This window comes from Pelmatolapia mariae, linkage group LG7 (genome assembly GCF_036321145.2).
Source record: "Pelmatolapia mariae isolate MD_Pm_ZW linkage group LG7, Pm_UMD_F_2, whole genome shotgun sequence".
NCBI classification, from domain to species: Eukaryota; Metazoa; Chordata; class Actinopteri; order Cichliformes; family Cichlidae; genus Pelmatolapia; species Pelmatolapia mariae.
The window spans coordinates 51263449-51335537 of NC_086233.1; the positions used below are offsets into that span (position 1 = coordinate 51263449).

Consider the following 72089-nt stretch of genomic DNA (forward strand, 5'->3'; position numbering starts at 1 on the left):
AATATCATTAAAATATTCTGAGAATCTGGAGAAATCTGTGTGCACAAGGGGCAAGGCTGAAAATCCTAACCTTCGGACCTCCGGGCCTTCAGGCAGCACTGCATTAAAAACAGACATGATGTCAGTCATGAAAATCACTGCATGGACTCAGGAACACTTTCAGAAATCATTGCCTGTGAACACAGTTCACCGTGTCATCCATAAATGAGGCTGAAGCTCTATCACACCAACAAGAAGCTGTGTATGAACATGATCCTGAAACGCCACCACCTTCTGTGAACCAAAGCTCATTTGAAATGGACTGAAGCAAAGTGGAAAACCTCTCTGTGGTCAGACAAATAAAAAATGTTTAAATATTTTTGGAAGCGGGAGAGGGACCATCTGGCTTGTTATCAGCACTCTGTTTAAAAGCCTGCATTCCTGATCGTATGCATTTGTGCCTTTGAAATTCACAGCTCGCACATTTGGGAAGGCACCATCAGTTCTGAACGATATACAAAATTCTATCTTTGCATATGTGCTCGCATCCAGATGACATCTTTTTCAAGGAAGGCCTTACTTGCATACTTCAGCAAGACAATGCTAAACCGCAAACTGCATGACTTCATAAGGTAAACATGGCCCTGTCTAAACGTTTTGACACTTGTTCCTGCTGTTAAATTCATTGCGAGCTAATACTTTTTTTCAATGGGACACTAACTTTCTCAGTTTAAACATTGGATATGATTTTTTTTTAACGTGCCATTGTGAATTAAATATAGGTTTGTGAGACTTTGTCATCATCACTGATTTTATCCACATTTTAGACAGCGCCCAAACTTTTTAAATTTGTTTAAATTGAGTTTATATAATGTATTATGCCACATTACATTAAAAAAAACATATAATACATAATAAATAATACGAGAAGCTCAGTAATAGGTCAATATAGTACTAATATTGAGTTTCTCGTTCTTCCTAGCAGGAGGTTTTCTTCATCTTCGCCACGAGAGAGAATGTGAGAGGTAGTTATTCCATTTAATTCCCAGTTAGTATTCTTTTCATCTCTGGGTTAGAGAGTGTGCTGCAGGCCCAACACAGAAGGCTCACTGTTGGAGAGCAGCTACATGATGACAGACCCACCAAGAATGTTACCCTGACCGCCATATGTAATACAGCACCAGAGTTCCCTTATTAAGGAGTGAAATAATTTCCACCAAAGTGGTTGGTGGTGCTGACAGCTCAGATTAATGCTCTCTGTAAAACAGCCAGAATAACAACTGCTCCTGCACGCATCGTGAAAACTAGTACGTTTGACTGAGGGAAGCCTGCCAGCTCTACAAATTCATGCATATTTGGGTCTGTGAACATCTGCCAGCGCAAATAATTTATGCTGTTCTCTCAGCTAAGGGGCAATGAATCCCCTCTGAAAAGTTTTCTCCAACTTCTACAGTAAGGCTGAGCGTGCCCCGCTCCTCTCCCTCCCCTCCCTCTTCTCCCTGGTGTGAAGTGGTGCAGACACACGCTCCAACCACAGACCAGGCTCAACGAGGAGCATCCCGAGGCGTGTGGGAAAGTCCCAGGCACCACTTCAGTCGATCAAGAGCCAACTGTTTCCTGTCCCTCTTTGGGCCTCAGGGTTAGAACGCGCTGTCAAGGCCATATCCACAACATCCTCCGTGCTGGAGAGCGAATGGGGCCTTGCCTTGGGTGGGATCTCTACAGCAGCCCCACACGCACAGCAGATATCTGCATGTGTGCTCCGCTGTCGGGGCCCCGAGGACATGTTTCTCCACTGGAGCGATGAATATCTTATGATATCGTGGAGGTGGATCAAAACATTTGGGCTCTCTGACACTACAGCACTTTCAACAGCTCCGTTGTTGTGTTCCAACACAATGGTATCAGGTGATTAAACATCCGAGGGGAGTCATATTGATATTCAAAACGCCACCACCAACAGATGGCATATTAATCATTAATTGATTCTGTGCCATTTTTTTCTTTGATCTACAGCACAAAATTCTGCACTAATTTTTCCCCACTATGTGCTGCTCTGTGATGATAGACTATTTATGAGCGCAGATGAAACCTAACATTTCCTCTCAAATGATAATAACACAGTGCTGTCCTGTTCCTGCAGTCAACAAACCCAGTTAGACATGAAGACAGCTCATGAACCATTAGATCAACTTACAAAATGAATAACAACCATCAAAATATTTGTGTCATTATACACCTGACAGTTAATTATAGCATTTGAAAACATACCTGGAAGCAAAAAAGAAAGTAGTAATTTAATAAATTAACAGTTTGCCCTTTGACTCACGCGGTGGAAATGTGTGGGAGGAAAGCCTAGAAAAACCTCAGATCAACTCTGTCAAATGTGTGTATGCGCAGTGCACTGTCTGTGTGTCGGGCTCTCCCCTCCCCTCCTTATTATTCCTCTAGGCTTCACCCTGTCTTCCCAGTCCAAACCGGTCTCCTGCTTTCCTCCAGCAGACTGACGGGAGGTCAGCCTCGGGCCAATCTCCGGCAACCCCAAAGAGGAGCTGCTGTCAACAAGCAACATGGATAGTTTGAGCACCGAGGGCACTGCTGTGGCACGTCGGGGTCAGGAAAAATCACTCAGCTTAGAACTGACCAGCAGCACAGTCGGAGGAGATGTAACTGTCACGGTACAGGCTTCCTAATGAGATATCGCCGTTAGATTCCTGCAAACCTAAAATACGTCATCCCATCTCCTGTTGAGAAATGCATTCAGAAAAGCAACTATTTTTTAAATATAAAACATAAGCCTTCTATTTTACCACAGTCTAATAAGATTGTGTTGATTTATTGAATAGAAATCCTGATTCTTGAAGCTGAATCCTGAGAAAGCTGGATCTTGTTACCTTGTTAACAGTGGACCTCAAAGTGCATCATACACTTGAATGCCAGATAGTTTGAGATTCTAGATAAAAACCAATACAAAGCAGCTGTTCTGTAGTTAATTCAACCTTCATGAATCTAATAATGCTCAGCTGTGTTAAAAAATGTCCTAGAGATCTGCTGTTTCAACTTTGTAGTTAATTTTTGAGGCTACAGCTGGTGTTGTTAATTCTAAGATCTAATCTACCATCAGATGAATGAGGTGTAAAAAAAATATCAAAATAAAATACTTGAAACACTTTAATCAAAAACTAAACACTGCGACGAGCTGACATCAGAGAAAAAAGACACAAATTGATGCAGGACTATGTTAAATATACAGAAATATGTTAGCTGGGTCTGCTTAACAAAGTGGCTGCTGAGTGTGGCTCTCAGCTCTGATGCTTATTTCTCAGCCAAGCTTGCCCTCTGCAGGTTGCAAATATGACCGCTTTACCACCTGATTTTGATTTCACAGTAAATAGTTTTATGCAGCTGACTTTTCATTCGAATTTTAACTTGGTTATGGCTGCGGCTCGGGAAAGTGGAGCAGTTTGGAACGCTGATGGTTCGATCCCTGACACTGTGCAATGAATGAAATGAAACATCTGTTTCAAGTGACAATCTATATAAGAAGGTTACAGCACTAAAGCACAGCACCTCACAGAGAAACTTTAAACTATTAAACCGTCCTGTTAGTCATCACAATATGCCGTATTTGTTTTTTATTAAATCTCCCTATAATTTGTTTTATGGTGATTTGCTGAAACATGTTGAAGGTGCACACATTCCTAACACTAATAACGTAGGGCTGTATGATCTGACTGAAAAAATAAAATGAAAGAACAATGAATGATCAGGATATTCCATCTCAATCTCAAGAGGAGTCAGAGGTTAAACGACACTCCGGCCTTTCATTTATTATCTCAGTGGGTGTTTTCAGAACAAGCTCATCAAAAAAAAAATCTCAATTAGCATAGAGACAAATCTACAGTGAAGAGGTGCAATCGTACCCAGACGCTGAGGCGTGGATCAAAGCTGCAGGGGGGGGGCACGGGGGAATAGCAGATGAAAGAGGTACACATTAAACTGTTTACTAAGGTGACATGAAGAGCTGTTTTAGCTCAGCATTCAGCCTAATGAGGGAGAGAGACAGAGGCTTATCATTTTTAGATATTCAGAGCTGCCAGTTCACAGTCTTTTTACACCCCTGCTCAACATCAAAAGAAAGATTGAATTTTCTGGCAAGGTAATGTCTAATATAGTGAAGTCCCTGCAGGTTAAATTAACGTTTAACTGTTTCGCTGAAGGGCTCATTTACATTTTCCTCTCAACGCTTTCACACTTCAGTGAGTACTGTTCACGGGTTTCCAATCTGAGGGCAAAGATCGGCGCCTTGAGGAGTCATGTGGTTAATCTGAGGGGGTCTAAAAGAAGATTAACAAAAGCATGAATAGAAGTTCACTAACTTTCCTGTGATTTTCACGCTGCCTTTGATGGATTACGATCAGATTTTGTGCATTTAGGGTCAGTTGGGGTTCAAGCAAGAGCACAAAATATAGCCCGATTTTACAGGTGTGACTCTGATTGTAAGCACCTTAACAATGATCAAAGTTTTTACAAAATTGTTGGCATGGCGGTAGACCAGTAAAACCAAGCAATAATTTACTCCAGAAAACTCTGGGAAAAGCATATAGTTAAGCAAACAACAACAGCAAAAAGTTAGTGATTGAACAATCAGTGAGAAGAGGGCCCACAAACCGGTATGGTCATGATCTGCTGCTCTGGAAATTGAAAATCAGTTCCAGTGATTGTGCATCCATCCTTTCCTTATCTGGGTATGGATCGCGGGGCAGCGTAGCTATCCCAAACTTCCCTCTCTCTGCCTACCATCTCCTTTTTTCTTAGGTTGAATACAGAGGTTTCTCCAGGGCAAACCAGGATAGATAATCTCTCCAGCATGTTCCCAAAATACATCACCTAGAAGGCATCCAATAGGCAACACAACTCGCAGGATTTGGAAATACAAAAATCATGGGTTCCCTTGCAATAACAAGGACTGATTGCCAGAGAGAGAAAACCTATCCTCATACAGCTGTCAGTTAAATTTAGAGCATAACAAAATGACTATGATGTAGTTAAAAGAGACAATACAGTTACTGTTTAACAAAATAAATACAGCTATTACAGGCCCCAAACTTTCTCTTTTTCTTCTTCTTTTTTTATGGAAATGGAAAATTTTAAATGTGACGACGACATTCCTCGGATTCTGCAAAGTACTATGGAAGTTCTTGACTCCCTGGAAAAATGCCGGTATGTTCACTTTAGGCCTGTATAAGCAGTAATACAACAGTGTAAATAGACCCAAATACAGTAGTTGAGTAAATGGGTTACTCTCCAGCAATGCACTGGGGTGGCTCGTGTTTCACTTGAGAAACATCACACATGTAATAAACCTCTGAGTGCAAATTGAGCAAAGGCCCCAACATACTCTGAAGCCCTCACAGTTCCTTACTCTCCCACTGGATCGAGATCCTGTGCACAAAACCACTACTATGCCACATTGAAAACAGATGGATCAAATAGTCCTTATCCTTTATTTGGACTGCGCTCTGTTATTGGAAAGAATCTCAGTACGAATTACCAAATCTGGCCGCCTTTCAGGAAAACAAATGGACACAGATGTAGTTTTCCATTTTACAGGCTGTTTATGTCTTGCAAATTCCTTCTCCAGAAGAGTGGGATAGGCGTCTTTCATGTTTTAATGGCTCAGAGTGACCGCAGCCCTTTGTGGCAAACGCTCTGTTCCAATACTAATGACATACAGTCACACAAGACTCTGGCAGCAGTGTGCTGCTGAGGCTGCCTGCCCATTGTGTAATTAGTCTACCACTAAATCCTAGTCTGGGGAAACATTCACAACCACATTAAACACTGACAGTCTTTCACCTCAGAGAGCCTGAAACAGATGGATGCGTTCTGAGGGAGTAATCGAGCACAAATGCCTTTCATCAGTCAGTTAAACTGATAACATTTGTTTTCTAATAATAGGGGGTCTCTGCCATCACTGCAGGAGTTTGTCTCGAGTTTACAGTTTGGACTGTAGACAGACAGTTTGGACAGAAGACGACTGGATGACAGTCTTCTTTTTTTTATTGGCATTGCATTTCAACAGTAACTTAATCTTTCTCTGGAGTGATTGCCTCACATGTGCTTCTGATAGAGAAAACTTTATTTGGGAGAAAAAAGCAAAACAGCCAGCAAAGCTGATAAGTATACCGCAAACCAGAATATCTTGATTTGGACCGTTCAAGTCTTGTCTGGCTTTGCACTTATCCTGTGAAATCCTGCCATCTGGTGGCTCTCACGAAACATTACAGTGAGTCATACTTCTTTGTTTGGTGGGCAGAAAAAATGGGGGGATTTTGTAGTTAAATAGATTAGATCTGGATTTAGCCCTGCATCTTTTCCACTGACAACATAATGATCTTTTCAAGACAGAAGACAAATGTTTGTTTACTATCAAAACAATATTGGTGAGATTCTCAAGTGAGCAAGCGTTGAAATACAAACCCACTTCCTCACCACTGAACATTTTAATACAAATAGCAGAGACAGCTGACGGGTTAGCTGCAAATTGCACTTAAGAGTGCTGAATGGGCTCTTTCAGAGGATCTGGAGCAAAAATGTGAGTATATGAGTTAAATATAAATAGCGTTTTGGTTGAGCTGAAACTTTTATATTATATTTTTAATATAACAACGAAAAATGCGGACGGGTAAAAGTAAAAACAGGGTAACTTTTCCACAAGAGGAAAGACTAATTTGCTTTAATATATAAAACACAACCACAAGTCGATGCTGGAATACTCTGGTAAATCCTGACTCTGATCATTCCCCAAAGGGCAGTGAACTCAGGCCGTTTTGTGATCTCTGATCCAAGTGGTTTCTGCAGACCTTTCTGAAGTGTCTCTTTTACTTGGCAGATCAGAGCAGACGTGAAGGGGAAAAAAACATCACTCAGACTTAAATCTTTCCCATTTTGGTGAAGGCCACATTGCACACATGTCTCTCTCATCTGTCAGGTAAGGACAGCACTAAAGCTACTTGTCACCTGGGTCAAATGAAAGCCCTCACACCAGAGGAAACCTCTCGGTGACCCGGCCTCTGTCTGGGAGCGTGACGCGTTAATCACAGCGGTAAATGACGCCAAAGCAAGAAGCAGGCGCTGAGGTGTCTCCCTGAACGGATCTGCAGAGAAGTCTTAGTTTCATGTCAGTCTTCCTGATGGGCTGTTAAAAGCCATCAGGTCGCTGTGATCTCAGAGCGCACTGCAGTGAAAACACATATGGTTCTGGTTGAGGCCGGGGGAAATTGGATTAAAGAAATTCTTCTTGAAACGCTCGGCATCGTTCTTGCCATAACAACTGCAAGCAGCTGACAGATGAAACCACAAATCAGCCTGAAACTAATATTTAGCTTCTCTTTTTCATGTCGACTCAGTCACAACAGTGGAAGACAAGCCAGCTGGAGGGGACTGTGCTGAACAGTGGAGAGAGGTGAGTGGAGGAAGGCTCTCTGGATGTGGATAGATTATTATATTTCTTACCTCAACAAGGTGAAATGATTACAGCATGAAAGCGTGTTTCGGGGTTCATATAGCAAGGCTTTATTTGCACACGGGTCCCTGATTGTTGTTTTAAGACAGGCTTGAAAATTTGCGGCCCTATAAATTGTCCCTCAAGTGGCCAAAAACTGTGTTCTTAGGCCTGAGCGCAGCACATGCTTTCCATCACACAGATGTTATTCCACCGCTGGCAGTAAAAGAGTTGGGTTTGCTCCCTTTGTTCAGATCATCAGAGCAGGAGAATCATCTCAACCAGCGTGAGAGGAAATAGACAGGTGTCTACATTACCCCACTTTGTTTGAAATGATTCTTTAAGTGGAGCATTAAAGGCTTCACAGAGAACAGCCTTTTAGGTGTTTAAATTAAGACCATCTGTCCAGTTCATACTAAGTAAGTCATCAGTTACATTTAATTTCTGCAGGAAAGAAGGAATCTTGGCTGCGGCCCTGATCCGGCACTTAGCTGAAATAAAGCAGAACAGGCCGGGTGTGGCTGACACTCAAATATCCCTGTCTAAACAGCACAGAGCGAGACAGAATGATTTAAAAGACTAATTAAATCGTTGTTAATCCTAGCTGAAGACAAATATTTTCACAGTAGGCGTTTTGATTGATCATAAGAAAAGCACAGGTGTTGCTACTAACCTTGCTGATACCTCAACAATGAGTCATGACAATGAGACAGCGTGCAAACGTGCACAAAACCAGGACCCTGAAACTGAGCTGAAATTCAGGCACAGTTGATTTTATACACCAGCCCTGTCACACGTCTCTGTAAATGTAATGGAGGTCATTTTGTAAAGTAATGTTCTTGTGAATAAAGTTGAGTAATTTCAACTTTGAACAAAAAAGTATTAACAGCAATTGGTTGGAATAACACAATGCATCTGTTTTCCCCCCTTCCTTCAAGGAGTGCAAAGACTTGTGGGTATCCAAATGTTTGAGTTCAAATAATTCACCTGGAAGAACTGTTATGGTCAGTGAGGTTATTTCAGTTATTTAGTGGAGACTTTGATCGTCGTGGTTTGGGTGCAGTGCAGTGGTTTTTTTCCAAGAACAGCACTAAAGTTTAGATGGTGATCTTTTTAAAAGACTAAACCTCATGTGGTCAACTCCATCTTCAGGCTAGATACCAAATTTTAGTCCATATTGACATATTAGCATCACACCGTTGCAGATTTGAGGGCTGCACATCCATGATGTCAATATCCCATTCAACCACATCCCACAGATGGACTGAGATCTGTGGAGGCCATTTGAATACAGTGAACACTTTGTCATGTTCAAGAAACCAGTTTGAGATGATCTGATTATGGGAAATTGTAGCCAAGAGGATAAAATGACAACCAAATGCCAAATGTGACAACAGTATAAAGCTTGTTTTCTATAGCATATATTTTATATAAATATATTTTAACAGTAAGTGTTGTAGATTACAACAGGCACAAAATACCAGTCAAAAAGATTTAGATATGGTTTTAAATATTTCAGTGCAACGGCACTGCTGCATTTGTTACACCATCAAATGCCCCACATACACTGTTAGATAAGCCAAGTAATGGCTCATTCACATGACAGAAGTAGATGTAACTTTAATCTTTCTGATTTGGCTCTGCAGACCCCAGACATAAAAAAAAAAAAAATTTTAGAAAAGTATTAATTATGGATTTTTTAAAAAACAATATCTTCTATTACGTACACATTTCCTAAAAGGCATTAAGAAAAAAAAGAAAGAAAAAGACCTAGCGTACATTAATTGCATAAAAGAAATGCTTTGTTATTGGTCCTTGTTCATTAACTATGACGCTGGGTAAAAGAGTGAAATGCAAGTAAAATTAAACTTGAGCGAAAAGTCCAAAATAATATTTAATCTATTAAAAATATTTACAGCATATTACACAACTGACTTGTCTTAACGGGTTTCATATATTTCAACAAAATATATGAAAAGAAATCTGTACCTTGGTTGTAAACAACTAATCACATCTTCATTTTGATTTTTGTAACGCTCCCATAAAGCACTACATTTAAAAAACAAAACAAAGGATCTTCACGTAAACACGTCTTTAAACAAAATGTAAATGTAAGGACAAACATCTGGAGAATGGTTTTATTAGAAAAATGGTGACAGCCTACATGACAAATTAAGCCAGCATCTGAATCAAAATAGGGAACGTGAAATTCTTCTCTCTAAAGAGAGAAAAAAAAACCCAAACAAAAACAAAATTAAAAAAACAAAACAAAACTACAAAGTGGTACTCAAAAACATACCAGTACAGGAACAGCATAATCAGCAGCTTTCCACATGAAAGAAAATGGATTTGTCCAGGGATTAGTGTGACATCTTGCTCCAATTCTCCTCTACATCGTCAACAGATCTCTCACAATCCGCTCTCCAAAGGCGTTTTGTGAAAACATCCTTTCAACTGGGAAGAATGTCTCCAAACGTCAACACACAAAGCCTTCTGATCCAAAAATAAAAGACCTTACACTGCCTTGCGGTGGTACTCTGGAGGGGCAACTTCATAGTCGCTTGCATTGAAGAGCGATGCAGAGTTTTTTACAAGATACCTGAAATGAAGAAACATTTTACTCATCTCTGCTGAGCTTTGATAATCATCATGAGCCTCGTTAAGATTCCTGAATACTCACTTGAGGAAGTCCTGTAGGTAACTGAGCAGCAGTGCAAGGCTCTTCTCATCCAGGGGAGTGTACGCCAGCATGGCTCCGATTCTCACTTTCAAAACCAAACAATGACAGCCTTTTATAAGTCATGTGACCACTGACCTCCGTTTCATTTATAACAGCTCATTGCAAAACCATGCCTCACCTGCACACTTTCAATTTAAAGCAGCCCTTATTTTTAAATGTTGATGCTTGCATGAGTATATATCTTCACGCACTAAAGGATAAAGTAGGAACTAGACAGAGAAGGTCAACAGTGAATTGACCTCTACACTACTACTGCTTAAGCAAAAATCAACACCATCTAAAGAGGCGTGTGTGCAACACTTATCTCAACAAATGTTTTACCGAGCTTATGTCATTTTGACTTTATTTATGATGCCTTGTTATGACAAGAAATTAACTGAGACAACATAACCTGTAATAAACATGGCATCGCAGTCAGGGCCATAAGCTTTTGGCCAATCACAAACCTCTCGCAGTTTTGTCTCTGTACACTGCCACAGGAGACTTTAGTCATATCTTAATTTATTTTAAAGTGTAGACTTTCAGTTATAACTGTTTATCAAAACGTATAAATCATTTAGGAGTTGCAGCTATTTTTCTATGAAGCCCCCCATTTTCTGAGGGTCTTGAAGGGATTAAAGGATCTGCACTGGGGGGGGGGGGGGGGGGGGGGGGGCTGCAAGTTTCAACCTGCCACACACATGTAGCTCTTGCCATGTGTTTGTGTTCAAGTGTGAATAACTAAGGGTGGGCTGCCTTCAATTTTGAACAGTTCTCATATTTATGTCAGTTGGGTACATGAATTGCTGCATTTTGCCTTTTGTTTCTTTTGGTTGGATTATCTCCATTTTGAATCTGTGGACAGATTTGCTTGATGTTCTGGCCTCAGCTCACCCCAGAGTTAATTCACCAACTTAACAAGTGGCTCATGTGGCTCCTTGGAACTTGGGAAAGAGATGCCTTTCGTGTTTTGTCCGGGCCAGCCCTAGATGGGGTATAAACAGCCTCTAAACTATCAATTCCTTTTTATGATTGATGCTGGCATATATTTTTCTGATTTCTCAGACACTGCCCTGACACTACCTGTCTAGGCCCAATTTTATCTTCACAAAGCATCCATAAAAGATGGACCGAATCCAGAAAAGAATCTGACCTACAAGCAAAATAATTAATGACATTAATATGACTGAAATCTTTTATAACCTTAATTATGACTGACAAGTCACAATTAATGCCAATAGGGAGTTATTTTGGGCTTAGTCCAAGTCGAGAGATGATGAAGATGAAAAACCTTTGGCTGTGCCTTCAAACTGTGGTTACAGTGGAAATGATACCTCCCCCAGATCAAAGAGTTCATTTCCAGTAACAACTGAATCATCAAGAGATTTTACAGTCAGCTCTTTCAACACAAGTGAAAAGGAAGATAATCTTTTTTTAAAAAGTATCTTTGCATATTTGGAGTTTTATGGTAGAAACAGCTCAGTGTTTAATATGTTAAAGCTTAGACAAAAACATGTTCAATCATTTTTGTGCATTAAGACCTATAACACATAACTGATAGTTTTATAATATACATTTGTTAATGGCTTTATAGGAATAATTTGATAAGGAAATAGGACAATCTTTAGCTCTTCTACACCGTTTTCGTCATCTAGTTCTTTCACCAAACATGATGATGTGTAAGTGCTTTTACCAAAGAGTCTGAGTAGGTGAGGAGCCCCATAGATCTGAGACATTGGTGTATCTGGGTGATTGGCAAGGATGTCTGCGTACTGAGGCCTCTCGAATTTGTAGAGAAGTTGTGTCCCCAGCATAACATTGAAATATTCACGGATACCAGCAACCACCTCGTTTACAGCAAACTCCCTGAGCAGTGAAGAGAAAAAAGAAAAGTCAAATCTTTACTCTTAGTATTTGTTCACCATGTCCTAGAAACATTTTAAATAAAACATTTTCTCTCTCTGCATTGCTTGCACCATAAACAGTTTTGCTTGAGAAGATGAAAAGTAGAAGTTTTTACTTGCTGTCTGAGTTTCCTCTTGATTTCTTGTAGTTTGCATAATCTTCAAGGACTGCGTCAACATTTTTTTTGGCAGGTAGGTGGAAAAGCTGAAGAAAAACAAAATAGAAAGAAATAACCTTGGAAATGTTGTAGACAAATACAATGTATAAAATGCTGTGAAGTAAGTGAAACTTGAGTTTAAGGTCAGTGCTTACTAACCTGCTTTTGCCGTGTAATCAAGTCCCAGTCGTCCACAAGCCAGGGTTTCAGCTCCTCTGGGATTTTCACTTTGACCTCCACTCGATTTATGAAAGTTTCCTCCTGAGTAAACAGGAGTGCGGGGAAAAAAAAGAAAAAGTTAATTAAAAGGAAGCTTTTAACAATCATGTTTACACACCTAAATGGAAACCAAGCCTCAGAAACATTTCATAAACAGTGGTTTAAAATGTAGTTCCTGCTACACAGCTGCAACTGCAGTGAATTAAGGCATTTTTACACCTATAGTTTGTTAACTCTGGTCTGATGCAGTTCATGAATTTGTAAACTTGTAGCTTTTTCCCGTGGTTTCGTCTCTTTTCACACAGAAGATGCCAATCAAACTCCAAGTGAGCCAAAATGGGTCACTAAAAACGATGCAACAATGTTCGGTATGCTTACTCGAGCCTGGAGTGAGAGCAACCAAAGTAAATACAGGAAACAGGTGCTGTGGTCTGGAATAGTGGATAACATGGAAAATTTAGTCCTAACATTTGTATTTTATCTGGTGAATATTTCACAGTTTATACACGCTGCAACACTCCAGAATGCAAAGCATTCTCGGCTACAGCAAGGTGTTCCACTCAAACCCTATAAACAACCATAAACAAACCGCTCTGAAGTTTGTTTGAAACCAAAGAAAGATCAGCTCCCCCAAAGGGTTTCAGTGCGGTTGTTCTGGTCTGCACCCAAGTGCGATTACTTTGTTCTCATGAACCACATGAGGAGAAAACAAAGCAGCCTTAGGCCTTTTTTTATGCTCGCCGCGTCGCTTGTGTCGTAGCCGTCTCGTGATAATTTTCACTTCACATCTTGTGCCATGTTGGTCGGTCGTGCACCTCTTGATTTTTGCGACTTGGTGCGTTGCGCTCGGCTGAGCTTGTGAAAGGAACTTTGCAAATAAAACAAAAACAAAAAAACAAAAAACACTTTTGACAAAGCTTTGGCTTCCGGTTTTGACGACTTCTCCTCCCCATCAGCGCATATGACAAGATAGTGTCTGAGTGGCGACACCTATCATTTAGGAGAATACTGCAAACTTCTTGCGCCTTAACAGCAGGCATAAATGGCTGCATCTGTGTGATGGCGTGGCAGTGAGCAAAGCGACCACTGCAGCAGGTGTATTGGCACATTAAGTCTGTTCATTTTCGCACAGTCTGGTATTATTTGACATTACCAACAGAAATAAAATTCAGCAGTTCTCTGAACTTACGCTTTCCACAGTTGGGTCAACACGAGCTCTTTTCTTGCGTGGAGGATGGGTTGGATCTCCCCCTGAACTAGTCCCTTCTCCTGCTCCAGGAGCTGCACAGACACAGCTTTAATTAACTGCCACTCTTGCCTTATAATGAGTCAATTTTAAGACTAGAATTTATAAATTCTAACATTGTAAGACTATGTGATGTACTTACTCTTCTGTTTGTTCTTTTTGGTTTTCCTACAAACAAAGAAAAGCAAGTTAAGTGTGAAGTGTTAATATGAAAAGCAGTTTGGCAGCTTATGTTACAGAGGAAAACAAAACAAAAACTCACACATCGTTTTTCTGCGATGCAGCAGGTATCTTCTTATTTGGCGCTTGACCCCTCATTTTTCCTTCTACATAATGGTCTCTGTATTAAAACAAGTTCAGATATTCAGGAATACTTAATTTGTACCACACTCACTACGCGTTCACAAGATTTAAAAATCACTGTAGCATGTGACCTAACACAGTTTTTGTTATGTCCAAGTAGTACTATAAATAGGCATGACACATTAGTGTTGGCACTTGCATAAAGGGATTTAGTACACAAATAAAATGGGGGGGGGGGGGGGGGGGGTTCTAAGTGGGACATTTACTCGAGCATAAAAATAACAGATTAATGTGTAAATAAAATTACAGGAAAATATTCTATTAAGACTGAATGTGCTTCACTTGTATAGTGACTCCATACAGGCCCATTGTGAGCTAGACTAAAACTCTGTTGTGTCCCAATATGTTTAAAACACAGCACACATTGTGTGCTACTGAAATTAGATGAAGGATTTTGCCTAACTTGCTCCAACAGTCATAAGGAACTCACAGTCAGTTCAAAGTTGATAGTGAAAATAAAAACAGAGTATTGACGTACTGATTGGCCCTCTGAAGCTCTCTCTGTTTCTGCAGATTACTATCCACATACTTAAGCACCCTGCTTTCAGGAACCCATTCGTCCCAGCTGGAAGACACAACATCAAAAGAATGTAAGCACTTGTTAAACAGTTCCTGTACAAATGTTAATCGGGATTTATTGGAACCAAAAACTTACTTCTTATTCCACCCACTGTAATGAATAAAGTATTTGATTTGTTTGTCCTTGATGTTTATCTTAACACACTGCAAAGAGAGGCATGACTCATTGTCAAACACAGACACAAAGAAGACGACTGAATGAGAGACGTGCTTAATTAAGGCAGCTTACCTTAGCTTCGTAGAGCAATGGCCCATGAAAACACAGCACTCTTTCACCTGAAAAGATATCAGTCAATAAAATAAGGACGTGAGTAAGGCATTGACAGGAGAGAAGAAAGAAAAAACAAAACAAAAAAAAAACAACTTCACAGCAGCTGTATTTGCTGAATGAATGCTTCTGAGCCCCACAGGTCAGTTAACCTGTAGAACTACAGTCGTGTCATAGTAATTTTGGGCATTTAATAATTTGTTTGAACTTTCCCATTTACATGGCTGACTGATTGTACAACATATATCTTTAATAGCTGTTCAAAACCCCCCCAAAAAAACAAACAAAAAAACCCCAAAAAAAACACCCCCCACACACACACGTCTGGTTTGCTATCCTCGTGGGGACATCCCATTGACATAATGCTTTCCCTAGCCGCTTACCCTAACCATCAAAAAAAATGCCTAACCCTAACCCTGACCCTAAACCTAACCATGACCTAATTGTAACCCTGACACTAAAACCACATTTTGAGTGTGAAAATTGCTTTCAGTGCAGAAAGTCCCCACCAGTATAGTAAATGTCAGATTTTGGTCTCCACCAGGATAGTACGAACACACACACACACACTTGAATTTATTTTAGATGTTTTCCTAACCACACAGGCTCAAGAGTATACATACACTCCTACTAATATTTGATTGTGTCTTTTAGCAAGCTCCATCTCAACCAGATGCTTTTGGGAGTCAACAAGCTTCTGACTGGATATCTGACCCCTCTTCTTAGCAGACTTGGTAGAGGCAATATAAATTTGTTGGATTCCTGGCCCAGACATACGGTACAACTTTTTACTAGGGATGGAGTTATCTGATCATAAAATTTTTCTCCAGAAGACATTTGACTTGTTCATGTGGCCAACTGCAAATTTCAGTTGATCTTGAAGGTGCTGATTTTGGAGCTGGGGCTTATTCTTGCTCGGCACCCTGTCAGTCCGTAGCGATGTAAAACTCATTTCACTGTGGACAGTGATGGTGGTATTGCAGCGGTTTCCAGTTCATGGCAGGCTTGAGCCTTGGTGGTTTCTGGGTTGTTCAACTTTTCAACTTGAATAAAATTATAATCTTCTTCTTAGATCTTCACCCAGTTACTTAGACTTCTCCAACTGGTCCATCAAAGTCCCATTGTTCCAAGTATTGGTCAGCCCAATTAATGCTGTCAAACAAATCTTTTCCCCAGACAAAAAAATAAAATAAAATAAAATAAAAAATAAAAACTACCAGTTGTAGTCAGTCATGATCACCAACAAGAACTTAATGCGCCTTGGTCTTGTCATTTAAAAGACACTGTAGAACCTTAAGCACTACTTAAAAGCTTTAAGTGAATGTATGTATACATTTGAGCCTGTATGTATACTTTGTGTACCACGTTCTTGGTTGTTAAAGTCATTAATGATGTATACTCGTTCGTTTTCCAGGGTGGAAAAAATACCATGGCATTACATGCCCATAAAGACTACATATAAACGTCTGACCACAACTGCATATTTAAGGAAGTTTACATGAAAACTCGACTATTATCTCACTAATATGACTAACTGTCAAGAGAACATTCTGGTCACTGATAATAAAAAGGAAGACTTTTTTTTAACGTAGTCCTGCTAGTTAATTTAATAACTTAACCACTTGTATATAATTCAACAAATGAGCGGCAAGTCAGCAGCAGGCGGTGCTAACACGCCGTGTACAAAAAAAAGCTAGCTAGGACTCAGCTAACAGTCAATGAGAAGCTAACGCTGCATGAATGAAAATATAGCCTTCAGTTCACTAAAATATCTCGAAAACACAGTTTATATAGCTTCTTACTTCTGAAATTGGTTTGTGTAGTAATGACAGGACGAAATAAACCACCAAAGCGGCGAATAAAAACTCCCGAGTCCCATTTTGTGTTCACAGTAACAACAATGAGAGCTAATACGGCTAGCTGTTTGTTACGATCAGTAACTAGCTGACACTTTGGAGCTTTTCAGCGACTCCAGCACTCGCTGGTGGTACAAGCCTAACAGAACAAGAAGGAAACAAACTGTTACCTTCTTGAAATTTAGGTTTCGGGTCCTGTTTCGGCGCCATTCACGGATTAAACTATCAAAATATGGGAAAAATCGCCAGCTCCCATTCCAGTCTGCAGCGGCGCCGCTTTCTAAAAACGTCATGACCGACGTGATGACGCTTTAATGCCCCGACTAAACCTACATCCACACTCCAAATCAGCAATGAATGCAAAACAGGATTTCTTTTCACATTTACCTTACACGTTTCTGCCTTCTGTTGGACTTTTTAAGCATCGGTGTCTGTTAAAAAATAAAATGCAGGCTAGACAACAAGTCATGAAACGGCTTTAAGCTAAAAACAGCTGGTTGTGCCCATGTCCTCTGAGACAGACCTGTGGTTTGGCTCGAACGCAAGTGTGCTATTAATTAGTGTCATATGATGAACTGATGCTCCAAAGACTGGTGATTTTATATAGATATATTATTTTTATTTGGTGTTTGTTTACGTTAAGTAAAAGTTTCAGAGTGGGTTGGCTGGTTTCTGTTAGTTGTTTTTTTTCCCCAATATTATTATTATCATTATTATTATTATTATTATTATTTATTTATTTTTAAGTGGGGGATAACTGCCAAAAGCAGGTTTTCAGAAGTTCAGTATAATATCAATACTGTAAAAATAAATAATAATATTGATCATGAAATGACAATCAACATAAAATTTGAACCAACGCAGTAAATAAATAACTAAATATAATTTAAAAAAAAGGTAAAATGTCAACAAGGTATGCCATGTTTAGTGTCTGGATTCTGTATACAATGTTCACCAGTTAATTTCTTTTACAGAAACCAGAGACCAGGGTAGAAAAAAAAGTTTAAAAACATATATTTTTTTTCTTATACTCCCAAAACTTATAATTTCAATAGTTATTAAAAAATTGCAATGAATAAATAAATAAATAGATAGAAAATAAATAAAAACAATGCAAATGTGAATGTAACTGCACTACCTGCAAGTTACTGCACAATGGCATTAGTTAACAAATTAGATTGTCACTACTCTCCAGCATAATATAAGACAAAATATATACAAAAAACAAATTGTAAATGATGATTTCATTCATTAATGGAAAAAAGAAAAAGATAGCCAAACCAACTGGTGCTGTGTAAAAAAAATAATTGTCCCCTACACCTAATAACTAGTTGTATGCCCCTTGGCAGCAGGAACTGCAATCAAGCATTTGTGGTAACTGGCAATAGATCTTTCATATCACTTGGAAGGAATTTTGGCTCACTTTTCTTTGCAAAACTGGTTTAATTAAGCATTTTTAAGCAACCTGTGTAAGGTTATGTCAAAGTATCTGATTTGGATTTCAGTCTGGACTTTGACTAGGCCAGCACAGCACATTCAAAGGTAGACTTGCAGATGTGTTTTGGATTGTTGTCGTGCTGCATAAATCAAGTGCGCTTGAGCTTCAGGGCACGGAAAGATGGCCAGACATTCTCCTTCATGATTTTCTAGAAGAGAGCAGAATTCATGGTTCCATCAATTACAGCAAGTCATCCTGAAGCAGCAAAGCAGCCCCAGACCACCAAACTACCACCACCATGTTTGACTGTTGACTAGTAAATGATTTTGTTGAGATGAAGAAATCATCTGCTTCTGTGGCTCTGTGATTGGTTGCAAACCGGAAACTTTTAAAGCTGTGATGGACAGGAATATCACTGAGGTCCACCTTATGTAACAGACTGATTCAGCTCCACTACCACAAAGACAGATACAGGAAATAATTTATGCTATTATCATCTATAATACAATTTATCTGTCTGGCAGAGTGTCATCTGGCAGATGTATTTTTAAGGACGGCATGGTAATCACCTCATAGCAAAAAGCCCCCAGTTGGGCATGACTGAGTGAGGTTTACATGTTCTCCCTGTGCCTGCACGGGTTCCTTATGGGTACCTTGACTTCTTCCCACAGTCCTATAATACTGATTTTAAAATGACTATTGGTGTGAATGTGAACAAGAATGCTTGTCTGAGTCTCTGCCACAGACTGGCAACCTGTCCATTTCAACTGCATGAAAAAAAGTTCTAAATACAGGGTAAATAACGTATTTTGTATGGTAAACACAGCAGGGAAGTGGACTTCGACCATGCTGACTGAATAAACAAATGCAGAAAGCCTGCAGCAGTTTGTCAGGTTTACATACTCAACCAAATTGAGAAAGACTTAAAAAGTGACATTTCCTGTATATATATGCATTAATATTTTATTTTAGTTTGGTTTGTAAGTACATAAATATCATTTCAGTTATTTTGTATTTTTTGAATATGTCATCACTCCTAGTTTAAATTAACCATTAAAACACTGGGATACCCCGAGCCCATTTCCACTCCTCCAAAATCAAGAAAACTACTAACAAGCAAACGTGTACAATGTTGCTTTTCTTTCTTCTTCTAATAATAACTGCCAATGATATTACGTAGCTTTATCCTTTTGTAACCTAAGACCTTGATACTGAAAAACAATTTCATAAACAATGCAGATTTCTTTTAAGTGCCATGCCGCTCCTCAGAGACGGTACATTTTTTTGCTGGCGACATTCAACCAACTGATTTTGTTTCTATACTGAATGCTCTCAAAAGCTACCAGAGAAGCAAACGGAGCTGTCCTCACGCCATCTACAAAACATGCACTTCCTTGTATTGGTTTTAATTCTTACAAATATCAAACAGCACAGTAGACCTCGCAGCCGTTCAAAATGATCAAAGCTTCTATTGAGTTATTGACATCATCTGATAGCAAAACAGACAAACAGAAAATGTTACAATGCATGTCAGGCAACAATGACATCTTTAAATAGCATTAATTATATATAATTACAAAAGAAATGATCACATACAATGACAGCAATGCATGTTCATTAATCAAACAAATGCTGAAAAATATATATGATAATAAATAATTCTAATTGTAAGCACAAGTCAAACAAAATAAAGGAAAGGGAGGAGTCCAAAGTAACATAGATGATTTTGACTTCTGGGCCAAAAAAAAGTGTGTTGTGATTCACTCGAAGACTAAGCTCTATCACAGTTATCTTAGAGGCTGCTGCAAATACATTAAACATCAAAAAAGGCTGTGTCTTGTCACCTCAATAGGGAAGAGCACTCAAACAGGTGAGCTTTCAGGTAATTTGTAGACACACATAAAGCTGAAAACTACTCAATTGCGCATTTTAATGCTTCACTGCTCCAAACAGGCTCTCTGTAAATTAAAAAAACAAAAAGCAGCAAGTGCTAAAATCAAACCCAGTGAAATGTATTTAATCCAATTGCACTCAGTGAACAGTTTTACACCTTTCAAATATAACATTTCACCTCAAGTGGACCAGAAACTAGTCTCGCATTGACGGTGGAGCAGAAATTTATCAGTATCAACTCACCAATTGTGGTTTTTTTCTGTGCATGTTTTTAAGAATATAATATGCAAAGTAAAACAACTACACTTTGAGAGAAAAAAATTACACAATACTGCAAATCTAAGATTTATATAAAAGGTCCGATAGTGGTTCTTGCTGGACCTGTGCCCTTCATTCACACAACAACAACAACAAAATAAAATTAAAATAAAAGTGTTGTCTTAACAATACTGACTTCTCCCAATTTATATGTCATCCAGGTACAGTTTGAACAATTTAACATTGCTCATGTTTGATTTGAGTAGAAGAAGTGAGGAGGAAAAGAGAGCACTTACGAGAATAGAAGGATCTAGCATTTACTCCTGCATTTCTAGTGGCAACAGTTCCTAGAGGCATAGGGAATGCTTCTTTTAAAAAAAACAAAAAAACAGCACGCATCCTACATAACTTACATCATAAATAATTATTTAAAATAATGACCACAGCATGAATGTTCTACTGAAAAAATTCTACAGTGATGGCAAAAAATGGCCGATCTTTCTGCTGCCCACAGCATGTCAACAGAAATAAAGCCATTTAGAAAATAAAGTGTTACCCATTTTCCTGTTTTGCTGAGACCTGCCTTTTGTACATCTATAACAATGCCCTTTTGCTTTATATTCTGAATATCACGCTCCATAAGGTTGTGACCCCCGCTGCGTTCTGTGCATGTATACTGAAATAATGCCATTGACATGAATTATCGAAACAAAACTGTAAAAACAGGTACAAAAGGTACAATTTAATCAAAGGACCACATGAAGAGGTGTGAAAAAGTCTTCAGTATTCACAGAAAAATATCAACTGAAGTAACTCACCGGACAGGAAGCGTCCTAAGTTTATATACATATGATAAGTAAAATTGAAAATAGATTTTCCTCTCTGTACATAGCACTGTATTCTTTCATCTTCCTCTTCTTTATTTACAAAGAACTCCTGTTCTCGAGGTCTCCCTTGTCTTTCAGTTCTAAGTGGATCTAGTCAAGAGAGATAATGTCAGATATGGAGCCATAAATGGCCGCTGCAGCTGCTGCTGCTTCCACTGAGGACCTTGATAATCCTGAAATGGAATGGCTGTCCCTGTCTCTGTCCCGATCCCGGTCTTTGTCGCGGTCCCGCAGACTGCTCGAAGACACCAAACTACTGGTGCTGCCGCTGTTGCTGCCTCCGTTGGTGGCAGCCAATGTGCTGCTCGCCGGGGTGCCTGGCTGTTCACGTAAGAGCTGAGGGGAGCTGTAGGGCAGGAAACGGTTGAGGAGCAGGTCATGATCCTCTGAGGCTGAAGCCGACGCAGCTGCTGCAGCAGCCATCACCATATTGTAATGCTAACAGGACAAAGAAGAGTGACACCAGTCAAGCATACTGTGAAGAAATATGTTAAAGCCTAGTGCTATATTTACAAAATTTCATGACACTGAAGAATTGGGAGAATAAAACAAACCAAAAAGCAAAAACAGATGACCAAGTTTTAATTTTAAGACAAACTACTAAGACCTGGGCCTGTCTGATTGCATGCCTGCTTTAATATAATATACAGTAGTTCAACTAACGGCTGCTAAAGATAGAAGCAAAATGGCAAATTAAGTTGTTTTAGTGAATATTACGTTTATAGTTGTTCCCAAATGTCAGTGGCATGTTTTCCTGTGGTGTTGAATGGCGCTGTGTGTGAGTGATGTGCGGGCAGAGAGTTGTGCAATTTGGAAAGAGGGATGCAAACCAAGTTACTTTCATTAGTAACAGTCTACAAAGACAATCACTAAACGCCTCACATGAAGACACCAGTTGTTGTAAGAGGATAACAGAAAACTAGTTTTAGCAGAAATCTGAGAATCAGTTTTCCAAATGACCTTAGATTTGACACGGGCCTCAGCGTACACCTGGCAAGTGTTATTTGTAACTTAAGTATGTGAGAAAAAGTGAGGTTGCTTACTCAAAATATATCACTCTTTTACAATCTATTTAGGCGGGCTTGTGGTCGCTGGATGAGAATGACTAACTGTACCTGATTGTCGCCTTGGAGGAAGGAGAAGAAATTTTGATCTGTAAGAAAAAGAAAAGACTTTACAAGCTGTGTTCAGAGGCATGAAGTCATTACAAGTGAATAATTTACAACTGACGTATTACAATGAAAATTCCCCAGGTCTCCAGTATATGGAATATTTCCCACAACAAAAACCTTGCTTTCAATTTAATCGACACATTAGAGCCAAATATTTTTACGGAGGTAATTTGAATATCTTTTTATTTTATTAATCCCTCAGTAAATTAGAGAACTCTGTCAGGAGCCAAAAAGTGTCCATGTTCTCCATTTTTTCTGTTTCCTTTTCGCTCAGTGTGTAAAAAAACCAAGTTCTGAGAAAAAGTTGTTTTTTTTTGAAAAGTAGCATTTAAAGTAAAAAATTTAAGTAAAAACATCTTCCCCAGTTAATTACTTACACTGGTACATTTGATAAATTATCTGATTAGAGAGCCAAATTATTCAGTACAACAATAAATGTGTCCTGATAGGGAAAATTTTGTAACAAAAACCAAAGTCTTATCTTTCTCACCATGCTTAATAAAAAAAACAAAAAAGTGTTACAAAATTTCAACTGACCACTGCACGAAAACAAAACAGAACAAAAAAACCAACCAACCAAATGAACAGGTTTTTGTTTCTACTGTCTCACCCTTGCGCAAACCTATGTGACTAATGTACACTATGTACACTTAATAATGACTTACAATATTCACTGTGAAGTAATCTCCCTATGACATGGCTACACTGTAAGACATCAACATTATCCCTAGTTCTGTCTATCAGGAGGTACATTCATGCTGGTAGTCAGATGACAGAATTTAACACATACATGCTATGATGGCAGTGAGATAAAATTCAAAACCTATCCTTTAGGGAAATTAACGGGGCTACCTGGCAGGTCACTGGCTGTGTGATAGTAGTGGCGGTAGTCCTGGATGAGAGGTGGTGGGGGAGGAATGTAACTGGTCTCCACAGGTGGCATGCTGGGAGCTCTGCTCACAGGTGAGGCCTGGCTGTGCAGGTTTAGTACTCTGGGAGGAAAAAACATCATATGTTTAGAGACAAAAGCAGACAGAGTTGAGCACAGACAACCCAAAATATTTTTTACAGTCATCTCACTTCCTTTGCAGTTTCATGACTTACCCTTTGCTTGCAGGTGGAGAGACGGGTGACAGCGAGGGACAGGCTCTTTTAGGAGGCGGCTCGTCATCTAGCTCATCTTCTGAGGAGCTATCCAGTGTCAGATCGATCACATCTACTTTCTTGCAGTTGTCATTAGAAGACCGTTTGTGCTCATGCGCGTCGGTTCGAGACAGATCTACAAGGAAACAGCAATGTCAGTCTGCGTTCCCAGATCATGGGGAAGATTAGATTTAAAGATTAAAATCAACTGACATACCGCTGTCTACACCATTGTAGGAAGCAGCAACCTCCTGCACTTCTTTCTTTGACCTCATAGGGGCCCAGCTTCCATCTTCTTTGAACTGGATTTCATCACAGTCAGAGCAGCTATTCAAGATTTCCATGAACAACCTAGAAAAACAAGCCATTCCAATTCTATTACAATAATCTTAAGTACTTCTGAGTCACTTAAAAGTCAAACTTCAGAATTACAATACAGCTGTGATTCATCATGAGCAGATTGAGCAACTGATACTAAATAAACATAAACAAATATTTGTATTATTGGCAATTCCTGTCCAAGAATCCAGTCCAGAAACAGCTGTGCTCAAGATAGTCAGGAGACAATAAAACACAAACCAAAGAAAGTCTGTTTCAAGTTAAAACAAGAAGTTTAATTGAGTTTAATTGCTTATAAAGCTACACGCTATTTATGCAGCATGCAGTTTTATTATTATTTATCTTGACAACTGTCAGACCAGCTGCAGGATTATCCTGATAAAAATCAGGAATGCAGGATGTTAAAGTTAAGCCAACTTTAACTTCATAACCAGATGACTGCATCCGTTTTTGCTAAAGCTGTCTGATCAGCAACATCCACCCAGAACAAGTGGGTTTAATCAAATTAAAAAGGCATTCAGCGCATCCCTTTTTTGCCAATGTTAAAGAAACCTGCTCCACCCTTTCTGGTCAGAAGTCGACTGGATTAACATTTCTACAAAGTAGAGGAAGGAGAGCATTTCTGACTACATCATACTAAACGGATGGGCATGGGCATGGAACCATACCCGACATTAAAAAAATAAATAAAAAAAGACGTGCTCACCCGTCAATAATTAGGTGCTCATATGGTGCCTTCTTGTCACAGACTGGACAAACCCATGTTGGCTTCTTCTCATTCATTTGAATATAAAGAGTAGCATCGAAGCACTGGAGGTGTGAGCATGTCATTGCTCGGCAGGGGATTGTCAGCCTCATCTTCCCCAACTAAAAAACAAAACAAAAGAAAGATAATTCGATAAATATCGCTTCCATCGACTGACACAGTGATCAGTTTTATACTATATAATAGCACAGAACAAAAGAAGCAACAGTCCCCAACCACTTTACATCCAAATACTGTAAACCTCAGGTCCCTAAAACTGTAAATGTATTTCTTGTTGCTCTAATAGCAGGTTAAGAAGCAACTTGACATCAAGGAGGATAGTGATGAATGGTACTTACAGGACACAGGAGAGAGACTCTTAGACTTGTGGTAGCAATCTCACTCTCTGGATCGGCCGTCAACTTCTCTTTGACTGTAAGCAAAACAAAGTTTAAGTGCTAGAGTCACAACTTTTTAATGTTTAATGGAATTTGTTCTTTGACACACTTAAGGCTCAAAATGTTGCTTGTGTAACAATGTTTTAAGGTTATTATAGTTTGTTGAACTAAAAAAAACATAACAAAACTAAAAAAGTGGAAAAAAGTTAACATGTATTGAAAAACGTTGAAAAAACTAACTTTAAAAAAATAACATAAAAGAAAAGCTCTTAAAACATTATATTACAGTAGAGTCTTTACCTTAGAATATAAAATGCCTTGAGGCAACTGTAGCTGTGATTTGGTGCTACATAAGTAAAACTGAACTGAACTGAACAAGCACAATGTTGTTGTATAGATTTATTGAGACCAAACATTGTTCCCAGTGTGTCTGTATTAAAGGAACAATTGTGACCTTGCTACTGACAAATTATTTCATATTGCAAACATAAAAAAACAAACAAAGCTAAAGTAAAAACTACACTTTAAACATTCAAAACCAAACTGAAACAAGCAATCTCAAGGGAATTACTCTGATAGTATTGTAGAGTCCCACATACAGTAAGGACTACAAAATTGTGAAGCAGAAAATGTAAGCCCCACCACTGGCCTTTGTTCACATAAACAAACAGAGGGACTTTTCCAGAGAACATATGAGGAATGCAAAGAAAAGTACCTTTACCTTTGTTTCGACTCTGTGGTCAGACCAGTTAGAAAACTGTAGCAGAGTTACTGTATGAAACTTCTGTTTCTTAAATGTCATTCTCACAAATCATGGGGCAGATCCAGTTCTTTGTACTTCCCAATTAATATCGTGACTTACTCAGAGCCCTGGAGTGGTCAGGGTTCCTGATTCCTTTGGCCCGTAGTCTTTGCAACAACACTGCTGACGACTGCTGTCTGACCAAATACACAGCCATGGAAAAACACTGAAAAAAGAGGAAATAATAAGCAAACCAGGTCATGCTGATGGTTCATGTTCTCCTCACAACTCCGCAGACCATTTGTTTAAACATAAAAAAAATGAGAATCCAGTGTGTTTACCCTGCCAATTTCTGAAGTCCATGACACCACAATTGTGTTGGGGACTGTAGTAGACAGCCGGACAAGAGACGTTATGTTAATGGGGCGACTGGGCCTTTTTGGTTCAACTCCATTTTTGGTGGGAGGAAGATATCCCTATAAGGAACACAACAAATTTAGTAACTCACAGTCATATTATTAAACACTGGAAATGCTCTATGACAAGCAAAGAAAAACAAAGCAAACACCAAGGACTCACCGGAAGATTACAAGCCTTTCCATTCACCTTCACGCACAGATTTGGGGGGAAATGGTCCTCCTGGGGACAGCTTGTCTCCGATAAGCAAAATCTGAAAATAAGAGAAAACAAATTGCATCGAGGATAAGTTCAGATGTTGAGGAAAAAATGGCAAACACAATTTGTTTCTGTTCAGTTACCACTTTGACAAAAAGGCTGGCTTTCTTTCTTTCTTGCTTATTTTAGGTTTTCGGTTGTGTCAAGTACAGCCATCTCCATCTATGATACAGGAGAGCACTTCTTAACGGATGTCATTCACCACTTTTTATGTCATTAAGTATTCTCTGTCATATATATGCTGGCTTGGGAAATCCTACAAGTTAGACTGGATTGTGTTCTTTAAAGTAAACTTCACCTTTACTGTTTAGTGTGGTAACAATGGGTCCACATCCAAATATTTTTGTACTTTTCTTTGGTTATTTTTGTAATCCCTCATGTCCATTGTGAATATAAACAAAAGCCTGAGCCCTCAAGAGAAAAACATGCCTTGTACCCTTCACTGTTCATTTGAAAATTTGACCTCGTTGTAATTCAACTCAATTCTTATCTTTGCGTAGCTGGGATAGGCTCCAGGCCCCCCCCCCCCATGACCCTGATAACGATAAGCAGAACAGCATGGATGGCAGGATCCCATCTTTGACACTTATCATTAACGATAACTAAAATCATATTTAGCAGGTTGAGGCTTTCATTTCTTAAATTTGAAAAGAAAAACACTAGAAGCATGCTTAAAACAAACAAAACTGTCGCAACTTTTGTTCAGGATTAAAACATTTAGAAACAAGTTTCCAGCTGCATGAGTTCTCTTAGGCTTTTTGTTCTTTGGCACGCTTGAGGATCAAAATGTTGCTTGTGTATCAGTGTTTTAAGGATTCACTTATTACTTGGAGCCACTTAGTTTTCAAACCTTTTTCTGTTCTGTCACTTAAAAGAAAAGTTTGTCTGGATGTGTGCACAGTTGCTCTTTTTTTCTCTAAACTTTTGTTCAGGTGACATTACTATTTCTGGCTGATTCAAAATGGAGAGCAGCTAAAAACAGACCCATTACTCACACCGTCACATCACACCGATTAAAACAGATGCTCAAAAGAAAAGGCTATCTTAGTCATACCTTAACTGGACTTGAACGGCAAAGTCACATTTGGTCCCAGATATGTCCCTGAAGAATTCAAAAAGAAGAAATATTTAACACACAACACACGAATGACTCGGTTTTCTTCGATATCTGATTATAAAAGGTTAATTAGCGATAAAGCTTTAAAAGTGACAGTTATTTGCCTTCTCATTTATTTAACTTGCCAAATGTACCAAGAAGCTTTCTCACTTACATGGAGCTGCTGATCTGCTGAACTTGCTGCGGTGTTAATGCAAAGGCATAACATGCTTCCTGGAACCGCTGACTGTTGTCTGAAGCTATGAAAAAGAAACCAGAAACACAGAGTCAGTAGGGAAACCTACAGAAATGACTGGGGTCAACAGATGCTGAACTTTTACCCGGTGCTTTCATGGGATGCACCCAATGGAGAGGTGCTATCACTAAACACAGCTGAACAGGAAGTTGTGGACTCACCCAGGCTGGTTGGCTTTATCAGCTCATCCAGCACATCGTAGAATGACAATCTCTGGAGCTTGACATCAGGGTGTACAGGGTGCAGAGCGGAGGAAAGATGAGGCAGACTCAGCTCGTGCTTAGGCCCAAGTAAAGAAACAGGCAGCAGCGGTGATGGGGAACCGTGGCTGTCAAACCCCAGCTGGGCAAGGCCAGTGGGCAAGCTGGCTGCAGCGTGAACACCGGGAAGAGCTAGGTCCACTGGCGAAACCATTTTGGTTGGAAAGCGCCGCCTGTAGAGCTCTTTGATCTTCATCTGCACTGCGGGACTGCAACCAGCCTTGAGTAGGTGGAGAGCTTTGGTCAAAAGTTCATGTTTGCGCCCATGCTTATTCCGTCCCGCATATCCCAACAACACTTGGAGCTCAGAAACACGAAGGCTCATTACCATTTGCTGGTGAAAAATGAAGAGTGAGGAAGAGAAGATCTATAACAACTTAAAAACAAAAATTTCTAATCTGACATAAAGAAACAAAAAACTATTTTATCAATTAAATACAACTGTTAAACCATGTCTTCTTCTTCTTCTTTTTTTTTAAAATAAATAAATAATGCTTTTAAATCCTTTGCTAGCTTGCAATGTCCACACAAAACATTTTCATTGAGTCATTAATATTTGTCTGTAAACATAGCCACTCTTTTCGTTTTCTTTGTGAGTATTTATTACACATTGTGCTGCGGGGGAAAGCCTGTTCTAACGTTTGAGTCTAAGGTTTATTTTTTAGCACCTGACGGCTCTTTTTGGCTTCTCATCCCTAAACACTCTGCATACTCTTTCACGTGATACAGTTTATTTTGAAAAGTCTCAACAGGATCTTGAACTTTATTCTGAAAGGCTTATGTGGAAACTAAACCAGCGGACACGCGATGGTTTTACCGTCGTTGTTGCTAACGACAGCGCATAAAAACAGGCGCTTGTCCGTCTGTAGTGTGGTTATATTCAATATAAGAGAAAGAGAGACCTTTAAGAAATTAATATAGCCACTACAGTGACCATTAAAACGGTGAAAAAATATTGCCGTAAACAGTTTATTTTGCGACACCACAAAACAAACGATAGCGTAAAATGAAACGATAGACGTATCGTCATCCGATATATATTGTTATATCGAACAGCCCTATTGTCCAAGATGATCTAACTTTGGTAATGTTTGACAATGAAGGTGGCAACACTGCAACAGACTGCATTAAACTATACTATAAACAACACTAGCTTGCATGACAGCCTCTGAGACACAGAGAGAATAAAAGTCAATTTTAAATAGTTTGTACTATGTTACATTATACTGTAAAGCCTCCACTCATATTCTTGTGCTGACTCTATGCTGTAATATCTTTGTGGATGACTGCGTTGCAGACAAATAAAGCAACGTCAGCATTAAAAAGACAGGCTGCAATCATATAGTCCATATGCAAATATTTTGGTAATCTGCTCTGACAATCAATCAGTGACCTACCGGGATAAATATTTAAGCAATGGAAAATATTCTCATGACGCCTTAGAGGTGTAAATTATACTGTGAAGTTACATAATATGTACTTTTTAAAGCTGGCTTGAGAAAACTTAAAACATAGTTTGGAGATGATTACAATGGCATTTCTTTTCTCTGTAACACACTCCCATAACAGGGTGGTGCCCGCCATATTCAAGAATAAGAGATCACAGAGAGCTCTCTCTCTCTCTCTCAGTATAGTATATACCACTAATAAAGACAGTCTTGGTGGTTTTAAATACCAAATGACTAATTAGTGTTAGAATCTGTGTTCTTTTAACTGCAACGCCAGCAGTGCAAATCAGAATCACGCATGAAAACACATTTATAACACATTCCCTACATAATGATGTAGCCAGATTAAAGAACTGTACTGTAGTACTGCGCAAATCCAACTCTTAACTCAAAAGCGGTACTCTTAGAATTTACAGATAGATTTAACTCTTTAATGAGCTCATCTCAAATGCATTTTATGCTGTACAAAAGTAACACTTACTGATCAACATCAATGATTGCTACAGTACTGTTGATATGATCGCCTTTGGCAATGCAAGGTGTGAGTATCGCAGATATTAGTTCATTTGAGGTGCAGATCAAAATGAAAGCCTTTTACGTGTAGTGTAATTGTCCACAGTGGAATAATAATCCATTAACAATATTAAATTAGAAAGTGGGGACACACTGCGGTGGTTTAATAAGTAAAAACTAGCTAACACCGCCCGCATGATGCTGGTGTGACCTCACTGAAACAAAACAAGACTTTTCATTGTGTTAACTTGTGTTTAAAACACAAATCGCGTTGGATTACATTAAAACAGGAGTGTGGACAGTGTCTGTAATTTGTTGGACTAGATGTCAAAAGTATAGCCAATCCAAGTTAATCTGCACTCGGATTCCAGGGAATAGACAGAGCCCATCTTTAACACACATTGCGGTTCGCACGGCGAACTACTGATAAGGCTAGGAGGCTAACATTACAATGCCATTGGGTTTCACACGCTGACAGGAATATTAGCTTCATCTCTTGCTAAAGCCCACATCCGGCCTTATTTAAGTGCAGGTGAGCCACAGACAGAGCCTAACGCAGAGTGTGCAACAATAACAAAGCTAGTGCTACCGAGCTAGCTCGTCAGCTAACTGTCTATCTAGTCGTTTCTGCTCTGCTGTTTTCTTATCATATGCCTTCATAACAACACTCTTCGGGTGTCTACTGTTAAGTGTCAACGGCGCTATCACCTGAAATTGAAATCTCAGTGTGTGAAACGTTTATTTATCAAGCTAACGTAGGTACTCGCTTTACCTTCAGTTCCGCACTCTCCGCCATCTTGTTACACTGGTTGCGCAGGCGCAACAGCCATCCTCAAGAAACATAAAAAAGTCAGTTTTCATTCTCCACAGTGCACAGCAGGGGGCGCTGCTGGAACACAAACGACCACAGGGCGTCTCCGAGGTATTACAGACTACTTTGAACAAAAGCAGGGCGCACCTTCAGATCTTAGTTGGCTTGATGCGTTTTGCTCTGCAGTACGTAAAGATAAAACAGGGTCGCGATTAGGCTTAAGACGCAGTGTTCCTTCCCTTTAATCGTGCTATAATTTGTAAATCTTTTATTTAATTTGTCAACTGACAATGGCAATATTTGATCCTTATAATTAAGTCATTTAGACGTAATTAACATTGGCAATTTCAACTTGGGAATCCGCCACGTTTTCCTTGTCTTATCACTTTATTTATTTCAAGTTGTTTCCTTGGCCTCTGGAAAGTTGGATCTAGGTCTCAGACGTCGATTACCTAGACGAATATTCCACACTCAAAATAGCCTCGGGTTGCTTGTTTTCCGCGTGTAGAAAGCTGTTTTCTCATGGATATGGCATTATTTCCCCCTCCACAAACAGTTATTTAAATAACGATTACAGCATATAGCTTCATTCATTCATTCACAAAGGTGAAAGGTGCACTCACACAAGTGGGTTTTGCTAAATTAGGAGTCCACTGGCTCACGAGATCCTGTGTGGATTGATTACTGGCAGGAAAAAAAAGAAAAAAAAAGTTGCGGGAATCAAAAAGGTAAAAAGAAATGTAAATATGCCTTCTGACAACACTGAGGGGGAAATAAATCACACTTCTTTAAATAAAATGATTTATTCATTAGCGACAAAAACAAATATTACATGGAGGAATAGGCTATTCTTAATAGGATATGTCACTGCTTACAAGGTCGCAGATGCACTAATTCAGCCTACTAATTTCTGTGTTTTTCAAATTTCCAACAACAAATAGGCATAGTTTGACCGCTACAGAAATAAATATGCTGTATTTCAACGCGGAGGCTTTTTTGTATTTTGTTTTGTTTTGTTTTTTTACTGTAATTCCCACCACTCGTTTTAAAGTGCATAACATCCAAGGTAAGCTACTGGCCTGCATGGAAGAACACATTAAAATTAGTAGGCTTATTTACAATACTGAGAGGATAAGGAGCAATGAACCGTCTAATCAAAGCTGCTATTGTTGATAGGGGGAGGAAAAAATAAAGAAGAAGAAATAATAACCCACCTTTACAACAAACATACATTGTCATTGCACTTTGCCACAAATAATAATAATCGATGGGATAATTTCAATAAAACAAATCACTGTATGCGAGATACATAAACGCTGAGAGTGGAGATCCACTTTTTTTTTCTTTTTTCTTTTTTTTTAAATATTACAGGTAATTACACTTTAGACTACTTTCAGCTTGGCTCAGAGTGTCCGTGGTGGTTTTTAAATCTCCCGTGGTGTGGTTTTTAACAGAAGCTGTGGATGTGTCCTCGCGCCCCTGTGTCTGATTCACGGTGGTAGCAGAGGCGATTTGAAGGAGCAGGATCCGGTGCAGTGGCGAGGAGTCAACATCTTACAGGAGAAATGGTGTAAAGCGTCGTGAGCTTCTATGAAGAAGGAGATCAAACAATCAATAGTGCACGCGCATGTGAGCGTAAATCATCCTGCTGGGGATTACAGAGGCTGCTACTATTTAAATATTTAGACCTACATAAGACAAGTTAAACACAACTGCACGTTTACAGTTAAATGATGATATGATCGATTCATGATATGAGTCGGAGTTGCTCAAAACATGTAGTTTGGAAGCGTTTTAAGAGGCTGTGGACCATCCACTTAAATAGCCTGTCCATCCACAATTACCCTTCAACCTTCTCTTTCTGGAGCAATTCACTGGGGAAAGTGTGCACACAAGAGACAAGAGCTGGCCACTAATATCTGTTGATATAAATCGTAGTAAAGTTACGTTATGATACTGTTCACCACTTTGCACCCCTGATGCCAAAAACAGAGATCATGTGAAAAATCAGGCTTGTCCGTTATATATGAAAACAGTAAAATAAACCTAATTGAGCACGTAGGCTGTCGTCGGTGATTTTACATGAAAAATAAGCTATAAAATATCTGTAAATCCCACAGTTAGAAACATCTTGAAACGCTGTTGTGTCCGCTGCCTTTGCTTTATTTTTCTCACCTCTGACTATGTGAAGCTGCTGGACCATCTCCTCCCTGTAGGAAAGTTCCCTTTTCATTTGATCCTGAAAATTATCTGAGAAGCAAATGAAAGATCTGAGTCAGTAAACCAACCACAATTATTTCACAGACAGAGAAAAAACCCTTCATTTTAGCCACCGCTGTCCCCAAAGTTACTGACAGCACCATGTAGGAAATGTTTGTACCTCTGATCTTTGTCATTTTTAACAATCATGTAACCTCCACAGCATAAACAAAGTGGAATGTTTGTTTAGAGAGAGGCAATAGTTTCTTATAAATTAAGGCTTTTAAGAGGCTGATGCCATTCGTAACAGATGCATGTATTAAACTTGTCGGGCAGCTGATCAGTAGAGGGCGCTCTTCTCAAGCTAAAGCTACAAACCAAGGGCATCAACGGCAGCAAACACCCGGGCATGCCTTCAGCTGGAAACAAAAACATTTTCTTATGACAATAATTTTTTTTATTTATAGCATTTAAATGAAAATAAATCCGACCTATAATTAAAATATTGATGCCACTGATGAAAGTTCAAAAACATTTGCAAGGACATGTTTATATTAGGAGAAATATAAACGGAATACCCTTTAAATATGTTATATCATAACCATCTGCTCAGATTTTTGTTTGATAATGTTTCCTCACCACTCTTATATTCATAACAGTCTTACTTTCAGATATAGTAATAGGGTGATTATGCTAGGCATCAAAATTAAAATAAAAAATTGTGTCCAATATTAATGATATTACAGTGTTAATATTAACAAGTTTTACTGTCTTGTCCCTAGATTTTTAATAATAATAATAATGATATAATAATAATAATAATAATTATATATATATATATATATATATATATATATATATATATATATATATATATATATATATATATATATATATATATATATGGGCCACATATAGGTTTAATTTCTTTCCAACAATTTTGAAAAACAAATAGTTTTATATATGGAAGCCTTCATCGTCACTTAACTACCTGTATGTGACATCATTTAGTTTCCATTCTTGCAGGTTTATCTTAATTTTTATCTTACCTGTACTGCAACCAGTGCACATATTTTGGGTATTACATCAATTCTCAATTTTTATATGAATCTGCCAAATATTCATATTGCTATAAAATATATTTCAGAAAAAATGTATTTATTTATTTGTAAGAAAAGGTGGATAAAATTATTTTAAGTTACAAAAACGATATTTGCTCATATCTCACCTGATATTCACCTGATTAATCACCTGAATGCAGCTGCTTCTTGAGGACATGGTTAGTTTCATTTTCAAAATCATGATCTTTACATTGCCAGTGTGAAGCTGTTAGTGTCATATCCAGATGGTCTTAATGTATGGACTGCAGATGGGAATGTTCTGTAACATTTTTCATTGTGGTGGATGGGGAACAGTTTTATATATAATTATATTATTATAGATATTTTTCAGTTAGTTTTTCGTAAAAATCAAACACTGACTTTTTAAAGTTACCCTTTGTTTTTTCTGCTGTCCACATATATTTAAAAAAAATATACTCAGTATATCAATATGAAAAAGGGGAAAAGGTAGATCAGATTAAAAATAGCAGTTATTTAGTTCCGCTGCAGCACATGGGAACTACTGCTGAGGTGGATTTGATATATTAAGGCTTATGTTTTGGCCTCAGTCACAGAGAGGAGGAACATTTGCCTTTACATGCACCGTGGCAGAGATTAGCTTACCTTTTAAATGTTGAAATTCACGTTCCAGCTTTTTCCTCAGCTCCACTTGCTCCAAGAGCTGCTTTTGTAGCTCTTCTGCAAAAATGAACAAATAAATAAACACAGAAAAAGAAACAAATCAAAATCTAACAAAAACGCCGGGTGTTGAAGGAGAAAAGATGAGGGCTTTCCCATCAGCTTCCATGTAGGACACTTTGCTATTTTTAATGACAGTGATGAGCACATCATTATCATCATCTGCACTGAAAATTCAGAGCAGGTCTTCCTGGACTGCAGACGACACCCCCCCCCGCCAAACCCCACATTTATGTAACAAAACATGAAAGAGGAAAGTCTGAGGTGTTGTCTTATTAACTTTAACTTCAGTGTTTCTAATTTGTTAATTAAAGGTCGCTCCACCTCGAAAATACAAAGGCTCCAGGTGGGCTCTGAAGGTGCAGATGAGCGACAGGACGTTGAAACTGACTCAAGTTTTGCTTGATTTATAAAATTTAGGCCCGCTAATCTACAACCTCTCATTAGCTTTTTTTTATATTTATAAATGTATGTGATGGAGAAAAATTCAATAAAGTAGGCTACGTCAAATGTAAATAACAACAACAACAACAACAATAATAATAATAATAATAATAATAATAATAATAATAATAATAATAATAATAGAAGCAGTAGATAGCTTACCTTTTGCCAGACTTTGTATGGCCCTTTGTGTTGGTAGAGCTCTGGGTGGCGCGTCCTCGCCTGAGTACACATAATATAAATTAAGTTCTGCGGCAAAAATGTAGTCCCACATCTCCTGAGCTTTTTTTTTTTTTTTTTTTTGAAATCCCTTTTTTCTGACCTCGGTGTAACTTACCTTCATCCGGCTCTCGCTGGTGCTCCTCGCTGCTTTGTTCATTAAAAGATTTCGTTTCGATCTCCTCCACTGTGGAAGACGGCTCTTCTTTACTTGCACTTTCATCTTAAGACAAAATAAGTCGATATAATTTTTTCCCTCCCTTTTTTTCAATTTTTTTTTCAATTTTTTCATTTTTTTTAAACAAAGGCAGGAAAATAAAATCTAACCGTTTGTTGTAAGTAGGCCTACTCCAGGCGGGTAATTCGCAGCTCTGAATTGATACGGACTGCTCCTTTGTTGCAGCTCACTCCTCTCTGGTGTGTAAACCTAAAGGAAAAAGAATTACCACTTCTTTGAAGTTTGGTGAAAAAAAAATATTTGTAATGGAGTAAAACATTAAAAAAATGAATAATGAAAACCTTTAATTAATGTATAGATATTTTATTAGAGAAACGATAAAAGATTTTATTCCCCCTCCTAAGTGATGTGGACATGCCTTTTGTTGTTACTGTTACACTGTTTTAACATAGACAGAAATTCCCCCACAAGCACACATTTCTCTGCTGAAACGTACACATACAGGCAAAAAGAACAGAACCCGATCTTCAGGGGAAAATTACAGCTCTGAATTATCGCCCGTGTTTGAAGTCACTCACTTCGGTGAAAGGTGCAGCTATGTGGCTCTCTGATAACTGCTTGGTCTGCAGTTCTCTTTCAGAGGACTGGGCCACGTGCAGGCTCGTTTTCTGGGAATCGACCAGGCTGCTCTCCTGCACGCCTTTAGAGTCAGAATCGTGTGGTGAAACGGTGTGTGTCAAAGCTAGGGGAGTCCGAGGACACACCGAAGACAGAGGCCGGGAGCCCTCCTCCTCTTCCTCGTCCTGCGTTTTGTTTGTCTCCACGTCCACGTCTGGCTCGCCCTCGCTGTCTACGCACGGGGACACAGAGCGGTAGCTCGAGCTCTCGCTTAAAAAGTCGGGCGATAAGTAACCGGTGCGACAGCCGTTGTACGCGCTCCTGTTGCCGTACAGCTTGGCGATGCAGTCGGCATCTTTGATGACAGGTCTGAACGCCGACACGTAGCTGATTTTCCGGGGCTGGAGCGGCACCCCCTCCGCCGGCCTCCCCTCGTCCCCTGACTTGTCGTCTTCGTTGCGCAGAGACTGAGTGCTGGAGCATCGGTCGTTATCGACCGCGCTGCCTTTCGATGTGTTGGTGCTGCGGTCACTGTGCTCGGACATGTCCATGTCAGTCTGCCTGGGCGGACACAGCAGCTCTGGAGGGGGCTTGTGCTGGGTTTGGGGATATGGGGGCATTGGCAGCGGGCCGGCCGCGGGCCAGAACATGGGGAAGGAGTGGTAGGCGCTGTCCTTGGTGGCAGGCCACAGCACACCCGGGAGGCCGGCTTTACTTTGCTCGCCCATCATACCGTCTTCTTTCTTCTGGCACAGGCCGAAAGCCGGGAACCCGTATGGGTGAGGGAAGAGGGGCGGTGGGATCTTTTGCATTATCCCGAAGCCCTTGCTGGGCACCGGGATGACCGGGTAGCTGCGCGTGCTCGTCATAGCACCCCGGCTGCCCTCGCAGCTGAGGATCTTTGCGGGGATCTCCGGGGAGCTTTGTGGACGGCTGGGCTCGTGTGATTTCAAAGGAGAGCTAGACTCGGACCCACTGCCTGGCAGCGTCCTCTTGCGACTCCCCCCGTTGAACATGGCCTTCACGTCTTCCCACGCGTGTAAAACCTCCATGGGACTGCCTTTATCTGTTAGTTTTAGATGCCGCCGCCAAGAATTGAAATTAGCTGCGTCTGGCTGCGTGTACTTGGACTCCGGCGTGCGGTGGGAGTGAAATATGAATTTATTCGGGGAGAAGTACATGTTGCAATAGGAGCACTTAATGCACTTGGCCCTGGAGCTGTTGTATCTGGCCGGGATGAAGCTGCCTCGACTCCCCCAGGCGCACTCGTGGGACACATCAAAGGCAAAATTCTCCGGAAGTTTAGGGGGCGAGTGAGCTCCTAGAAAGGACTTACAGAGTCTCTCTGCCTCGCGTTTAGTGATCATCCCGCAGCGCCTGGAGGAGATGGGCATCGCCCCTGCTCTCCGCAGGATCTCCAGCTGGACAGGGGTGCATTGGACGCAAGTGATCCCCAGCGCCACACGCCTGTTGTGTATCTCGTTATAGCTATAATTCTTCAATAAGGTGTTGGATATTTGTGCGAGGCACAGTCTCTCCTGGCCGTCTATTACCAAAGACACGATCGGTATTCCGTACAGCACCGTCTCTCCGACCTGGTTGGGCTTCAAGTTAGTGCTCGGGTAGGAAAGTTCTTGTTTGGAGTTTGGCGAGGAAGTGGAGTCTCGCCCCGCAGGTATCGAGTCCATCCTTGGAGGCCTAGAAGCTGCAGGGGAAAAAAAGAAAAGCAAGGTTTGATATGAACACGTGAGTTAAACGAACGCCAAAACTCCAGCTTTATAATTAGCCTTCACTGCAGCGTTTTTAGGTCGAGGACAAGTCATTTGCAGGCCTGCGTTTTTAATTTAAGACACACGAAGCTGATGCTTTATTTTTAGAAATTAGTCTTTGAAGCAGACACTCGTGTTTAGGACATTGCAGAGAAATCATATAAGCTACTCCACGCTTAAAGTTCACGGAATTATATTTGCTTTAATATCTTAAACCTCTTCAGTGTATGAACACGATTATATCAAAGAGACTGCGCGTAAATAATAAGGAACACCCCCAAAACACTCAGTGCATCTGCTGCCCAAAGTCTGTTCCCAAACTCACCTCAGACGCTCGCGCAGCTCCCCTCCGCCGTGAACGACAAAGCTGTGATCAAGTGAATGTCGGAGCAATGACAACTTCGCGCTGGAGGACTTGAAGATGTTTGCTTTAGGAGTGGGACGCAGTTGTCCGTGCAGCACCGCCTCCCTCCCGCCTCTCTGCTCCCCTCTCAGTGTGTGCGGATGGTTTGTGTTGCGCCACCAGCAGCAGCAGAGTCCACATGGCAGGCAGACTGTGGTACAGCCCCCCCACTCCACGACAACGATCGCAATCAAGTGACGGCAAAACTTATGGCAAGACACTCCCACTCACACAGGCAGTCTGAATTAACTATGGATTCATGACCAATGAAGATGAGCTGATCTGAGTGCTTAGTCTTAAAGCACCCTGGAGGTTTATTGGGTAAAGTGTTTACAAAATATACATTAAAAAAATAAATAAATCGTTGTTGTTGTTGTTTTTTTAAAGCAATCGGCTTTCTTATATTTTAAATATGATAAAAATACATTTAAATAAAAAAACTTATTATTTTATCATAATTCCGTCGTGATGTGGTGTCGGTCACACGCGTTTCATTATTTTTTGCTCCTTCTCAGGGTTATTTGGCATTATGCACGGAGGAGGCTGCAATGGGATCAGGCATTCCGCTAAAAACAGCAGGGACCCCTCAAACACATTGTTGTGCGCGTCCGCCTATTAATACGGCGCTCAGGCCTTCATCATGTGCTGTGTTCCCACGGACACGCCGTTTACCAGCTCCCCGGCCTAAACACGCGCTGTGACAATCACCAGCTGCTCTATAAGGTCACTTTGGTGATCTCTCGCTTGGGTCCTTCCCTCTTTTTTGAAAAAAGGCATCCACGAGAGGAAAACTGTGAAGCCTCGTGCCATAAATGACCAACATTTACCCTTTAAAAGCCAATGAAGGTTTGGATTAATTGTTTTCATCTGGCACAAGTGCTGCGACAGGCAGTCATGTAATATTGATGAAGGTAACAGGACGCGATCCCGTTGGCCCCATCGACCTCAGTGGGGCAGAGCGGTAATAACAACTTGTCTGTAATTGTTCACTTATTCTGAGAGGTGTACCACGTGATGCCACGCGAATAATAATAATAATAATAATAATAATAATAATAATAATAATAATAATAAAACAGTTGCAAAATGCAAATAAAAATGCATATTACTGATATCAGAATTATGAATTTAATGCAGATTTCTGTCCAGTCAGCGTTAAATGTGGAAGTGGAAACATTTATATTCGCCGAATGCAAATTAATGGGATTAACGTCCACGTTGTATGATAAAAATATTCTTTTATTTTTGCTAAAAAGGAGAAGAAGATGGTGTTGTTCATCTCAAATGAGTAACCAGATTCAGATTGAATGGCAATATCCGTTGATCACTGAAGCAGCAGCATAAACCTCCTTAACAGCCGGTGTTACATTTAGATGAATCAAAAGTTGTGTTGACAGACTGAACCACTCCAAATGAGCATGCTTTCAAGTATTCAAAAGACTGCCAACGACCCTCTTCTCCTGTTAATGCTACAGACTTATTTCGCAGGACTCCCTCTCTGCAGGAAGTGGTGTGTAAAAAGCGATTTTCAACCACACCTACAGGCGAGGAAATGGGAAAAGTAGCCCACCCTCCAAAAAAAAAAAAAAAGTCAGTGAGGTCATCGTCAGGTTCGTGCTTATTCTACCTTTTTTATGTGTGCAAGCCAGAACAGCTCGTTTAAAAGTGTGTCTGCATTAATCACAGTGCTGCATCAAAGTATGATAATCACCTGAACACTCTATTAAAATAAAAGTGCCAGCCCAGGGGAAATCTTACCTTACTCTTTAATTGTTTTGAAGCTTTGATAGGCTTTTTAATCTAAGATTAATTTATGCATTCTTAAATAACTCTACATATGATTAATAAGCTTGAAAATTAAAAGGAGACTGAAGCAATTATAACAAGTGGTTGGTCATCACCTCATTAGATGGTATTAGAAAGATGCAGTTTGTGAGTTAGTGTGTGCAAATGCGTGTATGTGTGTGTTTGCCTGATTAGGTTAAAAAAAAAAAACACTGGAAGGGTAAGAGCAGCGCAAAATGTGCAAGAGACTGTTTGATGACAATCACTGGCAAAAGTGCTGCAGGCTAATTATTCTGGATCTTCCCGGTTTTGCTCTCTCTGAGAGGGCGATGCGCAGTAATTCATGGATAAAAGACACGTGATCTAGGACTGATCAGGTACGCCAGCACGGCTCCTCATCAAGATCAAGTTGAGACTGTTCAACATGATTCCACCGGTGTTGATCGTGAGCTGGAAGGACAACAAAAGAGAAAGATCAGCTGTTTGAGAGGCCACCGGAGAGACGCGCTGAAAACAGTGAGACTTGCTAAATGCTCGCTAATGTGTAAACAAGTCATCACCCCTCTCCTGCTCTGATGTTTATTTGTCTCCTAAAAGCCCACCCCTGGGTCCTGACCCCCACATCCTCCACCGCTAAACGGAACATTTCTTCTCGCAGGAGGAGGTGTGCAGTGTGTGTGTGCTGAGTGTGAGTGAGGGGGGGAGTTCATCACAGCATCAAATGAGGCTGAGCGCAGGGACCCTTTTGTCACAGACAGGGACTCATCTGCCAATGGTGAGCTGTGAGGTCCTGAGGGAAGGAAGGAACAAAGGTGCTAAAAGGCTATGTGACAATGAGGGTGCTCCGAGGAGAGCCTTCAAGTGTGGGACACAGGCTGCACGGGACAAGCTGTGCCCATCACTCCGCAATTACTTTTTTGTGCAATCCAGAGGCCTTGTGCGGGCATTCATGGAGAGATGCAAGGACACAAGCTGCCATGTCTCTCTGAGCCTTGCTTGCAATATAGAGCTGACCTGAAGCGCATCGTGGAAGGCGTGTGTCGTAAATCACAGACTCGTCTGTTTTGGAAAAAACAGGCCAAAAGAGAGAGAGAGAAAAAAAACCTCCTGGCAAATTCAAATCCTTTTTTTTCTCATGATGAACTCTGCACCCATCAGAGAGCAAACATCACACTGATTCAAAGATGCATTTTGCCCATACTAATATGTGTAATACAATTAGATCGAGCGTGCAGCTAAAGCAGTCACTAAAGGCAATGAGCTTCATGATTGAAGATGCAGAGTTCAGAGCACACAGTTCACGATCCTGATGGCAGCGAATGAAGATTTTGGTCGACGCTGGACAAAAAAGAAATAAAATAAAATAAAATAGAAAAATCAAAGGAAGAAAAATAAAAAATACACAAAGAAATCAAACGGTCGTAGCAGCATTTAACTTAACTTGGAGATCAGATATGTAAAGCTATATTTACCACCAGTACCGAAAAATAATGCTGACAAAAAGACAGTAATATACTAATATATTCTAGATATTAACACTGTAGCAAATATGTGTTAAATTACATTTGAAACAACCTAATATGCATTAATTCATTTTTAACCATAGAAAAGTTTTTTTAATGTGTGAAGTAAAATTGACCTTGAAGAAAGCAGTTGACAAAGAAAAAAGGACCTCAAAATAATTTTGCTATTTCTTTTCTACAGTATAATAAAAAATAAACAGAGTTTTGTCAAACATAATATAACATAATCCAATCTGCATTTAAACTCTACACTGTTCATCCCCAACAAGAACCAAGTTCAAAAGCGCCCTAATGCTATAGCAAACAGATCTCTCTGCTGCTAATTCATAAGAACAACTCTTAAATTGCCATTATAGGGACTGCTTGAGTATTTAGGGACCCTAAGTTCTGTGCACTATCACTGTATGCTACAGTGTAATAAAGGAAGATACAGGAATTTGTCTATATCCAACCCCGAGCAGTTTCAATAGTGTAATGAGGAGTCAAGTGAGAATGGGAATTATCGTAATGATAACAAAGGTCTATGCACCATAGCTTGGGGCTGTTATTGTAGGGCATTACCATAAAGATGCGATGTGCTTGTATTGCAGGGTTTTTGTGAGGGAGCAGGCCAAAGCGATAATAACTATTAGTAGATGACAGTGCTTTGTGGGATTCCAGCTGTGGAGCCCAAATTTCCATACAGATAGAATAGCTCTGGGTGGATGATATGCGTATGTGGGGGAAGGGTTGTGTGACTCCAGTGGAGTCATCTGTGCGTGCGCGCACACACAATCAGGATCTGGAAGTGGCAAATCTCAGTGCTGGACTCAGCCTTGGTGTCCCCAGTCTTACTTGGGTGGGAGTGGTTGTGTTGCTGAGGAGAGCCTCCCGTTCAAAAATCCCCGCGGGTCTCTGTGGAGGAACTGTCCAGAGTGCTGAAACAGCCTGCTGTTGCTCTACTGGCAGTTTTCAAAGTCGGGAAGTGCAAAGTGTGTGCGCGCGTATGCGTGAACAGAAAACCAGAGATTTCCATCAAGATCACATGCAGGTGAGAGGGCGTGCAACATACTTGTCAGCAACATGTCTAACACAAAAATATAAAAGCCTCCCTCCCCTCGCCAAAGAAAGCGGTTTTCAAGGTTACAAACTTTGAAAAGCGCACGGATAAATATACAATGAAATACAAGGTGCATCCAACATGCAGGAGAGTACAGAGGTGTTGCTTAAAGGACAACACAGGACAACATTTTTTTAAGTGCGTGATTTACATTCTTGTCACTATAAAACCGGCACAGCAAAGGTGAGGAAGCAGCTGGTACAAACCAGAGACTCCGCCTGGTCACGTGACTGACAGGGGTCCTAACAAAATACAACACACACACACACACACACACACACACACACACACACACACACACACACACACATATATATACAAGCTGGTGGTGGATTATTTGACCTCACAATATTTGTATTGTAGTTGATAGTCAGAAGAGATATTTAATTGCACTGGGATGCTTCAACTTCATTATCTGGTGGGGTTTTTGACCCAGTATATTTTGTGAAGAGGTTAGGCTTGTGTATTAAAGAGTCTTCATTTTCACACTGAAATAAAAACAAATAATTATTGTATGGCTTTATTAAGCTATCAGTCTTTTTTTTTAAAGTTTCTTCACTTTTTCCCTGAGTTAAAAGTGAGCATGCTGGTGACTCAACTGAAAATTCCTCATGAATCTTTGACCTTCCACATGGTAACAGATGAAAGTGTCTTGACTAGAAACACACATCTTTGGAGAAAACCAGGCCAGCTATTATTGATCTTTATGCTAAGCTAAGACTCTAGACTCTAGCTTAAAGTCTGAAGGACAGACAGAAGAGCAGCATTGGTCTTCTAAGCTAAGTCGCTAACTCTCACCAGGGCCGCAAATGTGGGTATCCTAGAAAATGACAAACTATTCCTTAAAGAGTGAAAACTGGAATGGGTTTTACAAAGTAATTAATTCAACTTGAGCAGTGTGTCATTATGACCGTGAAAGGACGTGCAGATGTGAGGAATCAAGGCTGAGTAAGACAGAAAGAGAATGTGGTTGGAAGGTAAGGGTGATGAATTATCCATGGGAGGAGGTTAGGGTAATAATAGCAGCAGATGTGGTGGTAGTGCAGAAATCCAGTGTGCTGTCTCTTGTGTTCTGCACAATGAGGTGGTGTAAATAAGTGCAAAACATCTGTAAACAATGACGCACATGTTTTCTGTCAAACAAACACAGCTGGTTCAAACTGGGCCCCCGAGATCTAGAAGGTAAGAGGGCCGGGATCCCGGGACTAAGCAGCTTTTCTTTTTTTTCCTTTTTTTGGTTGACTTCCAATACCAGGCATGCTGTGTGCGTTTATGTAAGGGTGAGGCTAGCAGGGAGGAGACAAAGATAGTGAGAGCAGAGAGCGTGAGGACACCAATCACCCTGTAATTATCCCCCTGGTGTGTGAACTGCCCAACTCTCCGTCCTTGATAGATTCACCTGACCCAATAACACAACACACAGCCACAGCGGACTGGAGGCGGGATAAAGACAACAGCATAGATCAGCAAGGGATCAGCAATGAGACAAAGACCTAACATCTGGGAGCTGTGGTGAAATTAAAGAACCGCAAGACTGAACCAATCCTGTTCCAGCTTTCCATTAATAGCCTGGGAGCTGCTTGAGAAACAGCAAAAGTGAGGTAACACAGGATTCAATTTCATTTATATTGAAGAAACACCCCTTGGCTTCTCTCTCTCATATTCCTTCCCTCTGCCGCTCACATCTCTCTGCCACCTTAGAGTGATGTATTAAGCCATTTAAATTAACAGCGGAATGACTTATTCTAATACACCCGTCCCAAGGAGAGCCTGGGACGCTTGCTGGAGTGGGACATAAACACCACACACCACCTCTAGACCCCAGGCTGGGCTGTGATGCATGTCGCTTTTTCCGGATAGCCCAAACAATCTGGCCGCCACTCTATCCAAAAGGCAAACATTCATATAGTCATTATGATGTGAAGAGGGCGAATAACACCACTGAGCCTGTCATTACTGGACACAAAAACAACATCTCGCCAAGACGAGTAAATACATGTTGTTTCCGAGGTGGAACAGAGAGAAAAACAAATCAGTAAATACACCAAAGTCCTATAAAGGAAATGATTTTTTTTTCTTCTCTGGGAGTTTGAGGCAGCGAAGCAAACACTGTATTCTTTATGAACTTCAGCAGCGGCTTGTAAAATCTCACATTACTGCTTCTCATACTGTCTGTGTCTGATGTACAGATGTCTAAATCATTCATACTAAGGCCACGGTCAGCTGAATAGAAATGAGGATACAGTGGGTGCTTTGTCTGTCCCTGAGGGGGTGTTCAGAAATAGATCTGAGAAAAGCGCAGTTTGATTGATGCTGCTACACTCCGAATAATGATCGGTTCAGAGGTCAAACTACTTCAGTGACATGCATTATATCATTAATTACAGAGATCGATAAACAAAAGGACTCAGTCCATATGTTTTCAGTGCGCCTATGCCTCTTCTTTTTCATCCTCCTTGAACATTTCATAATTAATAACTGATACAAAATGACCTTAAAAACACAGCAAAAAAAAAAGAAAAAGAAAAAGGAAAAAAGATGTTCATCAGTTATTGATCGCATTCATAGAATATTACACGAGAAAAATGTGGCATAGTAATTACACGTGATGAGAGGAGCACATTTCGATCTCACAGTTACATATGCAATTAAAATATTATTCATTACCTCTTAAATAAAAGCCTGGTTCTGAAATCCCATTAAATTTGGGATAATTGTGTGTGTTTAATTATAAGCTGCAGGAAGGAAGGGAGGAAGTTTCGGAGAAAGTAACAGAATGTGCTGTGACCTAGATAGCAGGGGAGACATTTTGTTTTAAAAGTGACCTTGCTGTGAAACCTCAGCTCAGAATAGCTCAGATTTTCCACAGACTCTGAGTGTGCAGAGCCATCACTGCTTCAGTTCTGGCTGAACACAGCATTAAAGCAGCGACTGGGGTCATGAAATCCTCGATTTCTGATGCAGATCTGAATGAATAATCCGACGTGTTGACGCCACGATGCACAGAGAGGTGACAAAAAAGGGGGAAAAAACAACATAAAGTTAGTTAGTGAGGTGTTGGTCCACTATGTGAACTATTCAGGAGATGATACTTCACTGGGTGTTTGGATAATTGTTGTGGAGAGTGGTATCCGTTATCTCCCACAGGATGTAATCTGTGTTAAATACAATCTAAAGCCAGTCAGGGACCACTCATTCTGACAGACCCCCATGTCTTAATATAAATGTTTAATTTTAGGCAGCAGGTGATCACTCAGAACAACTTTGCATTAATTTTCAGAGACAAAGAAAAAAAAAGGAGCAACCCCTCAACGGTTCAGTTTTTCTTGTATTTTCTTTCCTTTATAAACTACAGATGTTTCTGATACCTGAAAGTATATCGATTTAAAGCGAGCTGTACTTCACTTGAGTTCTTCTGTGTTAAACCGCTTCTACTTTGCTACACTGTTTAAAATGGAGATGTTACAGCATCTGACAGATGCAGCTACAAGTTATCAGAGAGTTAATTAAGGCACTTGCAGCTAGACTGAGCAGCTAGTTTGCTTAGCTTAGCATGAACAAAGAACACGTGTGAGTGCGGCAACTTATTTTTACACTTCAGTTTTAGTGCCAATTAAATTAGAGATGCTGTTCTCCAACGCAAGGTTAGCTGTTTACCCAGCGTTTGAGTTCAATTAAAGTAAAATCATGTTGGCTGTACCTTCATTATGTATGTAATAGACAGATATGACACAAAACCACAGATTAGTTTACAAAATCTGGTTAACATCTGATCATCCAATTATGGCATTAAAGCATGACACTCATAAAAATATCTGCTATTTAATGGTTTCTTTAACTACTCATAATTAACGCATATTTTGCTGATGCTGCTCTCACACTTTCATCCAGCCAACTAAGTATGACCCAGTTTAGGGTCATAGGAGTCAAGTGTCATGAGGCCTAGACCTTATCCTAGCTATCATAGGGCAAAAGGCACAGTATACCTTGGATAGGCAACCATTCATGCTCACATTCACACCCAATGATGTTTTAAAATAACCAGTTAACACTACATGTATGTCTTTGGATTGTGAGAGGAAGCCGGAGAACTTGGAGGGAACCCATTCCCATAAACAGGGAGAGCATACAAACTCCACACAGAAAGCATCTAGCTGGCAGGTGAATTCAAACCTAGGACCCTTTTCCTGTGAGGCCACGCTGCTAACCACTGTACCAGAGTGTTGAAGTTCATATGTTTACTTAAGTTAAATTCTAAATCTGCACCTCTACTTCCAATGGAGTATTTTAAAAAAAAAATTTCTTTAAGACTTCCCGCATCCTGTGTATAAGTTCATGCATAAGCTGTCTGCTGCCCCGGCCCAGCATCCCCCGCTGTCTCCCTCAGAGCAGCGAGGCTCGGCCCGGTGGCTTCAACCTGCAGGCAGCCAAAGGACAGCCCAAGCGGAGCTGTCTGCCACTCCTGTGCTTCATTAGGAAACAAAATATAAGGTTTCCACTCCATTAGGAATGACTTTAGGAGTGAAAGCACATAAGACGCCGACTCACCTCATCAACAATGCATTGCAATAACGGCTGAGGATGAATGAGAGCGAGCAGAGTGGGGAGAGAGAAAACAGCATTAGCCTGTATACAATGTCTTTACAGCAGAGTGGGAAGGAAAAAAAATCATTAATGCAATAAAATGTGGTCAGATTAATCAAATGCCTCAAACTCTTATGAAAATATTACAGGGAGAGAATTTTCTATTACATCTAATGGTATCTAATCTAATACTGGCAGTTAAGGGCTTGGGCATCTATTTATTGTGAAACACAATTTAGGAAGTTTAAAGGGAAGCAGTGAAGCATGCATGCAGCATAGCCGTCAGGAACATAGACAGAGATCTTTTCCTGCTATTTTCTTCCCTCCAACGCATAAAAGCTTACCATTAAAGACTGTAGGTCGCTCTGAGTTTGAGGGGAAGAATAGACAAAGAGGCAAAGCAATATGTAATTAGCGTGTCATAATCAAAATGACCCACTCGGACACTTTATGATCAGCAAGACAAAATTACTGCACCACTGGTGGCAATCTGCGGCCATGTGTTAACACCATTAACATAATGAAAACACACACATACGCTAATAGCCCACCTTTTCATACGGACAAGGAGCTGAAGCGCAATGTTAATTTCACATTGCCTTTTCGCCAACCTGCAGGTTATGGAGGAAATGCTGAGAAATGTGCAATGTCTTTTTTGTGTGTGTGTGGTTTTTTTTTTTTTTTTTTGCAAAATGGCTTGGAAGATTAAAAACAAAAGTGTTCGTGCCTCTTAAAACAATCTGCGAAAAGTACCATTCCCCTGCCGCACATCTCCAGTGAGAAACTCTATGGAAGATCTCATTTTCAATTAAAATCTCATTTGCTTGGAAGTTGAAATGAAATCATGTTGTGAATTAGCACATGAATTTACATACTGGGATGCCTGCCAGTGCGCAGGGAGACTAATTTACCTTAAAGATTGATTTTTCTAGAAAGGATTTCAGTGATGGCCTGAGAGCAATGATGCATACGTGAGATCTGAAGAAAAAAAAAAAAACATTTGCCAGCATCCAGCAACAATGAAACTGAACCGTAAGATGTAACTAGTGAGGAAAAACTATTTTTCTTTCTACTTAAAAACAGTAAGAACTGTTCTAACAGAGAAAAAGAGTTTCCTGAAACTTAGAACAAGAAGAAAAAAATATCCCTATGAGGATGAAGCGGAGGATTGTTATTTACCATTAAAGCGGCATCACAAAAGGATCACTTGGATGGATACTCTGAAACTTCACATTCTTAATTGTGGATTTAAGGATATTTGGTCAAGATATGTTAAGAGACAAAGAAGCAGCCATCATCTTGATCTTGTCATCATCTAGTGAGGAGAAAGAACAGCTATACTCATCAGCCACTAAAAAAAACGTAGCGTCAATGAAAGTGCTTGTCCTTGTAACTTGTTAAGTTTTTAAGATGCCCACCTGCATCTAGCTACAGCTGATGGTCTTCCACCACGAATACACTCTTTCAATCAACCATCCACCTGGCCTTGGATTGTCCACATTAAATTACTTGCTCATTTCGCAAGGCCTTCTCTGACAAAGCGCCGCAGCTGTTATTGATTCATTCTCTCAATTAAATAAAGCTTTGCTCTCTCCCCTCCTTCTAAATACCTAGAGACCCCCTATCCAACACAATATCCATTCTTTTTACCCTGCTAACATTATCAGTCTGCACGCAAAATTAATTCCCCCACTATTGCTGAAATAACTATAATTGCAAACTACACAGAGAGAGAAATTGGAAAGGGGGTTTTAATATACATTTCCAGGTGTATTTTCCATTTGTTCAAGTCAATAACATTTTTCATTAACATTTGTAATAAAAAAAAAGCGAGCTCTATCCCCTGCTCATTTCCTTTTTAATTCAGAGATGAATTTGCAGCACTCTTTCCAAACTGCTATGAGCTACTCTTTCTCATTTAATTTGGTTTAAGACATCCAAATGAGATTAATGTTGGCCATCAACTATAAAACATCTTAATTTACATATTTATCAGTTGAATGAGCCATGACTCACAATAGGTAAGATGTATTAATGTGATTGCATGTTGATGCAACACTTTGATATAATAGAAAATCAATATGTGGATTAACATAAACAGCAACTGTAAGAGTGCGAGTTCTGCCGTTTTTGATGTTTATTGAGTTCTTTCTTTGATAGACCGAGTATGTGGAGGGATTCCTTGAAAATTCCATTTGCTACTTGAAAAGCACTGCGCTGTTATGTGAACAGCTGCATTCTTTTGAGGAGGGAATGAAGAAAAAGCTGCGAGTCTGCCGATGTGCAAGGACATTTAGGTTTCTCCACAGACCGGCCGAGAAGAAAAGGAGAAAAGAAGAGAGAGTGAGAGACCCCTGTCTCTCCCCTCGCCTCCATTGTTATCCCACTGACTATCCAGCAGGTGGGCTGAAATCAGTGTGGCTTGGCTTTAGCTGTAGTGAGGTCAGCTCTCCGCTCGTCTGTGCTGGAATTATGGGCTAGCCTTTTGCCCGTGGCACACAGATTTAGCCGTGACCCTGAACACGGCCTCCCCCAGAGGCTGACAAATTTTATCACCACATTTTCCCAACTTTGCAGAGAAAACCAGACCAACTTACCAACCCACAGCCAATCCAGGCGCTTCCCCTAACCTCATATCTCATCTCCGACATAATGGGAAAATCAGACCTCTGTGAACAGGAACCCTTTAAGATTCATGGAAAATGAGGGCATGTGCTGGGATGATGAGGGACATCTCACGGCTTTCACTGCAGTAAATTAGTGCAAAAGACTCGAAGAATTATCAGACACTAATTAACAAACTGTCACATAATTTCAAAAAACGGATGTTTACACTTTTCTAAAATCATTTTTAGAAAAAAACAAAGACTGTAAATTCACAATGCTTGTTATGAGCATTTAGAGATATTTATTTTTACTTTTGCTGATATATTTATGATATGGGGTGCAGATTTTCCTCTTTTTATATATATGTTTTTTCAAATTTATGTCACTGAGAGCTTATAATGGTTGAGATTTTGCAGTAAATAAAACATATACATCATATAACGTTTTAAATTAATGTAAGCGGAATAGAAAACTGCTCTACAGCTCTATTACAAAATTGTGTGTCTGTTTTGGATGCAAATTTCTTCTGTAAAATAATAATCATTACAAGCATATTGAGAGTTTCTTTCTTTCTTTCTTTCTTTTTTTTTTTACAGTATTCGCTCCTCTGTGTTTGAGAAGCACAGAGTCCTACTCAAAGATAAGGAAGATGGGAAAAAATGAGCCAACACAAGAGACCTAATAAATCAGAAAGCTCTTTGCTAGCGGCTGCATGCACATTAGACCACATCTTCAAGATTTTCAGAGCAAACCGTGGAGCAAAACTCCATTACCTCCTGACACAAATGCAAATGAATCACAACATGGGGTGGGAAGGAATTAAAGACCCTTCTCTAATCAATGACAAACCAGGATGAAATGCTCTCTTCCATGGCTCTGCCATAGGCAAACTTCAAGTCCCCTGAAAACACACACACACACACACACGTACACACACACACACACACGTACACACACACACACACACACACAAACGTACTGTGAACACACATGCATGCACGTGCTCAAAGACAGACTGACAGACTCGCATGCAGACGTCTGGCATGATCTCGCTGGCTTTTTTCCAGCTGGACTTTTCAGGGCATGAGTCTGCTACAAAGACGGCGTCTTGTCTTAACCTGCTGCTGCCTCCTTATTGCATTTCAGTGTATTTCAGAAACAGTATCTGATTTTGTCAGGTAGCTGGTGCTGGTCTCAGGCGGTGAGGTGAGAACGGAAGAGCTGTTTCCGTTCTGCTGCGCTCTGTTCTGCTCAGACAGATGCACAGGCCTGTGTAAATGACAGCCTGAGCCCGAGGATGTCTGCTGGCTGCTGCACGGCCTGCTACAGCCTGCAGGTGAAGTGTCTGTGGCGCCATATGGAGCAGGGAAAATTAACAACGAGAGGAAATTCTCCGCAACAGCGGGAGGCCTTGCTAGTCTCTCCTCCAAACAAAATTTAGAGACGTAGAGAAACAAGAGAGGGGGAGTGATAAAATTAATGGGGTTCAACATTTTAACACAACACCGACGGCAATGTTTGCACAGAAAAACAAGAATTCCCTTTACAGTTTAGTCACATTGCACTCCTGCATTATAAATCAGTGCCTGGCTTAAGTAGTTTGACCTGTTCTATAAATGTACATTAACCCTGCCGATGCTCTCTTCCAGGTTCTAGCGTGCTCTCCACAAGCCCAGCACAGTGGTTGTTAGAGCAGGTGAGCTGCCTCCTTCCCTGGTGGCTCCTTATGCTTTCTGCCATCATAGCGGAGGTGCCCCCTGTGGAGCCTCTCTTGGTTTGGGTCATTGATTACAAAGAGCCTCCTGGTTTTGTCTGACAGATGTGAATCCATGCTATTTAATTTGGAGAGTTACCCTCAAAGGGAGCACCATTAGCTATCCAATCTGACCACAAATAGTGTTCCATTAAGCAGAGAGTTTGAGAAGCTCTGGTGGTGTGTCTCCTGACAGCATGGAGGAAGCCTGGGCATATTACACTGAATGTTAAATGCTTGGTTGTTTAAACAAAAGGGAGATCTTACTTTAAAGAACGTCTTTGTTTTAGAGATACATAAAAAGTCCCCTCAGCGGGATTCTTCAGGCATATTAGAGCTGAAACTGTCCTTGTTTAGTGTCTAAAGAGGGTGGGGTTGGTAGTTAAAATGTTAATAAGTGCAATTCAGTTTTAATTTAACAGCCTTCTGCATTCCTAATTACTCCACTAGCTGTGAATAAATGAGGAAGAGAGCTCATCTCTTGCCCTCTGCTTTCAATACAAAACACATTCTTGCCATTTCCGATATGGAGCTAAAGAGGACTGCGAGGAAACTGATCTAAACTCATCCCCTCTTCATGAACAAAGCAGCGTGGTTCACTTAGTGGTTTTAGCTATTATTTTCCCAGTAGGTAGAGGCCTTCAAACCTTCGTGAGAGCTTTTAAGGATTTTGTTGATAAAGTAAGACGACTAGAGTGAAAAGTGTGAGAAGATTCAAAGAGCAAGGAAATAAAGTGAATGCGACGATCGTGAAATGTTCTTTTTAAAACATTCAACAATAGCAGCATGCCTCTCTGTGCAGACATGGGATAGAGCTGTGCATAAATTACTTTATGTAATCATACAATGTAGATTAGCATGATAATGGTGGGTGTTAATAGATGCCAGGAAGCAGGGAGTGACAGCACTTTGAAATGAGACATGCTTGGGGCAGTGGGCTCCACACACACTCATGCATACACACAGCATTGGGGAATAGCCAGTGAGGCTCTCGTGCCATTACGACAAATGTGAGTGACGGGGAAGAAAGCCACATCTAGCTAGCTGCCTGAAGGCTGCTACAGTATTTCCACAAGTCTATAGGCTTCTGGTCTCATGGGGAGCTCTATTAATTGTGAGCAAAATGGTCCACTATTAGTTCTAAACCTTTCAGAGACCAGAGGACATCTTACCCAGCCACCCGGGCCAGACTGAAAAGCTGGCTAAAATAATGCCACTCTTGATTAGCCCCCCAAAAAACACTCATCAGAAAATGGTTAAATATTTTTCAAAGAATGGCATTAAAGCTACTCTAAAGATATTTTCATTAGCTTCTTCCTTTGAATTTGGTTTTATTGCATAGGGGTGCAGGGGTGGGAGTGGGCAAGAACATGGAATTAAAATGATAAAAGTCAAGAGGGTATGATCAAAACACTGCTTTTACAGCCATGGGTGAGATGTAAGTAAGCAGATCAGGTGAACTGCAAGTTTAATCTCCTCATGGAAAGCCAAGGTGAAGAGCCACCTGCAGGATGACGGGACTTTGAAGAAAACCCTGCGGTCACCCCAAAACCTTAATTTCTAACAGCATTGTCGTCATTAGTTAATCAGACTAAATTCAGCCCCCTGCAGAGACAAAAGAGGGACGGCAAAGACACGGGGAGATAAACCTAAGGATAGGTCAAGGGCACTTATTTCAAAAGCTCCCTTGAACACAGTTGGTACATTCAAAAAAGAATAACAAGATCCCACTTCCTTTCATCCTCCAAAGCCCTGGCAGATCACAAAGCCTGGTGGGAGTGCAAGGTGGAAACATAAGGACCTATAGATTTACAGACCAAGCGGGTGTGACCACTCCTGTGAACTAATCCGAATCAGAATGGCTTTAAGACAATAGCAATTTGATCAACCCTGATTCGGCTTATCCACAGGCCACCCAGATTTGCACTCATACATGGCGGGCGAGAGCAGCATTAAAACCCTTCTCTGTGTAGTCTTAATGCCGCTTAAGGATGTGTGCATTACGTTGTTGTAAAGGTTAATAGGTAGATTGCACTGGCAGTTTTTTACAGGTCGCAACATCACTGAATTCTACACAGATTGTCGATGCGGGTCTGTACTGTTTATCATGTTTTGCATGCTCTTACACAAGCCTTCTTGCGATTTTCCTCACTGACCTCTAACACGTCCCTGGTTAGGACAATGTTAACAACCTCCTGAGTCCAGGACTATAGAAAATGGGGCTTCTGTTTAGGATGACTGCACTGCTGACCTTCTGAGGGGCAGAGACGAAGAGAAAGCTACATTCAGATCTACATTCAGATCTGGGGGTCAGCATCACCACATAAGCACTCCGAAGAGAGCTGAGTGAAAATTAATTAAAAACGCTCGTGTGCCGTGAATGACAGGCCGCTTTTGTTGGTTGTCTGCATTGACGAAGGAGGCAGGACGGTCCTACGTCCCTGGTGCTCGCGAGCCCCTGGTGGCCTCAACCATTGTCTCACTGCCAAGCTCTTGTCTTATCAGTGGCAGCATATCAATGAAGCTGCTGTCTTGTTTGCACAAATAGTAATTACAACATCCATATTTCTGTGCGTTAAAACAATCACATCTTAGGAGTAAGGAGGATTTGAGGAGAACGGCGGACATTTAAAAGGCTTTTGGGAGATGTGCCAAGATAAACAAAGAAATCTCATCTTTGTTTCTACCCATGCATTTAAGAAAATAAATAGGCACACATATCAACCACATATACAGTTCAAATGACAGTCCAGCAATCTCTCGGATAAACCTTTTACAGTCTGTGCTCTTCCCACAGTGCGATATAGCAGAAAAGATTTAGAGTGCAAAAGCATTTAAGCAGGATGAAGCTCAGAGTTTAATGTGGTCCATCAATCCCATTCGCACAGGATTGCAGCCTCTACATCTGTCCTGCGAGACCATCAGAGTAGTTTAGTGGCATGTTGCAGTTTAAAGGTGCAACAGAAGAGTCAGGTAACAAGGGACAAAATAGTCTCGCCAACTCTCAGTTTTAACTACCCAGGTTCCCTTTGGCCCACACTCATTAAATGCAGAATGCATTTGTCCTTGTAGCTTTTCACACATGCACACACACGCGCGCACAGTGAGAGGTTTGTTCACAACTCAACACATCCAAAGGCATTGGCCATTAGGTGTAAATGGATGGTGTTCTGCCCAAGTCTCAGCTGAGCACATGTTTCAGGAGCAAAGCAAATGCAAAGGCCAACAGATCCATTAAACTCCATCCAATAACACAGGAACCTGTCTTACACCACAAAGATGACTCCTCTGGCAAAATGAAAACGGGAGGGTGGCTCAGCCAAAATATCTCAAAAGAAGAAGTTAGAAAATGATAAAAACAAACAAACACACAGATGTTATTTAAGGCGATCTACCAAAGAGAAGGAAAAGGGAGTAGATGATACAATCAGCAGAGAAAATTATTATTATTTGTTTTAATTTAAATATATGACCTAAAACAGAGTCAACCAGCAATTACTTTTTATAATAAACATGTTTTAGTGGCAATTATTATCTAGTTGAAGCCTCTTATGTTATAAATATTAGCATTTTTTAAAATATATGTATATGCAAATCCTAAAAAATCTTCTTGATCTTCAAGTGTAGATTAGAAAAATATGACATCAGAAGATCATGTCATTTTCAAATTTTCTAAAGTTTTATAGAAAGAAATAATAAAATATATAATCAGAAAAAAAATAGATAATGTAAAGCCCTGTTTCATTGTGCAGCTGCTTTTTTTTAACACTGTCAAAACAGCAAAAGTTGAAGCGAGTAATGTACATGAACTCGGGAGTTATTCATGAAAACACTAAATAAGACCATCAGACTTCCAGTGAAGTAAAACTATAACATGTGTAACGATATAGTAATAGAGTTGGTAAGACAGCCAGGATATTGCAGCACATGTGTAATTTAGCATGCTTGGCATAGAGAGTCCAATAATCTACAGACCTTTATCATTTAATTGGTCAAACTCATTCTCACTAAAAACTCATATTCTGAAAATATGAAAACTTTAATAAAACTCGCACAGATACATTTAAAAGGTAGGCTGACATTTCTTCCAGTGTTTCTCAATGCAACACTCACATGGTCATGAATTCATCAGAAAGGCCTTTCTCCCTGCACTTGTAGCTTAATAAAAGAAATCTCTTTACATGATTCCAGTATAAATGATGGGAATGAAGCATATTTTTGGTGAGAAAATACAACATAAAGTTCACCTGAAGCTTAGACTTTTCCCCAACCACAGGGCAGCTCTATATACTGTTGACTGCTTTTAATCATTCTAATAAAAAAAACTGTGCAGCACTTGGAGTCCAATAAACCTCCCTCAGACAACTGAAGATGTGCATAAAAAGAACTAATAAAAGAGACAATAATATCTTTGAGAACAAAAACAGACAGGGCTCTGTGGGAGACTCCAGGCCAGGCTACAGGGTCAAAAGAACTGCGGTAAGCTCAATAGCCACAGTCAAGTGACTCAATTACCACATTTGCTCTTTGTGTTGACCCCCTCAATTAGTGTGGAACTGTAACAATCTGCCCACCAAATACAGTCATTCATCACCAACTGCCCAAACTCCCGGCCTGCTTCTCGGAGCCACCTCACTAGAGAAAAGGGCAGGCAGAGGTCAAATTAAAGTCTGGCTTTTGTAACTACCTTCCTTAATATCCTCTGTTCAACAGGATGAGCTCTGATAGGGTCTCAGTCATTAGACATGCAGTGCAACATGCCATTAGCTACTGAAGTAAGAGCGAGCAAACCTCCTACCTACAGCAGAGTTTGCTGAAGGTTGTGGATTTCAGATCATTCACTGTCTGATGGCTCCTGCTGATTGTTGTGTTTGAGAGACAAAAGAAAATGTTGGTACTGAAAGTTACAATGTTTTGTTATCTAATTTGAATTCTATTTAGTCAGCTGTAACCTGTATAATATTAATGATACATTGCATTAGTGATATTGCATTCTTTCACCACATAAAGAATGAGCTAATGTGCTGCTGCAGTACACAGTTGAAAAAAAAAAAGAGTTAATTTTCTTTCTCTAACATGCCAGTACTGACTAAACTTTAGCATTCTCCAAATGCATGCTGATTAGCAGTTATATTAAGGATTTGAGATGACATAATTCTTTGATGGCACCTGTTTGCAAACAGCAGCTACAGGAAATGTTAGGAGCTGAATTAAATCACAACATAATCCAACAGCGACTGCTGCTTTGTGTATAAAATCAAAATGCTGCATGCTGTGAAGTGGTTGAGGTGCTGTGGCACGCATAATACTAACAGAAAGGCACATTTATTTCAAACCTAAAAATGGAACTATATCTATTGTATTGACTGCTATTGAAACAATAATGAGCATTTTTGGCTACAGCTCCATAGGGCCCCATTCATATTAGACTATCTTGTAAGCAGCTACCGTGAAACCAGTAGTCCACAGAGTGGGAGCTCTTGATGATATTCAGCTGCCATCTGGGTTACAGGGGAGGGGAAAGTTGTCCATTGCACAGTTTTAATCATAACGTCATGCCATATGCCACTTAAAAAAAACAAATCACACCATATGATCGTCACATAAATCTAGATATGTGGGGTGTGCGATCTGAGCTTTGACAGGAGCTTGAGGATTGGAAATTCAAACATAAAACCAGAAACAACTGGGTAAAAAACACAGAAAAGGTTTAAAAATGTGCAGGCTAATAAGTAAATCTGCACCTTCCTTCTCAATTGTAATGAACAATGTTCAAAAGGGCTGCGGTAAGTAAGGATAATGTAGGAGTAACTAAAAGAATGATAGCACAGATATCCAGATAAGGTCTAAGTGGGTGTTAGGTGGGTGTCTGTTGCCCTACTGGCTCCTGCCATGCTCCACTATTCAGCTTTTGGTTACACTATGATCACCGGCTGGCAGAGCCGTGTTCCTTTTACCCATCTCCTGCTGTGGTTAGGGTTGCAGGCACAGTAAAAGCGAAGCACTGATGATTTAATTATGATACTGGTTCATTCAGTCACTGAGGTTAGGTTTCCAGTCGAGGGTGAAGCAATATGAGCTAGGTTTGGTTTATGTTTACCGGAGCACATGTTGGATCCCAAGCAATAACATTCATTCTCCTGGGAAGGCCAGCCAGAGGGTGCAGTGTCTCCAGGGTTAAAACGCCCCAGCCTGGCATGCCGCTTAGCTCTGTGTGCAAGACCTGTCACTCTGCTCTCGGAAGCCTAGTTTGTTCATGATAGATAGCTATCCACTGTCCGGCTCCCTGCACCGGTTCATCTCCTGCTTCCCAAACTGAGTGACGCACCTGACTCTGGGGATTCAGTTACTTGGAAATCTGCTTCACAGGTCCCGGACTAACTGCTTTGATTAATGACCAAAGTCTGCGTCTAAATAGTAGCAATCATAACTGATAATCATCCCAACCTTGTAGTTACTTAACCCCTAATCTCATTTTATGTAAGACAAAGTAAGGCAGCTAACCAGAAAGATCCTCCCTGGCTTTTATTTCACAAAGCAAACCCCTCCCCATGCACATGTTCAGTCTGCTGTGACTCCAGGGTCCTCTCTTCACTTTTCAGGCTGACGGCTTGCTCTTCCTTTAAACTACAATCAATACCTTTTAAGCAAAATTTGCATTTCATAATTAAAGCAAGAGAGAGATATCAATTTGAAGCCATTATGCACCAGGCCTTATGTTGTCTGACATTTAGTTGTGATTACACCAGTGCCTGTATATTGTCATGGAAGTCATTAAACTGCTGTCATCTCAACATGTTTTCCCGGCCTCATTAACACTGCTTTCATACGGCAGTGTTCACACTGCTACGTATGAACTACAAAACTGAAAATTTACACAATATATTAATTTAACAACTATTAGAAGAATTGCAATAGAAACATTGTTTGGAGTTCACATACATTGTGTCCAGATGTTCAGCGATATCATGAATTTTTCTTCTGGCAAACAGATTTATTACACAGTCACCCAATGTCAGGTTTATACCTGACATTGGGTTAGGCTACCAATAATTACATTATAATTACCAAAAAATGTTTTATGTTTCTGTCATTTTTAATCCACCAGTATGTGCAAGCTCTTTAATCAACATGATATTTTCAATGCTAAAATATGATTATTTCAGTTATCTGTTAATTTTCAAATGTACTGTTCTACAAAATTGCAGGAAAAATAGTAAAATAAAATAATAGTAAAATAGTAAAGCTCAATATTTTTAGCCATTTACTTTTCCTGACTGGAAAAAATAGTTTTAGTGGTTGAATGTTATATGTGATTAATTGTTAACGTGAATTCCGCTGCTATTTGCATGGAAATAAAAATACAATTTCTTTGTTTTAAATAGACTTAAATCATTTCTAAAGTCAAAGATCTCTAAAATATTTGTATTTTCATGTTTTTATGACAGGTGGGCTAATAAATTTGTTAAGCGCTGTTTTGGAAAGTGGTTATTAATCAGTGTTGAGATTGCTGTTTCTTGACAACAGCTGACGGTGTCAGTGACGGTGAGTTTAGTTTGTGGTGAAGTTTAAATTAAAGACTTTAAATTATTATTATTTTTTTAAAGTTACTGCCTTGAGATGACATGATCATTGTGGACTGGTGCTATATAAACAAAAATGAATGAAACTGAGCTGAATTTTTGTTTGGTGCTAATTAACAGATCTTAGTTTGATGCCATGTTAACCTTTGATGGTCAATTTTACACGCTAATTGTCACCACACTCACTGTAGTATTGAGAACTTAAAACTCAGACCGAGTCCACTCTGAGTAACAAACACAAAAGTCAAAGTCTCCTCAGGAAACCAAAGCACTGCACACTGGTTTTTAATACAAGCCAGAATTTTACAATACGATTAGCAGCACAGTATTCTTCTGAACACTTTGTTTTGCTTTGTGTTGGAGGTTAGCCAGACTGAACTTTAACAGATGACCCTGTTTGTTTAGCCAAAGCTCTCTGTATTGGCACCCATGCTGCCCCCTTTCAAATAAATGGCTGTACTGTGTCTTTCTTCTTCTTTTGGTCAGAATTTAAAACCTTAGCCTTCTCTCTAAGGTGTACAGGAGATGTGCAAACAGTGCAGCCATGTGAAACTGAAGTGAGCCTGACCCTTGAAACGCTGCCCCAGCCACCAGCTTCTTATTTACATTCCAGCCTGGGCTGCAGCGAACACTCCGACATCAACAATTCATAGTGTTTTGCAAAGCCTCAGCTGAAACAAGGAGTTCTGTTACAAATACTGGCACCCTAGGTGAACGGCTCCAAGAAAAGAAGCTAATTCTAATTTAAACTTTATGTGGAGTCTTTAAAATTTTTTTTTAGCCCTTTGAGGTCCCCTCTGCAATACTCAACTGTTAAAAAAATAAAATCGCACACCTCTTTACTCAAAAGGAAAACTGTTCTGTTCAACATTTCCCCATTGTGTCAAGCAGAGAAACAATTTTTAAGTAGCAGTATATGATGACATTTATGCTAACACTGAGAAAAAAAAGCGTTCTTTTGAAAATAGCTTGCAAAATAAGTGAACATATATATTTCGTTATCAAAGATGAATCCGGCAACAGTGCATGTTCTTCTGGAAGTGCAACAAATAATAGCAAAGGGAGTACCTGTGCTATTTTTTGTTGTTACTTTAATTAAAAAGAGAGATGGGCGAATGTATTTGTGTATTCAAACAGCTCTCTTTCTCTGTGTAACTCTACACGATCCTGTCTGACAAATACGCAGAAGAAGAAAAAAAGCCCAATAGAGCACCTGGCAGAATTATTTTCTGGGAAGGCAATCTAGTATAATATCCCACATGACCTGCTCCACACAAACAGCCCATGCATAGCGGTCAGCCTGGTTGGGCTCTTACAGGAGTCCCTGCATGTTCATGAGGTGGAGCACAAAACAAATTACAAAGCAGGTAAATGGCCACGAGGCTTGCACTTAGTTCCTATACTGAACACACAGGAAACATCCCACGCTACATCTACTCTGTGGAGGCTGCTGCTGGAAGCTAAACGATGCTGTCGGTGCTAATAATCAATTCTGTGGGATTAGTTAAAAGTGGAGGACAAAACTCTAACAAATCAGGTGGCCTCTTTCTAAAACGGCATCATAAAGACATAGAGCAGCAGAGCATATAGATTTTCCACAGGGCTCAATTGTGTGAGAAGTTGTTGGGCTTGCATTATTGACTTTCTCAGTATGGTGGAACCGTGGTAGTTAGGTGCCTTTCCTCAACTCTAATTATGGTGTCATAAACAGGAGAGACCATTAATGAAAACCACTCATGGCTTTAAAACCGCAGATAGGATTTGGAGAGTAAAGACGAGGTGGGGGCTAAGAGAGACTCTTAGCGCAGTCTTGGTATCAATCACAGCAAACTACTCCTCTGTTGAGTAACGAGCATGAGAGGTGGTCAATAAGTCAGCCAGAGAGTCAAAAGACTGTAATAGAGACACAGCGGAGGATGGGAAACAGATGTATTTGACCTGAGAGTGCCTGTCGTGTTCATGAAGCTGCGGTTGTGCATCATCCAGGAGAAAAAGTCAGTGTGCCACATGCTTGTCTGTAAAAATCAATATCATGCAATATGACTGCACTCTGTGAATTTCCTGCAATATCACGATCAGAAAAAGACCTCTTGGTAAGACAACTGCATGTCGGTGGGTGAGAAAAAAACTGCAAAAGTCAAATGCCACAAATGCATTTTCCCTCCTCCAAACATTTGAGCAGTGAAGCAGGTCACGTCAAGTTCAGGTGCTGTGTGAGGAGGAAGATCGATACAAGACTTGCTGCAAGTGAAATGAAGCCGATGGACACTGTAATGTCAGATTTTTACAAATTTGTAAGAACAGACTCTGGAAAACGGCGTCTAAACACTACAGAACAGGAACGGTTAGTAAATATAGTTACATCTTTCTAATATTAATGAAACTATTTTAGTTATTTTTGGGGGACTTTACTGCAACACCCTGAGGAGATATAGAAATCTGGCAGAAAATCTCCTTGCTTTCTAAGCTGCTCATTTATGCTGCTAAAGTCAAGCTGATTGTGTGTGCAGTATATATCCAGATATTACAAATTACACATCTGCTTGAAGTGGTGTGTTAGTTCAGTACATAATATCTCTACATAAAGTGATTTGGATCAGTAAATGTAAAATTTAAGAAACTTTAAGAGGAGTAACAGGGGTATGTCACTCTTCCAGGACATAGAGGCACAATTATCTCACTGCTAACGATGAAGACAATAGTTATCTGCAATCCTTTAAAAGTTTGGGACACTTTAGATATTAGAATCCCACACAATACTACGAAGATGTGTGGGGGAATCCTACCTATTTCCCCACACATACATCTAGAGACATATCCTTAGAGACAAGATGAACTAAGGCACGCTGACTGCTCACAGGGCCCTGCCAGATCTGATTACGTGAAACAGAAGACGGAAAGAGGCTAAATTCACAGAACTGCAGCAAGATTTCCAAGATGCTAGAAGAACCTGCCGACCAAGTACCCTGAAAAACAGAGTGCGTACGAGTGAAAAAGAGAACTAGACCTGTCACAGCCATTTAATTTAGCCATCAACTTACCCATTTAGGATTGTTTTAAAAAAAATATTTTAATAGGGTAGTTTGCATCTTAATGTAAAATAACTGGAAGAATAGAGGTGTATTAGGAGTAAATATAAGTATGTATAATTATGTTATATTGCCTGATGTTGATGAAAAAAGATGATGAAGGAAAGTCGATTCTGTTCATCAACAACATGTTTCCTCCCACTGAAAATGCAACATCAGCTTACTGATCCACCTTACCTGGACGACTAAGCACTCATCGAGATAACCTAGGCACCTAAAAGCCATGTAACAGCAAAATCGTATGTTTGTAGTTATGCAAAGCCACAGATGCTGCATTGTTTAGTGCTTGTAGCGAGGTTCCATCAGATAAAGATGGTTGGAGTCTTTATTGTATAGGCTTAAAAATGAAATTTATTTAATATAAGATTGGGCTGTATTTGAATAGCTAATTGCATTTGTTGTAGATTTATATAGATATATAAAAAAGCAACATCTTTTTTTGATATCCTGTAGAAATAAACTACACTGATTGTAGAAATTCATAACCAGTATTTTGCTATAAAAAAATTAGCCAGTAGAGCTTTGAGTAAAAAGTAGTAATAAAGGGCTTGTTCTAGTTTTTCTCCCGTTACAGGGTTTGAGCACCTTTCCCACTGATGGTGTGGCATGTAGCACTTCTACATGCATTTACAATATGATAGCTGCAGTAAAGGCATTTTGATTTTCTAGAGTGAGAGGCAATAAAATGTAATTACAACATGTTTTACTATTAACTTCAAGACCGAGTCACAACAGCCAAAGCAATTTCATGCTGTCTGTAAAAACAGTATCCAACAAGAGGGAAAGGCAGAGTCATGGTTGAGTGGCGGGGAGCGCGAGCGAGGCACTGATAGCCCTCTGTGGACTAGACCACGCACAAACACCAGACAAATCTATTTCAGACACATATTAGATAAATATTTATATGCAATAAACTATATCAATAAATCCTCTGGGCAGGGGAAGCTATTCCACAGTATGTCGATAACTGATTTCAGCAGCAGATAATCATTTTTCTCTCAATGGTGGAGCTTGATATGACATCGATACATGCTGTCAGGGTTCATTTTGGCTGTAGCAGTTAGAAAGAGCATCAATGAGAGGATATGGCACCCTTCTATTCAGCTCCATCGATTCGCGACTGCATGTTAACGGGGGGAGAGGAGCTGGCTGTCATGTCTTATGTCTTATGCTGTGTGTTGCATTAAGCTGTGGGGAGACTATGGGCTGCGTGGAAGGTCTGCAGCTCCATTTGACCGCATTGTTACTGAGGACACAGGGGATTCAAGCCTTTTAATTGTCTCACTGAGACCTGGCTGCACACAAGTAGCCATGATACACAGCAGGGGGACGGCAGAAGAGGGTTCACGGGCCTGAAATGGCAATTGCACAACAGTACTCTGATACGATGAACATATACAATCAGTCAGGATAAAGATCTCACCCTTGGCGGCATGAAAGGGGGAAGTGAGCAGCGCTCAGGAAAAATCAATACGGAACCGCTCATTTTGGAGGGACATGTGTGTCACAGTCAATAGGAGTTAATAGGCTGGGTTGTTCAGTGAAGACAGGCGGCTTGGGAGAGCAGCCCACTCTGACAGCTTAATACATACTGAATGGCAAGCTGGCTGCATGTAACAGTCACTATGGACACATCAAGTGTGGAATGGAACCTGATGGGCGCAGGCAAAAGTTAATTATAGAATAGAGCTGAAGGTCTTACACACAGAACTACAAAATTACCCATCCAGTAATCAGAACAGACAGATGCAGCTGACCCGCGGTACAGACGAACACACCACACACATTTACTCATCATTAACCATGACTGTAATACACTGTGATACACACCGTGGAGGAAAGTTTGTTAAGCAGTTGCTGGACTGAGAGATGCTACTAAGCGGCTATTTTATAGTTTTAGAAAAATTTTCTTACAACATGAATAATTAACTGAAGACAGCAATTTAAAGCATTTTCCTAAGCAAACTTACTTTTTTACTTCACGTTAAAATACAGAAAACATTTTACATGATTTTAACTTATTACTGAGTTTTAAAAATTCTAACACAACTTTAATTTGCTTCAAAATCAAAAATGGAAACTAAAGCTGGTAGACACACACACACACACACACAGGTCTTTTTTTAATGTTTTCGTTTGGCGTTTTGCCTTCATTGAAACAGATATAGATGGGAAAAATAGGGAAGAGAACAGGAAAATGATATGCAGCAACGGTTAGAGAGTCAAACCATGGATCCATCTCCTGAGGGTATTTTAGCTTACAATGAAGCCTAGTGACATCCTAGGACTCATTGTGCCCTAGTCACCCGTTAAAAATGTCCTATAATGGCACATACAGACAGTATAAGATTTTTTCCAGTCAATTATAGTACAGTATAACTGGCAGCTAGATTTGTCAGCTTAAAAGTGTTCCTATTGTGATCTGCAACAACAGTTTCTTACTGTAAAAAAGTCTTGGTACCTGTAGCCGTGTGTGTTAAAGAAACGGGGAATTACAGCAGAGCTGGTATCTTGTCATTGTTCAAGAAAGAAAATAAACTTAATTCAGTCCACATGGCGAAAAACATGTAGCTATAATTTACAGTAATAACCCTTTTATGATGTTACAGCAGAAATACTGAAGTTACAGTATTGGGGCAACCAAACAGGTGACAGTATTGGACTACTGGCACATCAAAAATGTTGATGGAAATTACATCACACATTTACAACAACCTAAAGTCTAAAAAAAAGTGTAATTTGATTTTTTTTTCTTTTTAATTTAGGGACCGTTATGTATGCTGTATATTTTGTGTAATTGCTAAAGCACATTTGCCATCTGAAGTTATTTTAAATGTGCTGCAGAAATAAACTTAGTACTTCGTTTGTGTTTGTGGTGCATTATTGTAAAGATTTAGTGTACAGTGAATGAGTATGGCAGCAAACGCTTTTGACCTTCTTGTGTCTGAATGGCACAGACGACTCTACACAGACAATTTCCTGCGTGGGTTCTTGCACATATGCCGGGACAAAGAAAAACAGCTAAATGCTAATGTCTATCACTGCATTGTGTGTAGATGTCTTTGGACTCCGATTAAAAAGTATTCGCCAACATGTGATCACAGGTTAATTGGCTTGAAAGATGGGTTAGGGACCTTGTGGTAAAACAAACCAAAAACACATTTTCCAGGGTTCTGTAATCTATTTTGCCTTCAGTTGAATGAGATCTAGACAGGAAAAGGCTAATAATAGCTTAATTAATTGGGGTCTTGAGGTCATGCTGTTTGATTCCATAAAGAAGGATTCTCCTCTTAATTAGTATCCATTAAGACCTAATTTGGATTATTATCATCTCTTAATTTTATCCATCTAATTAATAATTAATTACAATTTCAGTTTACAGTATAGTTCAAATTATGTGCTACATTTTATTTGACACATGACAGGAAAAGTGCAGGCCATGGATTAATTCAGAGAAGCAATTTGTGATACAATCATTGTTGGAAGAGTCATCCCAAGAACACAGTTGGTTTTGCATTAAATATTAGGACATATCAAACTCGGTTCATCACTCAGCAATGATTCGGACTCAGGAAAGGCAAAGCAGTCATACTGTACTGAGAAAGAATGAGAAAAGAGAACAGAAAAAGGGTTTTGGCTCCAATTGACATTTCAATAAGTGGAACAGAGCGTTAGCAATCCATTCCCAACTTTTCTGAAACAATTATTGAGATGGTACCTCCAGGCGATGTATGCTCCTGGTCCCTGGAGTCCTGCTGGCTGAAACAGTAATTGACTAAATTGTGGAACACATCGGGGCCATTTACAAATTTGCCAAAAATGAATCGTTTAAAATGAAATGAGGGTGACTCTCAAATTAGCAAGGAGTATGATTGAGATGTGGCTCTGGGAATTAAGGAACATGATTTAGAGCTCTGCAGAAAGAAGCATCTGTGAATAGTCCAGTGTTACTCACCACCCTGCTCTGACTCGTATTTAAATATTACTGTACTTTAACAGATGTTCAGTAAAATCTGATCTCTAAATGATAGATAGATAGATAAATAGATAGATAGATAGATAGATAGATAGATAGATAGATAGATAGATAGATTCTCATGCTATGTTCATTATATTTTCTCTAGCTCCTTGTAATGTAGCCTTATGCTGACATCAAATGTGTGACTGACTAGACATTAAAGTGAAAAACAAAGCAAAACAAATAATAAAAACCCCTGAGCTGTAACACTGAGCAGTACATTGTAGGAGGAAGTGACTTCAGGGTTGAGTGGAGCCCATAAAACACTTTCTTAGCTAAAAATAATAATTTTTCTTAGAGCTGTGTGATAAATCATACAACACAAATCTCATTGGTTTAAACATATTGTGCTGCAAGGTGTTTGTGAAAGTGATCTTAGCTACATTTTACAAGGTGTACTCATTTCTGAGAAACACCAGCAAATTACTCTGACTGTTGAGGGCCTGACAGATTTGATTGATTGTTGTGCAGACACTGTGTTGATTGTTGCCTGTTGTGCCATTCCTGTGGCTCCCAGCAGCCAATGCTTTCATCTCACCCGGGCTAAACTCTTCCAACCAGTGATGAGTAATTACTAAGTTCATTAGCCACGGTAGTGGCCTAGAGATTTATTAAAACAAAATTTGTCATCAAATCTTGCCACTGCTTTTGAACATCTTAATGCAGGGTTAAGAGGCTTATTACTGTGTGCAAATTGCTTTACAGGTGGGACTCGTAGATAGCCAATTGGAGAAAAAAGGCATAAGCTAACAAACATTATGTAATACAGTGTTTACTAGGAGGGGTTTGGGATGATCCTTAGTGCCCTTTAGAGAAAAAATGTCACATGAATTTATTTCTTGCCATACAAGAAATAAAATGTTTCCTAAAAAAACATCCCTATAAAATGATATATACATCAACATTAAAAAAAAAAGATTTTAACCTTAATAAGCAGTCTGACTGAACCATGAGCTAGCTTCTCAAGCTCTGATTTAAACTTGATATGCTAGCACACTGTTGATATAATAATAATAATACAGCAGTACTGTAACTAATTTGTATCTTTTCAATTATTCACGTAATTATTGAAAATTTGAGCCTTTAAGTTCTGAGGGCCCAAAGTGAAGCCTTCAAACTGTATCTGACCAGCAGTCCTACCGTCGTGGGCTTTCATCTTATAATGACATGAAACACAGAAGAGTTGGAAAAGATGAGTGGTAAAATCAAGAGTTTGAATTTACTTTTCTTGTCGGTGAATAAAGCCCGTTAAAAACTATTGTAGGATGGGTCTACAAAGTAATTCAAATAACATTTAGCTTAAAATATTGTAAAACGTTTTGTAAAAGCTGCAGATTTTCAGAACATTAAGGAAAAACATCATCTTTAAATAAAAATATACCCAGTGTAATTCTCAGATTAGGGCCAGAGCACAGTGAGAATTAAGTCTGACTTCTTTTCAAACACATTTACAAAAAGAATGAGCAAGTGCTGAAAACTAGAATGAAAGAAAGAAAGCAAATATCATCAAGGCTAAAATTACACAAACCTTCATTCAACTACACCTTTCGTCCATAACTGCTCTGAAGTGAAAGAGCCACAAGCTATCTTAGTACAATGTACAAGTAATTTTTCTTTAATAGGAAAATTGTTACTTATTGATCTGCACTCTGTAAAGCCTTCCAGCAATGCTCCAATCACCACAGCTGTCAAAACCATGGAAATACACTCTGCTCCTTTGTGATTTGATGGCACACTGATTCCCATTACTGGCACATTTCCAATGTTAATTACCTTCAACATAACATCATCTCCCTGAAAAGAGTCTTGTACAGGCCACTAGTGTCCCACCAGAGGACAGTGGGGGGTGAGACTGATTGGGTGAGCGCGGAGATATCGTGCTTTGGCTGTCTAGAGCTCACGTTGAATCTGTGCATCACTGAGTCTGGCCATTAGGCAGTGTGATGGGCTTTTCTTTTCCAGGCCATTTCCCATGGTCAAAATAGCATAAAAACACTATTTTGGTTCAATAGCAAAGACTTCAACTGAATAATCACAAGGGTGAAACTGTAACTATTACAGAGGCACCTCTGGGATAACCATACATAACTGGGGTGTCAAAAACACTGTAGGTTTTCTGGAGGGCAAAGTGTTTAAAGTGTATGTTGTTGGCTCTTGCTCCAACATCTGCTTTTAATTACTCAATTAGCGCAATCATTTAGTCTCCTTGACATTCATCCAAATGGCAAATCATAGCCGGAAGTTGTTCTGTTTAAACAGAGCGTTAAGAGGAGTCATGAAAAATGCATACGCGATAATGTATACGGATACTTAACTAATTGAACCAATTAAAGGGAGGGAACTGGTTTGAGTGAGAACAGAGCCGGCATCACCCTGCGGGAAGAAGCTTTGACACCTCTGATCTACAGCCTCCCCTCTCCCTGCTCACAGACCTGGGCCTGAGGTCATATTTCAGCAGACAAAAGGTTTTTGACTTCAGTCATAAAGCAAAAATGAACCAAAAAATTAAAAGCCATGCAGATTGAAGGGTTCGTGAAGCATCAGCGGAGCCATTGTTAAGCTAGTTTTCTTGAGGAAAATGTGCCATTTAGAGTATTGAATCTGTCCTCAGAAACTGCAAAAATCTTTTCAGTATTTGCTAATGTGCAGTTTTATCTTCTTCTCTGAGGCATTCAATGTCATTGCTAACTATATGCGAGCTGACATTTCCAATAACGAAATCTTGGCTTTGTTTTTTTTTTTTTAAACAACTTTTGTTTGTGCTTGTGTATCAAAGCGACACCTCTCTGTGATGCACGTGTAGTTATATTCCAGCACAGACACAGCTACAGACCCAACTCAGGTTTAAATGAATATATGCCTGGTTTAAGATCAGCTTGCTTACCTCCTCCCAAAGTAAAAACCAATGCAATCCCCCCCACCACACAAAAAAAGAATAATTGTACCCCTGCGGTGGTGATTTCCTGCATGCTATGGATGCATAAATAAACATAGGCATAAATACACAGAGGACACTGACTGGGACTAGCTGGCCAAGTGGGGCAGCTGTTATTAAAAGGGCTATTTATCACTGTCACCCCTCTCAGGTTCCATCCCTCTCTGCCCTCCAGCGATGTCAGTGGGCCGCACAGGAACAATGTGGCTCATCCAACCAAGCCTACTCCCTCTATCACACACACAAACGCATGCAAACACACACCCGCTGATGGTCACAGCCTTTCATACGCAAAGTAAAATACCTGCTTGTATACCAAAAATTGCCTCCGTGTTCGATGACTTCTCCAAAACAAACACAAAAGCAAGAATCTAGTTTCTTTTGGATTCCTTCAAACATCCACACATCTACACTGCACCCAAACGTTCATTTTCTGCTCTGTTACTTTATTGATCGTGGCCACAATTATCCACTTTTCTGAAGCACTGCATTAAGTGAATTCCCCCTTTGTTGGACAATAAGTACAGAAGGTTGGCTAAGTCAAGCTATTCTTCAGCCTTGGGGGACAGACTACTTCTCCTGCACCCTCATCATTATTAGCAAGCTCAGACAAAAACACACCTCAACAATTAGTCCACCTCTGCTGCGGGAGGCACGTCTAGTAAGGTGGGCTGCTCCAACTGACCCATGCATTGATTACAGCAGCTCACATCACGTCCAAAGTAAAGGCCAAAGATTACATTATCAAACACTTACACTGAAAGGGAGACTTTGAATAAAATAAACGCCTATATTTAATAAAGTCTTGATCTAAGACAGTATAAGTGCACAAAAACTCTCAGGTACAAAGCAGAAGCTGCAACCTGAGAGTCTCTGTGCTTATTTATACTTTTTCTTTTGTTAAAAAAAATACCTGAAGCTATTGTTCTATAATCAACACAACTAAAACCAGTACTAATCATTTCAGTTCTACATTATGCTGTTTATTGTGCTTTCCTTATCTACATCTATTGAGCACGAACCTGCTTTTTAAAGACAGAACGGCCTCATTTTCTCTCGTCTATGTGCTAGCAGTCTACACCACCTATAAACCTCTCACACTCAGCAATCCACTCACGATTAATGAAGTGCTTACTTAACCAATTTAAACCCTTAATTCCTATTAATTCAACATAATAGCCACCCTCTCCAACAGGAATTAACAACACTCCAGCAGAAACCTTCAAATCTCTACAGGCCAGAAAGAGTCAACCCAGCAAAATCCATATTCTTTGATAAATATGTAACAGTATGTATATCACTGTTAAAATGCATAACCCTCGTGTAAGACCCCTATCAAGTCTGCTTTACACCTGTATTACATTTCTCCCTCAATCAGCATTTTTTCTGAGACGCCGGCCTCCCACGAGGAGCAGAAACCATTACAAGGCACTGCAGCTCATTTGCAGAAAGATTGGAGATCACGCTGCCTCGAAAAGTATGTGAAACATTTCTGGGAGCAAAATTGATTTATTCCATTTCTGTGTTTGTATGCAGCATCTCTATCAGTGTATTTAATGTAAATCCCCCAATCTAGCACCGAGTTGCTGTGCAGGTTGCTGCTTATTGTGCAAGTAAGAAGCAGGGTGATCATACAACACACGGGCACCTGTTCTGCTGTAAGATAAAGGTGCACGCGGTATGTCTTTACACAGTATATGATTTTGTCTGGGAGTAAATGATAAAAGCACATATGCGATGTAGCAGATTATATCAATCAAACAAAAAGCATTCATTCATCGTTTCCTTTTTCCAATCCACTGATGCTGCTTGTTTAAGCTACAAAGACATTACGCTATTCCTTAGCGAGATAAAAACGCATAAACAAATAAATAAATATTTCTGAGTATTTCAATTTTGACTTAGGAAAAACAGATCAAGCAGAGCCTGTGGCTAGAGGAGCCTGACTGCATGCTGGTGGGGGGTAAAAGACAGCCTGGGGGGGGTGTGGAGGGCGTCTGTTTTTTAATGAGCTGAAACTTTAAATACTGCATAATATATAATACTCCTAAAAATGGATAGTTCATTTCACTCTCCGGATAAGTCGCGGAAAAAACTATTAAAAACCATTTCTCTCTTAATGTCAACAGAGTAAGCATTAAGTATGAATGAAGTGAATGTCATACCACTGTCATCGACAAGAAAGAAAACGCAAAAATAATAATCAACTTGAACTGGAAGAAACAAGAGGTTTGGGCACGAAGATAAGTGCACGAGCTTAAGGGCATCAGCTAAACACAGTGCACGCAAAGACAATGATGTATTCAACTATAACTAGAAATTCAGATTCACTCTATGAAGACAAAGCATCGCCGTTTTTTCTTTTTTATTGTGTTTAAAATGTGAAGTGCAATTGATCTTGATGAAATTGTCTTATTTATTTATAAGTTGCAGCTTAGTCTTAATGTCAGCTGGAAGCAGAAAAGCCAGAATAGATGACTGACGTTTCAGCCACCCACTGACAGTAGCTTTGGCAACACTGGCACAGCAGGCATACTCTTTCAGTGGCTCCTCTTCCTCCCCCCTACACATACGCGCACAGATACACAAGTGGGGGAAGTGAAGAAAAAAAA

General features: G+C 39.9%; 3 protein-coding genes across 5 annotated transcripts; all 3 read right to left on the reverse strand.

Moving 5' to 3' along the window:
- Positions 1-8941: 8941 nt before the first annotated feature.
- On the reverse strand, positions 8942-17076 carry morf4l1 (mortality factor 4 like 1). Its single transcript, XM_063481093.1, has 12 exons — positions 16969-17076; positions 14904-14950; positions 14751-14818; positions 14574-14660; positions 13995-14072; positions 13875-13900; positions 13676-13767; positions 12427-12528; positions 12226-12314; positions 11899-12071; positions 10167-10251; positions 8942-10085 (listed from the first exon to the last, which is right to left on the reverse strand). The coding sequence occupies exons 1-12, from the start codon at positions 17006-17008 to the stop codon at positions 10001-10003; spliced, it is 972 nt and encodes a 323-aa protein (XP_063337163.1). The 5' UTR covers positions 17009-17076; the 3' UTR covers positions 8942-10000.
- A 2118-nt stretch (positions 17077-19194) lies between these two features.
- On the reverse strand, positions 19195-30872 carry pias1b (protein inhibitor of activated STAT, 1b). The gene is made up of 14 exons (XM_063479572.1): positions 30834-30872; positions 28002-28434; positions 27760-27844; positions 27543-27590; positions 26393-26483; positions 26155-26289; positions 25934-26039; positions 25033-25106; positions 24635-24795; positions 23807-23940; positions 23551-23725; positions 23299-23438; positions 22390-22427; positions 19195-21712 (listed from the first exon to the last, which is right to left on the reverse strand). Exons 1-14 carry the CDS (start codon positions 30855-30857, stop codon positions 21365-21367), a joined length of 1992 nt encoding a protein of 663 aa, XP_063335642.1. The 5' UTR covers positions 30858-30872; the 3' UTR covers positions 19195-21364.
- Positions 30873-31692: 820 nt separating this feature from the next.
- On the reverse strand, positions 31693-38815 carry skor1b (SKI family transcriptional corepressor 1b). 3 transcript variants are annotated; one of them, XM_063481096.1, is made up of 8 exons: positions 38424-38815; positions 36290-38034; positions 35861-35960; positions 35652-35756; positions 35477-35536; positions 34796-34870; positions 33048-33122; positions 31693-32460 (listed from the first exon to the last, which is right to left on the reverse strand). In XM_063481096.1, the coding sequence occupies exons 2-8, from the start codon at positions 38015-38017 to the stop codon at positions 32363-32365; spliced, it is 2241 nt and encodes a 746-aa protein (XP_063337166.1). In that variant the 5' UTR covers positions 38018-38034; positions 38424-38815; the 3' UTR covers positions 31693-32362. The 3 variants fall into 3 exon arrangements, with proteins under 3 accessions (XP_063337166.1, XP_063337167.1, XP_063337164.1); XM_063481097.1 differs by lacking the exon at positions 38424-38815 and having other exon boundaries at positions 31693-32457; positions 36290-38152; XM_063481094.1 differs by lacking the exon at positions 38424-38815 and having other exon boundaries at positions 36290-38152.
- Positions 38816-72089: the final 33274 nt, after the last annotated feature.

What these genes read in the sequence shown, in the direction of transcription:
- pias1b (XM_063479572.1), bottom strand. Translation starts at nt 30,857, where the DNA reads ATGGCGGAGAGTGCGGAACTGAAG. An exon ending in GATAAAGCCAACCAGCCTGG is followed by an intron (nt 27,845 to 28,001) that starts GTGAGTCCACAA and finishes TCTTTTTCATAG; the next exon opens with CTTCAGACAACAGTCAGCGG. An exon ending in CACAGCCAGTGACCTGCCAG is followed by an intron (nt 22,428 to 23,298) that starts GTAGCCCCGTTA and finishes TTTTTCTTACAG; the next exon opens with ATCAAAATTTCTTCTCCTTC.
- skor1b (XM_063481096.1), bottom strand. Translation starts at nt 38,017, where the DNA reads ATGGACTCGATACCTGCGGGGCGAGACTCCACTTCCTCGCCAAACTCC. An exon ending in TAGCTGCACCTTTCACCGAA is followed by an intron (nt 35,961 to 36,289) that starts GTGAGTGACTTC and finishes TTTTTCCTTTAG; the next exon opens with GTTTACACACCAGAGAGGAG. An exon ending in TGAATTTCAACATTTAAAAG is followed by an intron (nt 33,123 to 34,795) that starts GTAAGCTAATCT and finishes TTTGCTTCTCAG; the next exon opens with ATAATTTTCAGGATCAAATG.
- morf4l1 (XM_063481093.1), bottom strand. Translation starts at nt 17,008, where the DNA reads ATGGCGCCGAAACAGGACCCGAAACCTAAATTTCAAGAAG. An exon ending in TACAGTGGGTGGAATAAGAA is followed by an intron (nt 14,661 to 14,750) that starts GTAAGTTTTTGG and finishes TGTGTCTTCCAG; the next exon opens with CTGGGACGAATGGGTTCCTG. An exon ending in AGAGGAAACTCAGACAGCAA is followed by an intron (nt 12,072 to 12,225) that starts GTAAAAACTTCT and finishes TTCACTGCTCAG; the next exon opens with GGAGTTTGCTGTAAACGAGG.